This window comes from Podarcis liolepis (genome assembly GCF_965112155.1).
Source record: "Podarcis liolepis genome assembly, chromosome: 2".
In the NCBI taxonomy this organism is placed as follows: Eukaryota; Metazoa; Chordata; class Lepidosauria; order Squamata; family Lacertidae; genus Podarcis; species Podarcis liolepis.
In genome coordinates this window covers 95,218,512-95,286,492 of record NC_139555.1, presented here as the reverse complement: position 1 = coordinate 95,286,492, position 67,981 = coordinate 95,218,512, and the positions used below count along the sequence as shown (strand labels likewise).

Here is a 67,981-nt window from a genome sequence, read left to right as displayed (position 1 = left end):
CACTAATGAGAACAGCAGGCACTGTTTCCTTGCCACATGTAGGTAAGATTGTATATAAAGGACCAAATGGGAAGTCTGATTAGCTAGTTGTTAAGGTGGCATGGGACTCTTTGGTCACGACGCAACACAGAGTTAAGTGTTCCTACATTCATTAATCTCGATGGGCTTCAGCACACTTATGTCTGTGACAGATTGTGCCTCACCTTCTTGGCAACAGGTGAATACAGCTGTACTTAGGAAGCAGAAGGCTTGCAGTGCAATAACAGCCCCATTCTTGAGTGAAAACACAGAATGCTGTCTTTGACAGAAATAGGATTGTACTGTTCCACCTGTAGAATTTGAAGAACTGACAGAATGTCTGCTGTAATTCTCCCCTCAGCCACCCCCATGCATACTCTGTGCCACCCCCAAACCTTCTCCTGAAGGTTGAAGAACCCTTCAGAACAGATTTGGGTAGACGATGTTCCGTCATGCAATTAAAAATCCTTCCAGTGATGGAACATTCACCATAGTGCTACATTGAATACAACCTCAGGTTACTAAGCAGGTGTCTTTTAGAGATGTCCGATGTAGCGTATGGTTTCAGAACAAATTCTGAATATGTGCAGTTTCTTTGTGAAAGGGGTTCCTGTTACCCTACGTATCTTTTAAGATTTCTGTGTGACACTTGAGAGCATGTCCATGTCTCAAGCTCTGAAAAGACCTTCAGTGTGTTCTGAAAATTCTGAAGCCTGCCATGTTTCAGGTAAAATGGTCTACAACATAGAGGGAGAAGTGTAGTACAAGTAACTGCTACATACACAAACCTAGCATTTGATTCAGGCCAGTCTGACAAATGTGTGTGGTAATCTGATCTCAGACTCTGGAGAGGAGGACAGGTATGAAACGTCTGCTGAAATTCGGTAACAATGCTGGTCATAGGCCTTCTGCTTTCAGAGTCAAACGTTTAAGTCCTTTTCGTGTATTCAAATATCGAGTTCCAATTTCATGATTATGGTAAAGTAAAAGGGGTAATGAAGGAAGCAAAGGGCTTGAGTTGGGTGTGGAACAGGGATGGGTGTGACCCTCCAGAAACCGTTGGACTACAACTCCCATTATCCCTGACCATTGATAATGCTGGCTGGGGCTGATAGAAGTTGGAGCCACCAATATCTGGCTGGCAACAAGTCCCCTGCCCCTGTTGCAGAAGAAAGCATTCTCACTCCTGGTGCATAATAGATTTTCAGAAACTGCAATGTTGTTTTGTATTTTGTTTTTGTTTTTTGTTTTTTACAAGGAAGCATATTTTCTCCAATGTCTGCCTTTGGTATATGAAGGATTTGGTTTAACATTAAAAACCATGCTGCACAATATTAATGAAATTATGCAAAAGAAATTGTTTTCCATATGCATTTTATTTGGGTTGGGAGGGTGTAGCCGCTAAAGTTCTTAAGGAGTTTTTTATATATATATTAAAAAAACAATTATATAAATGTTTACTTTTTCGCATAGTAATTTATACTTTGCTGCAATTTATGGCACTATATCACATTTCTGTTTTTAACAATAGCTTGTTTTTGAAAAAGACTTTTATTAACATTATGCCATACTCATTGCTGATTTCTTTGAAAAGTGCTTCACTTATTATAAAATACTGGACATATACAGTTGTACCTTGGTTCTTGAACAGAATCCATTCCGGAAGTCCGTTCAACTTCCGAAAACATTTGAAAACTAAGGCACAGCGTCCGATTGGCTGTAGGAGCTTCCTGCACTCAATCGGAAACTGCGTCGGACGTTCAGCTTCCAAAAAAGTTTGCAAACCGGAATACTTACTTCTGGGTTTGCGATGTTCAGGAGCCAAAATGTTCGGGTCACAAGGCGTTAGAGAACCACGGTACAACTGTATAAACCTCTTCCTCATCTCCATGTAGTATTACTATATTCTGAACTAGAATAATATTGCCAGAAGAGTGCTTTCCACCTATTGTGATTTAGAAGGAGGAAGCATCATCAGAATGCTTACTAACCAATCCAGAAAAGGTCTCAGTTTAAAAATAATTCCAGCAAATGCATCCATCTATTCCAGCCTTGTTGCGGATGGGCTTGTGATGAAGGCACAGTCTGATTGATTCACCACCTACCCACCCATGAGCCATTCATGATATGATGAGCTCACTGTGCATTAAATGCAGTCAGTGAGTGAGCAGCAAAATGCTAAGTGCTCAGTGGTGAGCACATATTTTATGTGCAGAATATCTCACAATCATCTCCCCGCATGTTAAATTAAAAGGATCCCAGGTGACGCCTTTAAGAACTGTCAGTCAGAATAGGTGGCACAAGGCCAGATCAATAGCCTTACTTTACGCATTCACACTGCACACCTCCAGGTGCAAAAAAATGACAAACCAGCATGTTAGCATGTGGCGCGAACAATATAGCATAGCCTTGCACTCTTTAAATCTTACCTATGGAAATAATTAAACGTACAACCCTAAGCATCCTTATGTATGCAGATTTAATTCAGTTGGAGCCACTGTCCAGTCTTGGGCAGAGTTAGGCGTGGTTCTTGCTTTCAAGCTTAGATGTCCCTAATTGTGCTGTCAAGCTGCAAATATGCTTATGATTTCAGCAACTGCCCAAACCTTATCTCAAAGGGTTTGGCCATTCAAGCTCAAGAGATCATGTTGAGGGCAAAAGAAGTTATTTAGCATTAAGCTAGTGCATAACTAGCTACCTTGATCTGGGTGGCATTCCTCCAGTTGCTTTAATATACTCAGCTAGACTCTCTATGACCTCGCTGGATTCCAAATCCCCAAGTACGAGTTGATGGAGGTTTGCCGAGCAAAAACTCCTGCTTTCCCATTTTCCCTGGTGTAAAACACAACACCTTAATAACTGTGCCGCCTCAACACTTTACATAAAAATAACCCCTACAGTCCATAGGACTTTTGAGTAATATGCTTAGGAATTGGGAAGTCCAGTCATGAAGTCTAGCATAAACTTTGTAAGCACAAATTATTTGAAATAATTTACTCAAGAACAGTAGTTGAGCAGAACTGAAATATTCAAGGTGTTTTAAAAAAAACATTCTGCCAAGGTTGATCAATCAATTAGAACCCTGGTCTTATGTAGCGATATGATTGCATGTGGAAAAACGATACAGATTTCAATGGAAAGCAAAAAATGCTAATTGCTTTGTGTATGTATAGTTGCATAAGGTATGTCTATAAGGAATTGCAATCAGTGTCATTCTACTTAAGTGTCTTGTATATTTGTATTTGACAAGTGCACCAAATTTTTATAGCTCCTAAGGAGATGATTACAGTGCATTTCTAAGTCATATGCAATTTTAGGCTTACCGTGTAATTAAATGAACTTTTGAGCAAACCTCATATTTGAATAGCCTCTTTTTTTCCCTAGGAAAGAAAATTAAGTCTTCCAATAATCAGGCTGCCTATGTATATGCAAACATAAAATTGTCCTATCCAGATACTCCCTTTTAAAATGGGACCTAATTCTTGATTTTAGTCGTTACCTGAAATATAAGACATGAAAGTGTTTTATTGTTTTGTTTTTGAATATGCTTTTTATTAAGTTTTCATTTTAGATACACCAACACCAACAAACAAATATATCAAATCTTTTTACATCTATCTTACTTTACGCTCCATAGAGCCATTGACTTTCCTCCTTCCCTTCCGCCGGTTTTCTTATTCCAATCTTTAATTCAGTGTTTCATTAGTAAAAGACTAAACCATGACATAGGATTTATTTCAGTCCTGCTAATAAGACATGAAAGTGTTAATAGTGTAAGCAATCTGTGCAGTAGAACATACAGTGAAAGGTTCTTTACGTGTAGGCTACTAGAGAGTGTAAACAAACAAGTCATAAGAAAGGGCAGAAGAACAGAACGTACAAGCAGAATGCATGATGTGTTCGCAATATGAAGCCTTGCATGTATTTCAGGCTGTAGCACAGATTCCCCTCATTATATGGAGGCAAAGTGTGAAGCGTGATCTCTACACTTAATCCCTTCTTGGGGACCCATCAATGCTACAGACAGATTAGATTTTACAGGGGGGGAAATTAATGCCTGATTGCTGTGATGCCACCAGCCAGTATGCTGGACAGAGCTGTTCTCCTATTCGAAACTGCAGGTGGGACTTCTGTGGCCAGAGCGAATGCTTGACACTTGGCCAAAAGCAATATTCCTCCCTTTGTTTTTATTCCTGCAGCTATTTGGATCGGCATTCGCCCATTACCTTCTGGCTGTCCCTTTCGCTGTCCACTGTTTTTCAAAGATACAGGGCTGAACAGAGCACGCCATAGGGTTGCCTCTAGACAGGTCCAGACTTGTGAGACTAGTGCAGAGTGTACTTGGCTATCTCCCATTCAACTGTGGGACATTCTTGCATTGAGATTGCCTGCAAATGTTAATCAATACTTATTTACCTATTTAAAACACCAAGTACCAGAGCCTGCGCTATCAAAATCCATAACTTGTTAAGGACAGCATGTCCCTTGGGCAAATGAGCATTCAAACCATATTCAATGTTTTTGTTGTCGGAACTGCAAGATGCACGCTCTAAATTTGGATGAGTTGGGCAAGCAGCTTGCACAGTTGTGCTGAGAAAGGAAAGATATTGAGCAGAGGAATGTGTATCTTGGAACATGGGGAAGAGCAGAATACCCGGTTTTGTAGGGTGGCTAGATGGAGGAGAGCACCTATGCTCACATTTGCTATTGTGACTTCAGAGTAGTCGGAGATGGGGAACTTAACTTATAGCCCTCCAGAAGTTCATGGATCATGGAAGGGATCCAGCAACTCCCTGCACAGCAGGTATAGGTAGCTGGGATCAAACTTGCAACCTTGGCGTTGCCAGCACCATGCTCTAACCAGCTGAGCTATCCAGCTGTTGTTCCAGAAAACATGACCAACGGTCAGGGGTTGTGAGTTGTAATCCAAGAATATCTAGAGAGCCACAGATTCCCCCCCCCCCAAAAAAAGCAACTAACCACACACACATCACAGAAAGATGCCGCTAGAGAGAGATTCTAGGCAAGCAAAGCCGTGTGTGTGTGTGTAATATTGGCCCAGTGACCCTGTGCCCCAGAGCACCAACCAAGTAGATGGCACAGGTTGGTAGTGATGGGTTGTTGCTATGCCCTTGTTCTCAGTAAGGTGATCCACTTTTAATGTATGAGCCCAGAAGTGATGCTTTATTGGATGATCCTCTATACAAAAAAATAGTAACCCTGCACAGAGAAGACCAGCATGTCAGAGAAAAAGGCTAGCTTGGAATGCATTTTCACCAACAGCTAGATTTCTACATGCAGGGATTTTTATTGTATATTTTTTTTTATAGAGGAGTCTTTATCTGAAGTGAGATACCCAGATACAGTTTTTCCACCCCGGTGTCTCCTTGCCCAAAAGAGTACATGAGGATGGACTGGAGAATTAGAAAGGCTCTAATTTAACTCCTCTCACATTATTTACACCTCCTTGGGGAAGCTCATCTCATAGTTTGAAAACCGCTGACCCAGATCGAACCATCCATTTCCCCCATGTATCTATTAACTATATTTCATTTCCAAGGCAGCCTGCGTCTTAATTCTGCTAATAGTATATCTTATTTTTCTCCTAGTCAGTGCTAATACATGATACACATGTATCACTTTGTTTCTGTTGCAACCTATGGTCAATACAAAATGAATTGCTACAACTGCATTCATCAGGATGAGATTTAAAGCTGCTAAATTGTATGGGGTGCACACAGCACTCCATTTACCCTGGACGGAATTGCTACAACAAGCTGCCTGTATTGGACAAGTTATGGTCACTGGAGATGTAAATAAATTGCTTAGATGAGCCTTTTTTCTCATTACACCATTGCATCTTCTATCATTATATTCCATGTTTCTGTATACAGTTCATAGATGTGGGAGACAGCATTAAAAACAGTGACAAGAGAAGAAAAACTGTTAACAGTTGTGTTCAGTGACTTCTTACCTTGGAGAAGTCCCCCTCCAGGTAAGAGTCAACGTGAACATCCAAGAGTGAGTGTTAGCTGATGCTAATGTCTGCACTCAAAGCTACCAGAGCTGGGGAGAAAAGGACACATTATTCAACTTTTGTGACAAACACAACATTTCTGCTCTTCATGCAAAGACTGGACTAGATCCATGCCCTTTGTCAATTTGCCATTGACTACTAAAGACCTGTACAAATAGCCAAATAACACTAGTCTAGATGACTCTATTTCTGTTCTATTTTTGTCTGAGCATTGGTCCATAACTATTAGTGTTGACAGACCAACTCTGGCATCTGATTAGAAAAGAAGGTTTCTGCTAGTTAGGGTTGCTGTAGGTGAAACATCAAAAGAAATAGAAAATCCATAAATTTGGTTTATACATAACATTTACTAGGATATATTACAACAAAGCAAGCTCATATACATGGAAAGAACAAGAAAATAAACCATTTCATAGACCTGGTGAAACCTTCCAAAGGATTAAACAAGCATATAAATATATTTCCGGTGGAGTACAGGATCAGGTTTAAGGTGCTGGTTTTAACCTTTAAAGCCCTATACGGCCTAGGACCCTCGTACCTACGGGACCGCCTCTCCTGGTATGCCCCACAGAGAAATTTACGGTCTTCAAATAAAAACATCTTGAAGGTCCCAGGCCACAGAGAAGTTAGGCTGGCCTCAACTAGAGCCAGGGCTTTTTCGGCTGTGGCTCCGATCTGGTGGAACACTCTGTCACAAGAGACCAGGGCCCTGCGGGACTTGACATCTTTCCGCAGGGCCTGCAAGACAGAGCTGTTCCACCAGGCCTTTGGCCAGGGCACAGCCTGACTCCCTCCCGCGGCAATCTTCGCGGAGCTCTGGCCCAATGGTTGCCAGTGGCCTGAATTAATTAATTTTATAATGAATGATTTTAGAGTGTTTTTATGCTATACTTTTACACTGTTTTATTGTTGTTAGCCGCCCTGAGCCCGGCTTCGGCTGGGGAGGGCGGGTTATAAATAATAATAATAATAATAATAATAATAATAATAATAATAATAATAATAATAATGCATTTTGTGTTGTCTTTTTTTATAGACCTCATTAAAAAGTCGCAAACATTCTTCAGTTCCCTCCTCACCTCGCCTAGAGCTGCCTCTCCCTCCAGATCCCTCCTCCTCTCCTTACCTGGGCTGCCCACCCAATGGTCTAGCTCAGGGGTAGGCAACCTAAGGCCTGTGGGCCGAATGCGGCCCAATCGCCTTCCTAATCCAGCCCGCGGATGGTCTGGGAATTAGTCTGTTTTTACACAAGTAGAATGTGTCCTTTTATTTAAAATGCATCTCTGGGTTATTTGTGGGGCCTGCCTGGCGTTTTTATATGAGTAGAATGTGTGCTTTTATTTAAAATGCATCTCTGGGTTATTTGTGGGGCATAGGAATTCGTTCATCCCCCCCCCCCAAAAAAAATATATAGTCCAGCCCACCACATTGTCTGAGGGACAGTGGACCAGCCCACAGCTGAAAAAGGTTGCTGACCCCTGGTCTAGCTACTAGCAGCTTCTCACTCTGTAGTTTGCAGCGCCACCTGTCTGTGGCCAAGCAAACTGCAATGTGATGGCATCCTTAGAATTTTATATATCATAGATATCTGTTCTGAACCACAGGCCCAAGGGATACCAAAGAAAGATGTCAAAAACAGCAGAATTGTGTAAGCTTAAATCACAGTGTGCAGAGCCTCATTGCCTTTACAGACGCAGGGCGGACACTGCAACAGTGAGTGTCAAATCACCCCCAGAAATCAAGCCACAGAATGATCTCATCGGTTCTGACCTTTGGAAAGTCCCATTGTCAGCCTGAGAACTTTTCAGATTCTTAATAATAGCTGCTGCAGTAGCTAGCATCCTTGCTGGGCTGACGCATGTGAGTTTGGTAACCTGCAAGGAGATTGATGGGGCCTTAATCCTTACTTTCCAAATGTGGCTCATGGATCATGACTGAAACTGGGCCTCAAAAAAGAAGATGAAAAAAATGATCACAGAGTACGGCTGGTTGCTAGGTACTCGTTGGGTTTTGGTCATGAATGTGAATCACTGGGCTCCAAGCAGTGAAACATGGATGCATTATCGGATGCCAAGTAAAGAAGAGTGCTAACTTATTACAGTGTGTCAATTGCAAATCCCCCAAACTGGAACCTCCTCAAAACAAATGCTAAAGTACTGTGTACTTTTGTGCCAGGAACCCTACTTTTGTGCCCTCGTAAGCATGTATTGACAATATCCAGCTGGTGTTCAAAGTCTTGGAGTAGGGTAGGGAAGAGGCCATGATTAGAGGTGGCAGGTGAGAATAAACATCAGAGGGGAGCCAGCTAGCAGTCGAGATGCTAAGGTGAACCAAAATTGTATTGCTGGCTAAGTTCAAAGAATGATTAAAGGTGTGTTTGCTATCACTTCCATCATCTTTTCTACACAGCATCATAATGGCAGCCTAGTTGTCCAACATCTTCTGAGGATGTAGCTCCATCATGACTTCTGCCCCAAACAGACCCAATTCTCAGCATGCAGTTGTTGGTGAGGGCTTAATATCTCCACACGGCCACCACTTTTTGGGAAAAGAATAAAATATATCGCTGCCATAGGCAGACCTCTTTCAGTCCATTGAAGGAGTTCATGAAACCCAGACAGATCTACGGCATGCATGCCTAACATTGTTCATTGTTTGCTGTTGGGTTTTTATTGAGATTTAATGCCTACCGGTACTTTAATATTTATTTGATTTTAGACGTTTCTAACATTTTATTCTGTGAACCACTTTGGCATCGTTGGATGAGAAGCTGTCTAATATACAGTTATAAATAAATACATACTAAATAATCAGAAAGAAAAACCAGGCAGTCCCTGTTGGCCCTGGAGAGATTTGAAGACACAAAGAGGAATGAATGCTGAGGGAGATTGCGAAGGGCGATGCAGGTAACTGCTGGCCCCTCCAGTGGAGCTTTCTTCACCCATATTTATGGAGCAGAGGACTCTGGTGAGTGGGAAAGTGCCCTTTTTTGCTTTCTTTGCTCCTGAAATATCTCTGTACAGAGCAGAGGTTTCAAGAAACAACCAAAACCCTTCACAGTCAGCATTCCTTTCATTCTTCCCCCAAATAATCCCGGGAACTGTAGTTCACCCTCATAGAGTTACAATTCCCATAATCATAAACAAACTACAGTTCACTGGATTCTTTGGGGAAACCCATGTGCCTTAAATAAAGTGTTTGAATACTCCTTTGCCTTTACAGAGCTTGAGCAGTTCCGTTCTCTGTTTTCCCATACCCTCCATTATATTTTATTTTATCCCTTCTTCCCACCCCCATCCCCAACAAATATCTTATAATTCTGTGTCTCTGCCCTCAGTCATAGATACTAGGTTAAAATCCTAACTTCACTGACCTCGAACTAAGCACCACTGAATTCAATAGTGCTTCCTTTCAAAGTAGACATGGTTAGACGTCTGCTGTTAAATGACAGATAAACAGTAAAGGTAGCCATGGTAGTTCATAAGGGGGTTAGTTTAAATCCACAGTTGGGCAATACATTTTTTGGGGGAAAATTCACAAAAGAGGGACAAGCTTTCACGTTTTCCATAACTTTTCATAAGGCAAGATATCACAGAAGGTACAAAAATTAGGCTGAGGTAATAGTTGTGAGGTTCAGCTTGTAGACTCCATTTCAGGTTGGAGATTGGAAGCTGAACAAATCCCTCCCAGGTGCTAGAGATATCAGGTAACACCTGGGGTTCTGAGATTAAGAAGCAAAGGCTGCTCCCCATTTCTGAGAATTAAAAGTCTGGGTTGTGGTTGTCCACATAGTTTGCCCACATTCTGGTTCCAAACCTTCCTCAAGGCAGAGATGAGAAATCCAGGATTTTTGCATAGGTGTAACTAGGGCAAGCATGTAGTCCTCAGGCAAAAGACAGAAGCAAAGTCCTTGTCTTTGATGGTTAATGGGAGTTCCCAGAGAAGGTGAGTTATCTTAATATTATTTTGTCTTTATAGGCTCAATTGCTGTCAGCATTCCCTTCCTGGGCTATTTCTTTTTTATTATTTAAATCTTTTTGTTTTAATTTGTGCAGGGATGCTTTCAAATATGCCGAAACTATTATTTGTGGGTGTGCCCATTTTACTTCCAGATCTTTATTCAAGTGAGCTATAGTGGGAATGCTGCTAAAAAGGTGCTGGTTAATATGACAGTTACAAAACCTGGTTTTGTTTTTTTTTTAATTAGGTGGGGGAAAGCCTGTAATTTCATAATGTTCTCATATACAAAAGTATTCCCACTCCATGGTCTGAACTAAGCAAATCTTTAATTCACTAACATTTTTATAATACATTTTTTGTACCCTGGACAGCAATTGTTCCTCTCCTTATTGGACATTACTGAAGCATAATATGCGCTGTCACCCGGAAGAATGCGAAAGATGGATGAGCCTTGTCAGTTACTTCATGGAATGACAAATTGGCTCTGCCCTCCTGAAAACTGGGGAGATGGGGTGGGGAGGTTTTCTCCATCAGCCTGGAAGATGTTTGAGAAACTACTGCCACTTGAATTGTATGATAATAACCATTAAGGTGGTTCAACAAAGACAGGCTATCATCTCAAGGTGTTATCTCTAATTCTATTCAGAGACACGGTGATATATATTAACACTTCAAGGACAGTTCGTGGGTGTTTTTTCCCTGTTTACATCAGTGGTACTACACTTGTGTAAGGGAAGATGTGGAGCCCCCGCCCCATCCGCAACAAAAGTGGAGGGGCAAGGGAAAAGATAAGCCACAAGCTGGTGTTTTAAAAATTAGTTTATTGTGTGAAAAAACCACCCAGTACATATGGGTTATTCTAGTCACCTGATAAAGCAACTCAGAGTACATATACAGAGTTAACTGGTGTACCAGAGTAAGAAACGTGATGGTCCTTTTTCCTTGGAAAAAGACCTTCAGTAAAAACATATTGGGCAACCCAACTTAGGCTGCAGTCATGGTCCCATTTACCAGAGACTCTTGCTGGCATCCAGCTGTCTCGAGAAACAAAGGAGTGCACCTACAGGGGTGAAGTCAAACTGCTGTGTCAGGCCAGGGTGCAAGCCTGGCAAGTGTGTATGGAGATCCTGGGTTGCTCAAACAACAAGAACCACCTGCCTCAGCTTCGCTGATGTGGTCCAAAAGAAAGTGGAGCAATATGTTTGGCAACAGCTTGACTGCAGGAGTTGCCAGAAGGAAGTGTACAAGACGCCATCCAACCATCTTGGGGACTCCACTCTGTATTTGTATAGGGTTTACGCTTTAACCTTTTATTCTGCTGAAGATATCCTGCAAGGCAGCAGAGGTTTAGGACTAGAGTTTTCCTTCTCCTATGTGGGTTACCTTCCCAGGTTGACATGCCCCATTTGCCCCTCACTTCCCTCTACAGCACATGCAGAAACCACTTATTGACCATTGGACCCTCTATTGTCTCATCGGTTCAATCCACCGGAGCCTGTCTTTACATGCAGAGGAAGTTCCTAACTCACTGAGGGTTTGAGACCCATCAGCTATCCTCACTTGGTTTAGCTGGCCAGCCAAAGCCGTTTCCCTGGGTGTGCTCACTATCACATGCTGACACCTAGGAGCTACAGGTGAGAGCTGAGTACAGGGTGGGGACCAAAGGTGAACAACTACCCCAGAAGGAGCATGATGTGCCCCCCTAGGCTCCACTGAATTCAATAGAACTTGCTTCTGAGTAGGCACAGATAGGATTGTACTATAAATTACCAATTTCAAGCACTAGCTTGCGCCCCCCCCCCCTTTTGGCCTTACTAAAATAAAATTACATGTGACCTGCTACTTTGTCTTGGCAGCAGGATATGTGGATTTTACCTCAACAGCAAAGGGTCACAAGCACCATTACACAGATGTAGGGGACTGCACCAGAGCCACCAGAAGAGAATCCATAGAGCTAGATGAACCTAGGAGGAGGTTCCCCTCCCCAGTTATAAGCAAACTCTTTTGATCTTGGAGACTGGCTACTCTCATGCAGGGTCTCAAGAAATTATAGGGCTCAATGGAAATAGTAGGAACCTAATTCAGTCCTTGCATATGTGGAAGGTCCCATGCTGTACTTGGAAGAAAACTGTCCTAGGCCAGTTCAGGTCTAAGATCACTAAAGATCTAATTGAAGCTTCATTACTTAAAGCAAAGCTGTCTGTGCCACCACTCAGCTAACAGACAGGGTCTCAGATGACATCAGTAATACTTGTTGTTGTTGTTTAGTTATGTCCGACTCTTCATGACCCCATGGACCAGAGCACGCCAGGCACTCCTGTCTTCCACTGCCTTCCGCAGTTTGGCCAAACTCATGTTGGTAGCTTCAAGAACACTGTCCAACCATCTCATCCTCTGTCGTCCCCTTCTCCTTGTGCCCTCAATCTTTCCCAACATCAGGGTCTTTTCCAGGGAGTCTTCTCTTCTCATGAGGTGGCCAAAGTATTGGAGCCTCACCTTCCAGTGAGCACTCAGGGCTGATTTTCTTAAGAATGGAGAGGTTTGATCTTCTTGCAGTCCATGGGACTCTCAAGAGTCTCCTCCAGCACCATAATTCAAAAGCATCAATTCTTCAGCAGTCAGCCTTTTTTATGGTCCAGCTCTTACTTCCATACATCTCTACTGGGAAAACCATAGCTTTAACAATGCAGAAGGTGATGGCAAGGTGATGTCTCTGCTTTTTAAGGTGCTGCCTAGGTTTGTCATTGCTTTTCTCCCAAAAAGCAGGCGTCTTTTAATTTCGTGACTGTTTTCACCATCTGCAGTGATCACGGAGCCCAAGAAAGTAAAATCTCTCACTGCCTCCATTTCTTCCCCTTCTATTTGCCAGGAGTTGATGGGACTAGTGGCCATGATCTTTGTTTGTTTTTATGTTGAGCTTCAGATCATATTTTGCACTCTATTTTCACCTTCATTAAAAGGTTCTTGCAGTCTACTATAAATGTGGTCCTACTATAATTGACTGTGACCAGCCCCTAAACTATGTGTATATGTTTCTGTGTGTGTGTGTTATGAACTCAGAGGTATGAGAGGAGACAATTCAGCCCCCGATGCAATCTCCATGGTGCTGATCAAAAATGTGTTGTTTGTGTGGAGTGAAATGGAAGGCACTGTGGTATAAATGGGGCTTAATTTGATACTGGGATGCACTGGAGCTTAATCCAGGGACCTGTTTTCTTTAAAAATGCAAAATAACGGCCTTCCATTTATTATTGATTTTAAACAATCAGTCAGCACATTTAGGATTGACAGTAGGAATTACTTATCAAGGGATAAGAGCAGGATTTACATTCCAAGGGTACTTTACTTTATCTCTATCCATCACAGTCCATAAGCTCCGATGGTTGTTATTTTAGAAATTAAGCACTGGGTATATAAGAAGGTTATTAAAGCCTATCACCACAAATCAGAAGATGGCAGCAAATCTGTGTCTGGCTTATACCACCACAGGCTGACTTGGGACTCTCTTTATGCAATGCTATTTCATACAAAAAAATAACTGCTTATGGAAAATAGACTGGCAGGCTGATAACCAGACTAGAACCGTTCAGATGACATTTTCTGTTTACAGACTGACAGACAGACAGATACTGTATATTCAACCTGAATAGGCAGAGCTGGCCCAAGACAGTTTGGCCCTGGAGGCGAAGGGGTCAGTGAAAATCTACAGCAAGAACAAAGGGGATGGGGTGGAATACTGGGATCTGCTGCCCCTGTGGATCCTGCCACCTGAGGTAGTTACCTCACCTTGCCTCATGGGTGGGCCAGCCCTGTGAATCCACTCAAGATTTACAACCTCATGTGCCTGCCAACTAGGCCTGAGTCTGATATAGTGAGGGAGAAATAGTAATTTACAGAACCCTTGCTTGCCTCCATAACTACGATATGAAATAATCCTCTTTCCAGCCCGTGTTATAGAATTTGCTGGATGCTGTAGCTGCTATTCATCAAACTATGGCCTTTCAAAGCACGTGGGGTGTTGTTGTCTTTTTATATTACTCTCAATACATTATGTATTTTGTGTTTTATGCTGCAAACCTTCCTGTGGTCTATTGATAAATGGTGGTATATAACAAAATCTATCTCTGCCCATCACAGGCCATTACACAACGAAAACAAATTACAAAAAATACTGTGTGTGTGTCTGTGATGAGTCTCACTACTCAGCACCATTCATGAAACAGTGAACGAATTCCAGGTATAGAATGATGCAAGAACTGAAGTTCAGCTGCCCTCAAGTTTTACAACTTTATAGACTGTCTAAATACCGTAATTTTAGCGCCATCCAGCGTGAAATCCCCTCTCCTGTGTAGCCCCGTCCTTAATCTGCAAGGCGATGCGCCATTATATTCTGACGGTTGTTTTATTTCAGCTCACGCAAAAAAACCGGGACGAGCACATGTGGGTGCTTTGGGGGGCACCGAAAGGGGAAAGGCCCTTGTCTGTGAGGTGGGGTGGAGAGGGGTCGTGTCTGATAGAGAGGCCGACGTAACGCCCGACGCCACCCCGCACCCAAAACACTAGCAAGGCGGGAGAGGCGCCGAAAGAGAGAAAAGCCGCACGTTTGCATCTCGGAACGTGACGCAGCCGGGAGAGTGGGCTGGGCCAGCCGAAGGTGAAAAGCGCGCCTTCCGACCAATCCCAAGCCGAGCTGCTTTGCCGGCGATGCGGCTCTCCCTGCTCGGCTGGTTTGCCCCACCCCCCCGGCTGGGCGGTGACGTCATGACCGCGGTCCCTCCCCCGCCTCCTCCTCCCCTCTCGAGCGCGCCCCCGCCCCGGCGGGAAGAGGAGAGGCTCGTTTCGGTGCGCTTGCGAGAGGGCGTCGGGGGCGCGCACGGCGACGGCCTGGGCGCCATGTTGGAAGGTTGCTGAGCCCGGCCGCCGGGGTTTCTGTGTTTCTCTCCGTCTCTCTCTCTCTCTCTCGTCTCTGTCTGTGGTGGAGGCCGTCGCTCCCGCGGCTGCTGGTGCCTGCTTCCCGTGAGGGCCCGGGGGGCGGCAGGAGGAGGAGGAGGTGGTGGTGGTGGAAGAAGAAAAGGAGGCAGCAGCGGATCATGGATATCGAGAGGCTGCAGGAGGCGCTGAAAGGTGAGGGCTGCTTGTTTTTTGATGGGTTGGGGGGGTTGGTTACCCCGGGGTCACCTAGGGAAGGGGTGACCCCGGGGTAACCCACCCACCCACACCCCTCAGAAAACATGTAAGAGGTTGTAAAGGAAACCCTGAGGGAAGAGAAGGGGAACGGGGGGGGGGCAAGATGACCTGTAAAAAAAAAGGGGGGGGAAAGCTGTGTGTGGATGTGGAGGAAGTCTAGTCAGAGTCTGATCAGTCTTGCTTTCCAGGCCCCTAATTTCTGGGGTGAGGGTGGTGGTATGGGGATCCTGAAACGACCCAGAGGTTTCTCTGTCTCATCCCCCCCCCCGCCTTCCTTCTATCTTGATTCCCCCCCCTTAAAAAGGCCCTCGGAGATCCCTCTCCACTCTCAACGTGAACTGTTTCTTCTCCACAGTCCGTGGCCCCCAATGGATTCCCCGTTTCCTTTCCCTTTCCCATTTCCTGTTACTTTCTGCTTCCATAATCCCCCAGCCCCACCTCCAACCCCACCCCCAAGAAATCTCTGGTTTACACTGGCTACAGCTTTCACCTCACCTGAGGCAGGTGGCCTAGTATGAGAAACCGGCTTTGAAAGGGAAGTTGGATATGAACTTTCCAGTCATTGAAGTGTATATGTTGTCCTTTGGAGGCCTATAAGGCCCTGGCCTTTTGTGTGTGGGAGTGAGTGTGTGTTTCTTTTGCTCCTTAATAACCTTTCTCCCGTTTTTCTTTACCTTTTTGCAGATTTTGAAAAGAGGGGGAAGAAGGAAGTGTGTCCTGTACTGGACCAGTTTCTTTGTCATGTTGCCAAGACTGGAGAGACAATGTGAGTGATTTTTTTAAATTGACTAACAGCTTCTTGGTGTGGTTTTGGACATGACAGAAAGTTAGTAACCAAGTGTTTTTCCATTATAGGAATACTTAATCAGTTAAGTTTCTACAGAATTCTACACTAAGAACTCTGCAATCTGAGTTTCTCAAGTTTTTCTGTTCGGGTAACTTACTTCCAGACTTAAAAGTTGCTGCACATTCATTGAAGACTGAGAATTATCTAAGTCCCTGTGCTTCCTTATAGTATTGCTTGTCAGCCTTAATTGATCCTACTGAGTACATTAAGCCTGCTGTTTTTTCCTTTTAAGAAGACAACCATCCACACTTCTGACCTCTGCTTTTATAGTCAGAAACCAGAAAAGCATGTGTTTTGCAATCAGTTTTTGGAATTGCAAGTTAATGAAAAAGTACAGACGTTGGGTCTCAAGCCTCTTCTAAGTTTGGTTCAACTTTTCACACAAGCTGTACACAAATGATGACTTTCTGTTCTTTAATAGCTCTTGATTCACTAGCTAGCATAAGATACTGTTTCCCCCCAGATGGTTGTAATTGTGCATTGGGGCAGTGCTGGCCCTGTTTGGTAAACCTAAATAAATTTTGAGACAGTTCTACTTTAGTTACCAGCACATTGGGAGTTGTTCACACAGTAGCTGTTTTGTGCCAGTGCATCTTGATCCAGAAGTGTACTTAACCACACTTCCCAAGCCTTTGTTGGTCACCTTCAGTCCCAAGGCAAATATCTATGCTTTTCTGTTGGTCTGCCTTTTTCCTCCACACCACTTCCCTCTAATCTCTACGAAATCAGGGAGCAAATCCCTCTCTACTAGATAAGATATCCACGACTGCCTCTGCATAGGTTTTTTTTAAATGATTAAAATGTTTCTGAGCAGAATTAGTTGTTTATTTGTTAAGATGAGAATGCCTACTATTATTTGAATTGCTCTTATTTGCCCAGGAGGATAATTTATTGGCAGCCCTCCTTCTCTAACCAGCCCTTTGAAAGGACATTTCTTCCTTCCAAAATGGCTAGCCATGTGCCTGGGATCTACAGGACTGAGATTCCAGGTAAAACCAAGTGCTTGGTTTTCCCAGATCTCTCAGAACAATACTTATTTCATGCTTGTTCATATCACCCCACACAACCAGGCAGTGGCTTCTGTTCTGGTGGTCTCCCTTGTATCCCTGTTTTATCTCGTACCTTGTACCAACTTCCAGCCCTGCCCACTACATCAGTTTCCAGAAGCAGTGAGGTAGAATTTGGATCCCTTCCATTTTAGAGAGTGTGGGTAGTGGAGATTGGCATAGTCCTGTGCATGGGACAGCATGCAGGTCATTTGTAGTAGTGTAGGGTGCCAGCTGCCCAGAGAGCTGAAGAGTCTTGTCAACAATGCTCCTGGACTCTCCTGCTTCTCTTTAAGCCTGTGTGATGCAAATCCCTGCTTCTTATACTACTTGTATAATATCTGGCTTGAGGCAATATGGTCAGTTGTGTGTTATTTAATATCTAAAATAACATATTTATTGTTGTTACTATAGTGTCATCACTCTGCATGATCCTTTATAAAGTACAAGTCCTTGTCCCAAGGGGGTTACAGACTAATTCAGGACAAAGGGACTGTAGAAGAAGAGGCAGTAATTGACAGTAGGATTAATTAGAGGAGAAATAAATATTCCATGCATAAGGGTAACAAGAAGTAAACTGGGAAATAATTTGATGGTGCACAATGCAGACAGTGAAGAGGTGTGGGGCAAGGCCATGGTAGGATTTGAAGATAAATATGAGAAGCTCATGCTGGATACCAAGAGAGTACAGGAAGTCAGGATAGGAATTTAAGGAGGAGCTTTATGTGGTCAGAGCAACAAGAAAGGTGAGGGGTGGGTGGGAAAGATGAGACAACAGAAGACTAGAGAGGTGTTAGGACCATAGGAAGCTGCCTTACACAGAGTCACACCATTGACCCATCTTGCTCACTACTGCATAGGGTTTCAGGCAGCAGTCTTTCCCAACCTTTCCTGGAAATGCCAGGGATTGAAACTGTCTTTCTACATGCAAAGGCTCTGACACTGAGCTGCAGCCCTTCCCTAAGGCTGCAGTAGAAAAGATGAGGAAGCACAGTTATTTAACACACTTTTTATATATCTTAAGTTTTTCTTTCCTGTATTATTTATTATTATTAAAGTTATAGACTGCTTATATACTTCACTTCTCTAGAGCTTCCCTGACTTCCTTATTGTCTCACTCTTTAGCATGAAGGGGCAAGGTCTCCAGTGTGCACTGTTAGCGAGTACAAATTTTCTTGCTCCCAAGCTATCCTAGTGGGGGAGGGTAATGCAAGATGCAGGCTTCAGCAAGGAATGTTTATTTCAGTGAGTATCCTTTTAGAGTTTATGTCTAGCTTACCAGAGAAGCTTTACTTCCCTTTGTGACTGGTTTCTAGGGAAAGCTGACGTCATCAGTTTTATTTGGCTCTTTGAATTAAAGGGTTCAAGCTCAATAACAAAAGAAAGTTGCTCATGTCTTACTTTAATATATATTCAAACTAAACTACAAATACATTATTTTTCTATACTTAGCTTCACCAGTTTAAACTTCGTTGTTTTGTTTTTTGTCATCCTTCCATGGTTAACTGTTGACAGTGTCGCTTGCAGGATCAGTTTAATGCAATGGATGCCAGACAATTATGTCTCTACTCATGTGATGAGTCCTCCTCTCATCCCCCAGGCATCCTTCCCAAATCATCTCCCATGGTTTGGAGAACCTTCCAGAGCAGAATTGTATGGATGTGGAGAGGAGGACAGGGAAGTCCCATTGCAGAAGCAAGAGTCATAGAAGCATGGAGTTGTAGAGATGGAAAGGTGGTTCAAGGGTCATTTAGTCCAACCCCCTGCAATGCAGGAAACTCGATTTAAGCATTTGTGACAGATGGCCACCCATGCTCTGCTTAAAGCCCTGCAAGGAAGGAGAGTCCATTACCTTCTGAGGGAGTCTGTTTCTGTTCCACTATTGGAACAGCTCTTACCATCAGAAAGTTCTTCCTGATGTTTTGTTGGAATCTCCTTTATGGTAGCTTAAATTCATTGGTTTGAGTCCTACCCTCCAGAGCAGAAGAAAACAAGCTTGCTCCATCTTCCATGTGACAGCCCTTTATACATTTGAATGTGATTATCATATCTCCTCCCAGTCTCTTCTTTTTCATGCTAAACATACCCAATACTGAATTCCCTCAGCTGTTTCTCATAAGGCTTGGTTTCCAGACACTTGATCATCTTTGTCACCCTTCTCTGCACGTTCCAGCTTGTCAAAATTGTGCCCAAAATTGAACACAGTATTCCTGGTGTGGTCTGACCAAGAGTGGTACTATTGCTTCCCTTGATTGGAACATCATACTTCTGTTGATGCAGCATAGAATAGTATTACCTTTTTATGCTGCTGCATCACACTGTGGATTCATGTTAAGCTTGTGGACTACTAAATCTCACACAATTTTGGATATTAGCCAATATCTATTAAAATTTGTGTCAGTATGATAGAATGGAACAATGATTGTAAAAGCTTGCATACAGGCAACCCTTGATTTGTGCAGGGGTTATGTTTTGGGTCATTTTGCGCAACGGTGGAGCATGTATAAGTTCACTCATTATGCCCCTTTTCCCTGCCATTTCTATGTTCGCAGCAGTGCACATGTGCACGGTCGCACGTTATTGGAACGCACACAAAATGATCATTGCCCTGTATTTCTTATTTATATACTTAATAGTAGCCTGAATCCTATGTGGCCTTTCTTAACGAATTTTATTTGTATTTGCTTTAGTATCAGAATTAGTCCTCTTGACAGTTTGGCTTTAGAAAGTTCATATCTAGCATCTTAACATTTTGGTAACCTTAGACTACATTAGCTTTCAGGATAAAATGCCAGGACATATTTTCAGGATTATTGTTGTACCTTTTTAATGAATATTAGCCTGTTGGTTGAAAGTCCACTGAAGTAAGAAGCACCAGTATTGAAAATGTGGCTGTTTTTTTGTTTTAAGAAACACATTTTCCCGATAGAAAAATGTTCTGTTGATGGTTGGCACATATACAAATGATTGTATACATGTCGACCATGAAGAAGTGTTGTATAATAAAAGAGGTGGCAAACTTGTGCCTTATAGACCATATATGCCCCTCAAGACAGTTTCAGTGGACTGCAAAGACCACACTTTTCTTTTTGATTTAATAATATGGGGGATGTGAGTGGTTTGTGGCATTATTTGTGGGTCTTACAGTCTTAGCTAAGTGCCCCAGTGCTATTTTGTGCTTTCCTCTGTTTTCATTCAAGCTTTCCCCAAGAGTCTGCTCTGATTTTTAAGTGGTAAACTTCTGTATTCACAGGATTTCTTGAGCCCTCTTGAACACTGCACACGGTCGGCCGTAGCCTTGTCTTTGGCTGTTTCCAGTAGCTGCGATGTGGGGAGGGGGCAGCTTGGAGCCCCATCATGGCAGGATTCCATTCATTCCCTTTTCCCTCCTCACCATCTGATTCAGTGAGCAGAGACATCCCCTTTAACTGCACAGGGGGCTGCATTTTCTCCTCCCTCCCCCGATTTCTTTAGTGTAGCCACCAATATTGTCACCACTGTTGTACCAAAGGAAAGGTCACTTTTTTTCTTTACCAGTGCTCACCAGGGCAGAAGGATTGCAGAGACCTCGGATCTTATAAATCCAATGCTACCATGCTTAGTGGCCATACTGGGACCTCCTTGAGACTTGGTTCTTGAACCTTGAAGATATTGGCAGGAATACAGCCAGTAAAAGTGAGGGCAGGGAAGCATAGAGAGAGTAAGGAGGCAGAAAGTGGGGAGGAAGTGGGTCCTGCTGAGGGATCTGTTTCTGCTTGCTTGTTTCCTTCCCCCACCCCCTGTGTGTCATGTCTATGTGCTATGTGGGTTGGGGCATGTACACATGAGATATGCATGTTGGAATGAAGCCTTTGAAGGTGAGGCCTGTACTTTGAAGTGAAACAGGCTAGGCAAAGGCTTGTAACCTCACTGAGAATTGCGTATCTGTGCTGCAAGCGTTCGTAGGATGAAGATGTGCAGTTCCCTTTCAACAGTTTGAATAGGAATGTGTTGTATATTATTAGGTAGTACATTGAATAGAAGTATGGCCTGCTTTAACAACAGATAATGCACTTACTGGTTTCCATGGGTTAATCAATTAGGAAAAATGATTGTTCTGGAAACTTGGTGGGGGCATAGCAAAGCTTGAGGCAAGACCTGTTCATAAAGCCAGTTATTGTCTGACACAGAGACTTCACAAAATTAATGCTTTGTTGATGCTATTGGTTAGACCTGTACAATGCATTCTGTTGTGCATTCTGCAGACATTTTGAAGGAAGATAAACAGATAGTAAACGTGTATGTTTAACTGTGGTGTTAAGCCATAACAACAATTCAAAAAAAGTACAAAATTTCAGTCACTCAGTTTAGTTTATTTGGTCTTCAGACGATAAACAGCAGATACAATACAGTGTTAAGACAACCATAGGGAAGAAATACAGCATGAATGCACACATACTGTGCCTTTAAAATAAGAGTATAACAAAATCCATGAGCAATCAAAAGTAGTTTAAAAATGCAGACATCTTTAACTCTGAAAACATCTAGCTGTGGTCTAGTTTTAATGGCTACAGCCAGGGACTTTGCTGTATTTTCATTAATTTTGGGGTTAGTGCCTGTCATTAAAATTGAAACATAAAATTCATCTGAGTTCCCCAAGTGTAAGGAAAGTACTGGGGAGATAGAGTAGGAGTTTATATTCTTATAAACATTACAGTATAGAAGAGCATTGGCCATGTTTCAGTTGAGCCAGTTTCACAAAGACAAACTATCAAATGCCAGGGCAGCATGATAAATCAACTTTTCGTAACTGCTTATGGTGAAACAATGGATTTTTCATTTCTTATATATTGTATTGAATTACAACTTGAATTCCAAAGAATTCAAATTATAGTGCAGTAAAATACATCATAAAATATTAAAAAGCTAAAAATACAATTTAAATGTATATGAATTTAAATGTGATGGATATGCCATGTCCTGTCTTCAACCACAAATTCATATACGGTACGTGTCATTGACCACTGAATGAAACTGGTTGGTCACTGCTGGTCTTCAAATCAGTTTGCAAACCTCTGTGTAGATCAAGGTACAGTAGTGTGCAAACCCTTTTTGCCAGAGCTAATGAATTTTGCAAGTTAATAGCTAGAAATTTAATGTACAGTGGTGCCTTGCAAGACGAAATTAATTCGTTCCGCGAGTTTATTCGTCTAGCGAATTTTTCGTCTTGCGAAGCACGGTGTCGGAAAAGTTTTGGAAAAGCTTCAAAAATCACCAAAAACCTCAAAAAAGGCTACCACACCGCGTTCTATGAGTTGCTCCTCGAAGTCAAGTCACAACTGTATTAACGGTGTTAAGAAAAAGGAAACAAACTTGCAAAAAACGCAAGACGTTTTCGTCTTGCGAAGCAAGCCCATAGGGAAATTTGTCTTGCGAAGCAGCTCAAAAACCGCAAAACCCTTTCGTCTAGCGAGTTTTTCGTCTTGTGAGGCATTCGTTTTGTGGGGCACCACTGTAGTTGTTTCTTTTTCTAACCCAGGTGTCAGAAAATGGGATAGTGAGTAGCCAATGGTATGAAGTTTGTTATTAACAAATTTTAGCCAAGAGAAAGCAAAATTAGTAAGCAAAGCCAGGGATAGGTAACTCAAATGGGTTGAGGATAAATATAGGTGAGGCCAGTAACATATTACAAGGAATAACACTAATATTTCCAAAGAAAAAATGCCTGCCTCAAGTTGTGCTTCCAATGTAGTTTTACATCTAGCTGCACAGAAGAAGCGTCTTTTTCAAAAAGTGGTTTGCCTGTCTTTAAGGATCAATTAAGCCCTAGTATCCAAAGTTGATAATCTTGGTAACTGCTTTGATTTAATACAACTTCAAAACTGAAGGTATATGCTGTTGTCCTTAAACCTTAAGAGCAGTACTTCTTTAGGAAACTTACTATGAGTTTTTTTAAAAATGAACTGCTCCCCCCCCCCCCACTGTTTCAAAGCAATACAGTGGTACCTCTGGTTACGGATGGGCTCTGTTCTGGAGGCCCGGCTGTATGCAGAAAAGTCTGTAACTGGAGGTGCCCTTTTGCGCCCGTGCAAGGCACGATTGAGTGCTTCTGTGCACACACATGTGGCACGCAGATCGCCTGTGCGCAACGCGCAGGTCGCTTTTGTACATGCTTCTGCTCAACCTGAAGATTACGTATCCAGAGGGATACGTAACCCGAGGTACCACTGTAAAACATATGCAAGCAATTAGCCTTCATAGGTATCCATTTAACTTTTTTATTTTTTTTTAAGACTAAATGGGTGAATCCTTTTCCATACATAATCAGTTATGTAGACACAGCCCCCAAAATTAACTTATTCCCTTGGAAATTATAGTAGCTCTCTTATCCTCACCTGCATTAGTCATTTGTGGAACATTGTGGTTAGAATGTTGGACTGGGACCTGGGAGATGAGGGTTCATATCTCAGCTATGATGCTCATTGGGTGATCTTGGATTTTCAGCCTAGCCCTACCTCATTGTGGGGATAAAATAGGGAGGAGAGCAATCTTTGCAAGTGTGAGCTCCTTGAAGGAAAGATGAATTATAAACGTAATAAATAATATTTGCCTGGAAGTGTATGGAGGGAGTGGGGGATGGTAACATTTCCAATTTCATAAAGCTTCTTTTGTTGGAAGATTCTCACATCCCATGAATGACTAGGTTGGTGTGACTATTTACAAGACTGCATTTAATTATTGTTAAGTATCTTAGGCAAGCTAAAGTTCATATGTGAAAGTAGATAAACAGGACTTGAGCTGCCAAGTGTTGCAAAATTATGCTCCCTAGGAGTACCTGTTAGACTCACAACTCCTTTCAGCCTTTGCCTATATGACCAGTGATCAGGAATGAAGAGAGAGTTGTAATCTGAAGCATTTGGTGGGCATCATTTTGGGGAAGCATGCAGCACACGGTGTAGTTTAAACTTGCTTGATTTCTTTGGCAGTGTAAACATTATTGCTACCAAAACAATAGATCAAAGCTTCATGCATGAGGACGTCTCTCCTGTGTGCATAATAATGTCTTTGGGTTCTGGCTTTTAACTACAGGATCCTTATTTGACAAGGTTTCTTAGAAGATGATTATCCAACTTGGATGCAAAATCTGAATTGTCTTATATTATTTATTGAGCTTATAAACCACCCTTTCTTCAAAGGAATCCCAGGGTGTTTTACAACAGCAATTTAAAACAATAGGACAACATATGCAACGAAAATCCAGTAGCAGACATGATACTCTAAAACTTTGCAGACTCTAAATTAGTATCACCAGAAATGGGTGAAAAATTGTGTTTCGGTTGATTCTGGAAATCCATGAAATTTGAGGCTAACCATACCTCCTAAGAGGAAGGAATTCTGTAAATGGAGCATTGTCACAGAGAGATGACCCTGTCCTGTGTCACAGCACAGTGACCTATCCCCAATTAAGGGCACAACAAGAAGGGCCACCTCTGCCAATCTCGGAGGATATCTGTAATTTCATTTTAGGAACTGAAAGTTTGGATCACATCGAGATATCATTCTGCTCTTTGGACAATATTGAGAATAGCTCAGTTGGTAGAGCATGTGATTCTTAATCTCAGGATCGTGGGTTCACGTTGGGCAAAATATTCCTGCACTGAAGGGGGTTGGACTAGATGATCCCTGGGGTCTCTTCCAACTCCATGATTCTTAGGTCCCATGGTAGCATGTAAAACTCCACATAATCAATAAATAACAGTAGTGACCATTTACAGATAGGTAGCCGTGTTGGTCTGCCATAGTCAAAATAAAAAAATTCCTTCCAGTAGCACCTTAAAGACTAACTAAGTTAGTTCTTGGTATGAGCTTTCGTGTGCATGCGTATCTGAAGAAGTGTGCATGCACACGAAAGCTCATACCAAGAACTAACTTAGTTGGTCTTTAAGGTGCTACTGGAAGGAATTTTTTTAGTAGTGACCATGTGGTTGATGGGGGCAAACAGGGTAAAGGGTGTGTTTTTTTTTGGTTACTTTCACATCGCTTCAGATACTTTTGTATTTGATGCAGAGTAACTTTTCTCTTATCGTGAACATTTTTTCAGCTGAACTGTTGAACAGCTTCCATTATCAAATTGTTGGTTTCTGATAATGAGCATATGCTTTTTAAATGTACTGTCGTTTTTTAAAACTTAAAATGTTGCCAATTTGCTGCTAGTGAAGCATCAGTGCAGTTCTTCTAAATTGAAGGCTGTGCATGTGGGGAATGTATTTTTAATCTGTCAGTCTGTTTTATCAGCCACATTATTTCAAGGGAATGTGTGAAAGGCATGTCACATTTTGTGCTTTTTTGCACTAGAGGATTTCCTTGCACATAAATGAGCCTCAAGTGATAGATGCTTTGAAAAAGCGAACAGACCCAATGCTTTTGCTGCTGTTTCAGAGCTGGTTGCTGTACCAAACACTATTGAAAATTTGTTTTGTGGAATTTTTCATTTTGGCTCTTAATTCTTATTGAGGAAATAAGAGCATTGTAACAAGTTGTTCTGATTCACACAGCTTTCTTTAAGTATAAAGGCATTTTCACAATCTTTGAATGAAGTTCTTGTTTGTACCGGAAATAAAACTGCATGCCTGGACATGTCAGTGAGTTGAAGCTCTACCCAATTTTATGTTCCTTGTAGTTGCACATATTGTGTCCGGTGTGAATTATAGAGCAGCATGTGACAAAACACGAAGCAATCAGAGCACCTCTCGTATCTGCTAATTTAGTTGCATGCTAATTCATACTCTTTCATTCTCCTGCACTTATTTGACTCTAAGAATGAACATGAACAACTTGTCTATCTTGTATCTGTTTACTTCTGTTGTTTTTTTTAACTACTGTAGTTTAACTATCATGTTGGACTTTCAATGTACTTTTCAATGTTTGCATATCCAGATGGGTCAAAATTAACTGCCAATGTCAATTTTACGTTTACTTATGCTGCCCAGATACTGTTGAGTGCAGTTATGAGTTCAGATACTGTGAGAAGACACTTTAATAGTGTTTTCCCCCTGAATTGACTGGCAAGTTTCCTTCTGCAGGTTCTAGTATGGAGCTGGCGATACATTTCAAGTTGTATTTGACAAAATTATCCTGTTTGAGCAGCAGAACTTCCTCTCTCCATGTGGCCTCCCCCCGATCTTATTTGGAGGTGGGGGTGACCAGGATATATTGGGTGGATGAAAGGGAGGGGTTCTGTTGTGCAAGTGGAAATTGTTGTGGCAAAAGTACAATTTCATTGGATACAGCCCTTAGTGGTTTTCCTTATTTATTTAACACGTCCTTTTCCCAGTAAAAACTCAAAAATAAAATGCAGCACATAATAATAATTTTCAGTGCATTTTACAAGAAAAGTTTCTAAGCAACTTATAAAGCATTAAAATTTCAAAGACGCCCTAAATGTTTTAAAAATACAAAATATTAAGAGTGTTTATCAACTGACAAGACAATAACAATGAAAAATATTCTTCCCTATCCTACTTAAAGATTAAAAGAAACCCTACTAAAATCAGTTTGCCTTAATTCCTAGTATTGCTTAAGTTGAGGTACTATTCTTCCTTAAATGCACAGAACCCATGCATGTGCATGCAGTACAACAGGCCACCTTGTGATCTGGGAAGTCTGCGCATGCTTCCTATGTGCACTCAGAGGTTCTCTTACAATCAGGTAGTATATAAATTTAGTTAAAAAGAAATCCCCATTTTGCCTTTTTCTTCTCAGCCTTGTTACATTATAATTATTATGTTTTAGTAGCTGTTGTTATTTATAAACTACCCTTCAAACAAGGATCGCAGGATAGTTTACAGTATAAAAACACAAAATATGTAACATGGTAGCAAACAGAGCAATAACACACATGGATAACACACACACACACACACACACACACACAAACACACGAGAGAGAGAGAGAGAGAGAGAGAGAGAGAGAGAGAGAGAGAGTGAGTGAGTGTTAGAGTTTAAAAGGCCATCAATTGTTTAATTAGCCAAAAACCTGGGAAAAGAGGAATGCTTTTTCTTGGCACCTAACGATAATAGTTTGGAGTACACATTATCATCATTATCATTTACTTGCCCTTCACCTTAACGTTCCAAGGTGGGTTGCAACAATTCAAACACAATATTGAAAGACAGTTCAAACAACTTAAACCTGATCATGCGGAATAAGAGGATTGTATAGGGATGGGGGAAGTATGCACAGATGTTTCATTGTCTGGCCTTACATGCTAGGAGGGGTGTGTGTGGAATAGAGCTCTTTTAAGCTCAGTGGGGATCCTTCCACACATGGGCAGAGATTATCATTAATTATCACTCTAGATACTTACTCTACAGCATTTTGTTTGCTCTTATCCTTCCATTGGGTCTGTTTATGCATTTTATGAAAGCTTTAATCAATTGCAGTAATTCATAATTAGGTGTAAGAGAAATTACCACAGAACATATGCATATTACTGAAAAAATTAGTAGTAGTAATAGTACTATCTAAAGCTCATGGATTTGGTTCCATTTGAAATGATCCCACATGCTGCAAACACTGTCTAATCAGTGCCTGTATGTCTGTGTTCCTGATTACTCTTTGTTCCAGAAATCACAGTTGCACTCTGACGTTTTCAGCAGCTAGTGTTAATTTTTAATCTGACCCCCCAAAATATGTGGTTTTCTCAGATAATGTATGGCAGTTGCAGGTGGCACTGTGGTGTAAACCACTGAGCCTTGGGGTTGCCGATCAAAAGGTCGGCGGTTTGAATCCCCATGACAGGGTGAGCTCCCGCTGCTCAGTCCCAGCTCCTGCCAAACTAGCAGTTCAAAAGCACACCAAAAGTAGATTACCGTAATAGGTACCGCTCCTGCGGGAAGGTAAACTGCGTTTCCATGCGCTGCTCTGGTTTCAGTGTTACGTTGCGCCAGAAGCTGCTTAGTCATGCTGGCCACATGACCCGGAAAAACTGTCTGCGGACAAACACCGGCTCCCTCAGCCTGTAAAGCAAGATGAGCACTGCAACACCAGAGTTGTTCACAACTGGACTTAACTGTCAGGGGTCCCTTTACCTTTACCTAGCTGGTGTTGAAGGGATTGTAGATGCTCATTCATATCTGTAAACTGCTTATCCAAAATAATTGGTATTAATAAAAATTGTCTTAGCCCAGTCTATTAAAAATGATAATTTAGATAGTCCTTGGTAATTTGCTTCAGTTTCTTCAGTCTTTGAACAAGGAGGCTTGTATTAATGGAGTGTGTCCCAGAAATGTGAATGCTGTAGTTGGAAAGTTAGTTCTTCCCTGTTGTCATAGATTTCATGCATGTGCACAACATGTGAAACAGTAATTTACCGGTAATTTGGACAACTATATTTGGTGACCAATCTTATTTCCAATCAAATAAAGTAATATCCCTTAAGCCAGTGAACTCTCAGTAACTTCATTAATCTATTCTTCTTTGTCAGGTGATTTGCAGCCTAATTAAGGTGCTACTTAGAAATAGTGGCCACTTCTGTCACAGTGGTTTCCCCACTTGCCCCAACACTTCAGAAACAGAGAACTCTGGGGCTCAGAGATGAAACATCACAGTATTGTTTGAGAAATGAGGAATTTACCATGTTCACTAATAGCACCATCATTTTAAGTACAAACAATGATGAAAGTGACTGTTTTGCAACGTAAGGGGGAGTGACTGAAGAGAATGTTTAATCAGTTTTGTCATCTAGGGGACTAAATACTTCTGGTCAAGAATCTTTCACTGGCAACAAAGAGACAATTCAATTTTAAAAAGAATGAAATTTGAAGAAGCTGGCTCAGATAAGAGAATGCAGAATATCATCTGCCACATATTTTTTTTAAAAAAATAAAATGACCAGCATGTGCAAATTCTATCTGAGTGGCATCTCAACATCTACAAGAACATATAGGGAGGGTTTGTTTGCTTTAAAATGCTTGTAAAATGACTTGTTAAGGTGGTTTAGAAGTCTGTCAATTGGTGGGAATGTGTTGGAACGAGGAGATGTAAAAATCTTAAAACTTATCTAATGATATAATAAGCTCCTGTAAGACTTGATGAAGGCACATGGGGTGGATTCTCCCCCCCCTCCACCCATCAGTGTCTAAAAGACAGTTGAGGGTTGTTATGAAACTGAAGAGACATTGAGGATTCAATCTGAATAAAAAGGCTTGATTGCTAGAGTATTGGGGATCTTGTGATAAACTATCCAAAGCTGTCAATATAAGGGAGTAGTTAATGGAGCCTTTGTTGTGGCTGTACTTCTGTCTCTTGCTATTCTACAGATTTCCATTGGCATATTTATTTTACTTGCACACAGCAATCCGTAATGCTGAAATGAATAGGAAGCCTTCCTTCGCACAGGAACTTCTGCACATCATAGCACCAACGTAATTTTTAAAATCAGGATGAATGAGAATCTAATCTTCAGAATAGATGGAAATGAAAGCAGTTACTTGATAAATGAGACTCAGTTCCCTTTTTCTAGGATGAATGAATTACTACTAATTATGGTGCCAGCCCAATATTGTTATAAGTGGGAAATATGTCGAGCTTTTTTAAAATATGTATTTATTATACATCCTCTAAATGGGGCTCCAGGGGCTCTTATGTAAAGAGGCAGATTGCTACAGCTAAAGATTCTTCCAGACCGCTCACTGGATCACTGCTTTCTTTTAATGCTGTGTGTAAAACTGTTTACACAATATGTTGTGTAAAGAATATAATACCACAAATTATACTAGCTAAGATACTTTGAAATCCTGAATTCACAAAAGGTGGTCAGTAGTCACTGCCATATAATCCAACTTAACTGTTGCCTGCCACTCTCATAGACACCCACCAAAAGGTGAGAGACCCCTGACTCCCAATTCTGCATGAAGCCTGTGGGGAAAGGGGGGGTCTCTCACTTCTAAGTAAACTTTAAGGAAAGGCAGAGCAAGCAGGCTTGCGGGTTTCCAATCTTTGCTGATTGCTGGTACAAGTCACTCTCACTTTGAGTGATGACAGAACAGGACAGCTACCATGAAAAACCAAATTTTGGGAATCCCTGCTTACAATACAAAGTAAACATCCAACAGATCAAAGTTTTAAAGATATAAAAACTCTATACCTGCCTTGTAGAAGAAGCTGTGATGCAACTCTCCTACCACTACTGAACAGGGAAAATATTTTATCTGCTAGTGAAGACAAAATTACCTCCCTGCCCACCCAAAAAAAACCTTTAATGTGGGACGCCCACCTTATTCCTGTATGAGATTATGATGATTTCATCACCCCCACAAAATAGCCACAGATCTTACTGTGGTGATGAACAGATCCCTGGCAAATACATCCACAAAAATACGATCTTGGTGGTAAATAGCTCTTTAGACAAATTGTACATATTTTTTATCTGAATAAATTAAAGAGGAAAAACTAAAAAGTTAGAAATGGATCTAGTGGCACAGTTGCAAAGTATCAGCATTCAGAAAGTTCAAGTAAGATAAGGAATAAATGGTGGTACCTCGGCTTAAGAACTTAATTTGTTCTGAAGGTCCGTTCTTAACCTGAAACTGTTCTTAACCTGAGGTACCACTTTAGCTAATGGGCCCCCCACTGCTGCTGCCATGCTGCTGCTGCACAATTTCTGTTCTCATCCTGAAGCAAAGTTCTTAACCCGAGGTACTATTTCTGGGTTAGCGGAGTCTGTAACCTGAAGCGTCTGTAACCTGAGGTACCACTGTACTATTAAATGTTGGAATTATATGTGCTGAAATATGCTTGGCTTCTCTGCTACATTATTTTCATTTTTCTTCCATGGAACTTGAGGATTACCAGGCAATCTTCCATTCATGCATTGACAAAACCAGATATGCTTAGCTGCTTCATCACTTGCCTTCTGACTATGCCCAGAAACACTAAAATTAGTTCTCTGTTGGTGTTCATTTAGATCTGGATGGGTGGTTCACAGCAGTTCTTGCTTCATGCTTCCAGGGTTCTGTGGTGTTGATTATAGTTTGGTAGTACTTAATGACTTTTGATGTATATTTCAGCTTTTAGGGAAAAATGAGAAATAATAAAAAGTTGGCAGATATTTTAAATTGCTTGCACATCATGGGTAGCTAATATTGAAAATACGGGAAATTAATACAGATCATGTGACTTGCCCAAAGACTGCCACAGTTACTCTGTAGCAGAATCATTAGTCTTTTACCCGTCTTTCACATCCCACATCTAAGCTTGACTATTCATTATCTATATATGCTCCTCTTCACCATAGTATGAACTGTATTCTGTATAGGCTTTACCCTGAATCTTCTCACTTATCACATTAACTTTGACCATGAAAACCATTGCATTCTTCCATGTAAAATATATATAATAGAAGATAACTAAAGAAGATATTAATGTAAAGCATTTTAGGTTATTTTCGGGATTATATAGAGCAGATCTGCTGTACTGACATGAGGCTGAAAAATATTAGTTATCTGGAAAATTAGCATTGCCAATGACAAATCGCAAGATCTAACCAAGTGAAAGAAGCTTCACAACTTTTCATCTTAGTAACTTGTAAGGATAGCAGTAGGGTTTTCCCCATAAGATAAAAGGCAAATAAGAAGGAACTTTTCAGTCTGTAAAATTCAAATGAAAAACTTAGAAGCCTCAACAGCTTAGAAGCCGGGGGTATGCCCACACCCTCTCCTACTGCCACCTCGTTACCCCAGTTGCCTAAAGAATAGGAGAATAGCAGGATGACAAGGCTCATTGTATGTGCAGTGAAACTTAGAATTTTCTATATGCATAGGATAGCATCATGCATTATGCATGATCTGGCCAAACTTGGGGATAACTCTGAAAAGCAAGTGTGGTACACAAAGAATTTGTGCTAATTGTTTTTGCATTAAAATATAGCCCTTGGTTGCTGAATAAGCTACTGTACTGTTTTCCATGCATTCCTCTGAGAGGCTGGTTGCAGCATTGTTGTGATGAAGCCATGGTAACAAGAAGAATGAAAATGTCAGTAGGCAGAATCAAGTTAAGGGTGAAAGTGGCCAGCAAGGAAAACAGTCTCTCAATCAAACTGATAAAACCGCTAAGCTGGTTTAAGCTCATGCTGGCGCTGACAATAGCTAAAAGTTTACTATCTTCTAATCGGTTTTTGTAGATGTTAGTGTTTTGAGACAAGCTGGATTACTTTTGATGCCTTCTAAAAATGCATGTTCTAAAAATATTGCTGCTTTCTTGTAGTTGAGTCTTGTGTTGCATAAAATTCACAAGTTTGTAGGATCACGTGCCCTTGCACAAGTGCACCACAGGTGTTGGTGCTGCCCCAGTAGAACACACCACCAAGGCTTTTGCATGGGTGCAGCAACCTGGTTCGGTTCACATGTGGACAAAAAGTGGGTAGACTGCCTCTTTCCTTGTGGGACTGCAAGTATGCTGCTAAACACAAGTGCCAGCTGCTCAAACCAGGCATTTATTTTAGCTTTGAAGAGGCTGGTATATCCTGCTTCCTACTAGTTGCAGAGACTTAGGAGCCTTTTGATACGCAAACTGCAAGGGAAAAATCAGTAGGCATGTACTTGCCCCAACACTACCCTTTCCCTTACAGCCTGAAGGAGATAGAGCAAGGATGGGGGAATCTCTGGTCCACAAGATTGGCAGGTGAGTATGGTTCTGGGGAACAATCAGCTGTCATCAGGGAACTGTGATGGGTGCTGTTTCGCCAACACAAATAACTTGGAACATATTTAGGGGGTTGCAGGTAGAGGGAGTCTTCCCGGACTCCAAAGCTTGAACCTTATAAGTATAGCACAGGATAACCACATGGGGAAACGACAAGTCATACCACCTGTTGGATAGATTGCCTGGATTAAGTAATTCATCAGAATTCACCCAGAGTGGGTCTAAACTCTGGCATGAATGGCATTGGGTAGGTATGCTTCACTATGCCACGGATCTCCAGAACAGATACAGCCAGAAAAAGTAATACTGGGTTGGTTCACAACATCTGATAGAAGTTAAAAATAACCGTCTTGATTGCTCATCTGCTTAGCTCTGAAAAAGGTTCAGTTCTGACTCACGCTTTAGAAATTAAATTTCTCATTTTGTGTGTGAATAAATTACATGCAAGGTAAATATGCAGGTTTGTACATGTTGAATTACAAGTATATATGAAATTGCTTTTCAGCATTAAAAACCTAAGGCAGGTAAGTAATGGGGTCACAAAGAGTCAGACACGACTAAACGACTAAACAACAACAGCAACAACAAAGTGTCAATGGGAAAGATATGAACATAAAACCTTTTAAAAAATACTTCTGTTCCTAAGTGTTTCCTGCAACTGGATAGCACTTTTTTTTTTTTGCATGATGAAAGACCAAATCAAGTTAAACTGCCTAGTTTGTCTTCAAAATAGGAAACCCTCCTAATTGCTTCCTACTAGATAGACATGCTAACAATAGTCTTGCTTGAGTACCCACTGCAGAGTGGCCACTATTGAATTTTCAGCTTTTATTGCCTTTTAGCTTATTTAACAGAAGGTTTTTGGTTAATATATTGTACTATGAAGGTGGCAATATCTTTAATAGGTTCCTTTTTCTGTACTTTTACGAGAAATAGCTTTGCTAAACATGAGACTTGAGCTAAATTTTGAAAGTTGTGATTTCCATGGCAAAATCTACATATTTCTTCAGAGTGTTAAGCAAATCACATGAAAATTAAAAACAAAACAAAACATTTTCTCATCTTCATCTAGGTCTTGGACTCACAGCTCAGATGAGCTGCGCAAAAGTCTCAGAAGTGTGGTTTCTAGGGTTCTTGGAAGCTATACATTCCCTGACGTAGCTATTGGGGCGCAGCTCAAGGAAAAAACATCTGAGATACTTAACAGAGCCCTTAGAATTAACATGGTTTAGTAGTTTAGTTTACTAATACAGGACATGAAATCTGATTGCAATAGAATTAAGGAACCAGAAATAATTTCCAATTCAAAATTTTCCAGAAAGCTCACATCACAGCTTGCATTCCTTCTAGTCCATGTGACCACCTATTGCTCAGAACTTGGATGAGAAAGACAAAAATTTGAGGGCAGAGTCGAAAGTGCATAGAAAAGTTTAGGGGCTTTTTGACAAAAGCAAAACTTAAAGCTGTTCCATCTTTGAAGAACCTCCAATTTCTATTTTAAAAATGACGTTCTTTTTAAACTTGGGTGATGGCAGAAAGGTAACAGGCAGGTAGTATTTATCATTGGATATATGATGTATGAATATGTATGTGTACAATGCAAAACTGCTTCCGTATTGGTCTGTGCATTAAAAGTTCTGTAATAGGTATGACTAACCTGTGGCCCTGAAGATGTTGGATTTCAGTTCCCACCACCTGTAGCATTGGCCATACTTGCTAGGGCTTGTGGGAGTTGGAGGATCACAGGTTTTCAAACCATGTTCTAAAACATTTGCATCTTACTCTTGAATGAGTCAACTAACTTTTTCTCGGAGAAGACCCATTGATATTACTAGATCTAGGTTAGCCATGGTCATTAATTTAAACGGTCCTATTCTGAGTAAAGGTTAGCTGAACACAACCTCTTGTTTTTATCTGGCCTTCATTGTCTTTTATCTCTTCTTAGCCATAGAGTGAACAGGTATCAGGTGCCTGCCCTTATTATGCATCTCAGATGCTCACTTCTGTGTATGAGGCAGACACACCAAGTGGCAGTGAGCAGCAGAGGTGGAAAGAGAACCTCAAAGAGCTCTTTGCCTGTGGGTTGGCCTGCTCAAGTGAAAGTGGATGAACTACCTAATAGGAGGATATACTTAAGTTGGGTGTTGGTGGGGATATGCTAGATGGAAAGACCCTGGAAGTGAATTGAGACATGGGTTCCGATTTAGCCATCCATAGTTTAAAAGCTAGCCCTACCTACACAAGAATAAATGACTAATATCTAGTCAGGTGATTTCCCCCCCCCCTTTGTAAGTACTGTGTGCTTTAGTTGGTTTAGTTAGCTTGAACGTGATAAAATAGAGACAATAAACCTTCCATGTTTTCTCATATGTTAGAGAATATGTTTTGTGCTGGACTAGCAGGCACAATTATTTGAGGATACTTGCGTGCATTATGGTTGAAAGTCAACAGAAATCTAATTTGGGCTGTTCCAGGCACAGGGAAGTAGATTTTCTGTGACATAATTCTACAACTGGTGTCTAGATTAGCTGCCAGTTGCAAGTGTGATACTGGAGATTTATATCCCTTATGAGAATTCAAAGTGGTTTTCAGTGAGAGAATACATTAATCCCTCGTTCAGCTCTTCTTTCCACTGAGAGTAAGGACAGTCATGCCCCTCTGCATACCAACTGGTCTTCAGCTGGATAAAATTCATGCCTCACTGGAACAACAAAGGAGCTGCTTCTCTGAACCTGCTCCTAAACTACTCTGGTAATGCCTGAATGGAGGAACCACATGAAAGGTCAAACAACTTTGTGTATTGCCATTTGAATATCTGGAGTAAACCAAGCTTGACTGGGGGGAAGTGAGTGGTGGACAAGAGTTTTATTAGAAAGCAGAAAGTGCCCTTTGACTTGTATCCCCCTCTCTGTGTGCTAGATGATGAATGCATTTGCTGTTCAGGATTGAGGCATCCCTGCTTTCAAGTCTTATTTGAGCCTTGTTTTCATCTGATGTTTGACCTTATTTCTCTTAGCAAAATTTAATACCACTACCCTTTACTATCACTTGCATCTTCATGTAATAGTTCTGGTTTTGGGGGCATAATGACGAAACCTGCCCTGTTTGTCAGTGATTTAAATTTGGTATTATGGCTCAGGTATAACAGAAAATACTTTTTATTTAATCACTGCTTGGAAGGCAGCTCTACTCACCACTCTACCCAGGTTCAGATCTAACAAGCCATAGTTTAGAACTTAGCCCTACCTACACAGGATTGAATAAATGGCTCAGATACCTGATCATGTGATTTTCTCTCTCTTTCTCTCTCTCTGTTTGTCTTGTTTTGCCTGCAGGTATTTTTAAAGCTAACTGTGCTGTGCATGCTTTATTGCTTTAATATAAATATGGTTAGCATGTGGTTTTTTGTGTGTTGTTAAGCAAACTGTGTGTGTTTCTTTTTTTAGGATCCAGTGGTCGCAGTTCAAAGGCTATTTTATTTTCAAATTGGAGAAAGTGATGGATGACTTCAGAACTTCTGCTCCTGAGCCAAGAGGCCCTCCTAACCCCAACGTGGAGTATATTCCCTTTGAGGAGATGAAAGAACGTATTCTGAAAATAGTCACTGGCTTTAATGGGTATGCAATCTTAGATCAAACCTCACTTGTTGTTCAGACCGCATGATTTATTATCAAACTTAGACATTCTGTTTCTGTCTTTCATATTGTAGTAATTTTCTGCCATATGTTCAGCAAAATGAATAATTTCTATAAATAAATGTTTCTTGGCAAAGTTCAAACCATTGTGGTAAGCTTTCTGAATTGTCCTCATGCAAAAATCACTTGCTTACATTCTTTCAGTTCATATCAGGCTCTTCAAAGGTTGCGCCTTCTAATTTGCATGATAGCTTTTAAATAACTTACTAGATGACTAAGTTCCATGTGAACCTGCAGTGAGGACAGAATAGGAATCTAAGCTACTAATTCTTCTAGTTAGTATTGCAGGTCAGAAAGCTCTGTGTTCTTTTCCACTACAGCTCAGACTATGAACCTAGCTTCTGAAATTCACTTGGTTTTAGTTCATAGGAACAAATGCAGGAAGCTACATTATACTGAGTCAGTCAAGCTCAATGTGGCCTGTGCTGACTGGGGAACTTCACAGTCATAGAATCATAGAATTGTAGAGCTGGAAAGGACCCTGAGCATCATCTAGTCCAACCCCCTGCAATGCAGGAATATGAAGCTGCCCCCTATGGGGATCAACTTTCAACTTTGGTATTATCAGAGTCATACTGCAGATTGAACCTGAGACCTTGCTAGGCAAAGTGGGTGCTCTACCAGTGAGCTGCTGCTCTTTTAATGATTTTGTGCCTGTTTTTTAAGGCTTTCATGTTCAGGTACAGTGGGCTGGTGCGGACAGAATGCTGACTTCATGTTAAGTGTGGTTAAGAAATAAGGAGACAGCCCCTGGACTGCGAGTCTCCTGCCCTTAGCTGTGGTTAAGCAGTTTTTGATACTACTAGGCACAATTAAGGTTAAGCAGGATGTCCTCTAACCTCCTCCAACCTCAAACAATGGGGTGATAGTGGTTAGTCAACCCCAGAGTAGACCTATTGAAGTCTGTGGACTTGAGATCTATTGAAATAAATGGGCTTCTCTGGTTAAATGAAACCCAGACTAATGTTGGTATCAGTGAGCAGCATAAATATGGTTAAGGGGTGGGGGTGGAGAATGTTTTGTGAGGAAAGAACAGGTTTCCAGTATTGGCTCCCAGTTGTTAGTGCAGTTACAGTGGTACCTTGGTTGTTGAACTTAATCTGTTCTGGGAGTCCGTTGGCTTCCAAAACGTTTGGAAACCAAAGCACAGCTTCTGGTTGGAAGCCTGGGAAGCTGTGCCGGATGTTTGGCTTCCGAAAATTGGAACACTCACTTCCGGGTTTCGATTGTTCGGGAGCCGATTTGTTTGGAAGCCAAGGCATTTGAGATCCGAGGTACGACTGTATCTTGGAGCCAGAGTTGTTGTCTCTGTACCAATCATTTGTAGCAATATATTAAGCATCTCCTTGAATAATATTTGTTTGCTTGAGGTGGTCAGATGTTTGTGGCAGTTGAAGCCAAGTTAAAACTGAGCTTCTCAACCTATTCTCTGATTTAGAAATCCTACATCAGTATTAAATTTATTCCACCATACTAGCATTGAATTCTGTCCACCAAGAACACCATCATATCCAATTAACATTGCAGCTTCCTGGCTCATCAAATCCAAATACCAAAATATTTTATTGCAAATTCTAATTGGGATCCCACTGGCTTAGCTCAGTACTGGAATTATTATCTGCCCTTATTTAATAGAAGAATGGATCTTAAGGCATCCTATAATGCGCAAACTCATAAATGCATGAGCCTTTTTATTGTTCAAAATTGGACTGTCTTGCCATAAGACATGAAACAGTGGTTAAGAAAAACTCGTGTTATTTTCTAAAGTATTCTTTGATCTTGAAATTCAGAAATTTTAACCAGCAGAGGGAATAAGATTCTATAAAACATAGCCTAGAAGAATTATAAAATTCAGAGCATTTGGAACTGTGCAGCTAACAGTGTAGAGTTTAAAATAAATATTATAGGGCTAAGTTTTTCTAGGTTATTCATGAAAGGCGCTGACATCCTTTTTGCAACCCTTCCAGAAATGTAAAGTCATAAAAAATAATATTTACATTAGGATTTTGGGAGTTGTACTGTGCCACATACCTTAATAATTGGACACAAGTTATTCAGTTCCTCTACATTTGAGATTAATATGGAGAGAGAGAGAAACATGCTTTGAGCGATTTGGTGTGGTAGGCATTAGACAAATGTAACAATTTTTTCTTGCTTTTATTCAGGCTGCAAATAGCTGATTGCCAAGTAATTCTTTCTCCTCAGTTTTAAGCAATATGGCTTACACTTTCAAAGAACTATGACATTCAGATTGCAGTCTGCTGACATCTTATGACACTTAGGAGTCCAAAAGAAATTAGCAGTTTTGATAGACCCAAATTCCATTTTCCCTATTAAACTTTGGAGGAATTTTGTGCTGTCTTTAGAACTAAAGTGGTACCTTGGTTCGCAAACGGCTTAGTTGTTGAACAAATCAGCTGCCGAGCGCTGCAAACCCAGAAGTGAATGTTCCAGTTTGCAAACGTTTTTCGGATGTCGAATGTCCAATGCAGCTTGCACAGCTTCCAATTGAGTGCAGGAAGCTCCTGCAGCCAATCGGAAGCCGCACCTTGGTTTTCGAACAGTTTCGGGAGTCGAACAGACTCCTGGAATTGATTAAGTTTGAGAACCAAGGTACCACTGTATAAACACCACTTGCAATATAAGAAAATTGCAAATATTTTTGGATCCAGTGACTCTGCCCTGTGTAGTACCATTCTCTTCAGGGTCTAATAATTTGAGAATTGTGTTGGCACTAGTATATAAACCTTTGTCATGTTCTTTTTTTAACCTGGCTTCATCCAGCTCTCATTACATATTATTGCTGACCTTCTTTTAAAAATGTTAATCTCAAAGTAGAAAATGTGTGTGGGGGGGATTAAATTTCCATTAGCCTCATAGAGCAAGGTTTTTTTTTCGTATTTTATGTGGTGGGGTTATTAGGCTCAGATATCTTTGCACATGTTTTTCAAAAACAAACCAACAAACCAAATACCTGTGTGGTGGAAGAGCTTGTTTGAAACCAGTAGTCTGTCCTTTATATTGTTCTTTATGGTACCATTTGTGCCTTGAAGTTTACACTGTTAGCTTATTATTATTTGTGGTTGTTTTTTTTTTTAAAAAAACCTAATGAAAACCCTGGGCTGCTTTTCACTTTTTATTTAGTGTGAGGTGTATATGAGATTTTTAGGCCTTACCTTTTTCCCACTAAAATTTTGAACAATCTTTCAGAAGAAACAGGTGATGAGGACGGTATCTAATTTATGATGGAGGCACCAAAATAATGCTCACTGGTACATAACTCCTGATCATGTGAACCTTTTCTGATTACCTTGAGCATCCTGAGGAATTCTGAAGTGAATTAATTGGCCAGCAAATGAGTTTGTGGTGCTACAGTGCCATCTATTGTCCATAAAGCCTAGCACACTCCTAGAGGTACTAAATGGGAAAGTGTTGAATTCATGTGTAGTTAACCACTCAGAATAGTGCAAAGTGATATACAGTGGACAAAATTATCAGGGTTGTTCCTTCTCCATTAATTAAAAATAAAATTTAACTAGTTTGTATTTTGTTCTAGTATCCCCTTTACTATTCAGCGACTCTGTGAACTTCTGACAGATCCAAGGAGGAATTACACAGGAACAGACAAATTTCTCAGAGGAGTAGAAAAGGTAATGTCGTCTTTATGGCCAAAATTGCAGTTGTACCATTTAACAAATATCCTCAGGATGGCTGTGTTATGGTCAACAATAATTTTACCCCAAATGAGTGGTTGCCTTTAGCCATTGTTTAGAGTTCGGCATTATTTGCCTTCTACTTTGTGGTTCATTCATGAGAGCCAGTGTGGTGTAGTGGTTAAGAGCGGTAGTCACGTAATCTGGGGAACCGGGTTCGCGTCTCCGCTCCTCCACATGCAGCTGCTGGGTGACCTTGGGCCAGTCACACTTCTGTGAAGTCTCTCAGCCCCACTCACCTCACAGAGTGTTTGTTGTGGGGGAGGAAGGGAAAGGAGAATGTTAGCCGCTTTGAGACTCCTGAAGGGGAGTGAAAGGCGGGATATCAAATCCAAACTCTTCTTCTTCTTCTTCAATATTCTCATGTACAAAGTGGTATGGAGGAGGTAGCATGTGACTCCCAGGAGCAAGCCAGCAAAAAATTAGAACACTTCCTTAGCAAAAGCAAGATCTGCCCTGGAGTGTCAGGTCTAGTGAGCACAGCAACTCATCTCCAGCAGGTCTTGCCCCCATGAAGCAGTTACTCATACTGAAGGTCCCCACCTCCCCACAGTTGCCTGTTCCCTCCTCTTCAGGGTTTCTCTCAAGCAATATGAGACTGTGCCCGCATGCAGCTGCTATCTTCTCTGCCCTCTTCATGCCTCTCCTGGTTCTGGGAGACCAGCGGGGAGGGGAGCTTGTCGCAGCAGGAGACACCCTCGCCTCTGCCTCTTGACCTCCTTCCTCTCCTGTTTCAGCTTCTGATTCTGATCCTGGACTACTCCCTACCACAGACTGTTCCCGCTCACTAAGCCCTGTTACTTCCTCAGTTTCTGACACCTCCTCCCAGTCTTCCCCCACCAATCTCCTGTCTCTGAGCCTTCTTCACTTGGGGTTTCCCCAGCTGCTTCCTCTTCCCTGGGTGGGCCAGAACCACCAACCTTCTGGTTAGTAACCAGGCGCACTGACCCATTCTGCCAGTAGTGTAGGGTGGAAGATGAACGTTGCTTACATGTTTGAAGAAACTAGCCAGATTTTTGCCTGCAAGTTTCTAATTTGAACTGTCTTCATGGTTTGTAAATTCTGTTTTGACTTTCCAATATTACTGAAGACTTTTTCCTCGATAGACTTTATTTAAAAGATGTTGTTCAGGACCTCACATGGGGCTCTGGTGTTCATTTCTGGAAGAAGTGTATGTTGCAAAAGGCACGATCACTCCATAGCAAGGATGAAAGCCAGAAATACTTTCCTTTGTCTAAAAATCCTGGCCTCTTGTCTTTTTTTGTCTTACAGAATGTCATGGTTGTCAGTTGTGTATATCCATCTTCAGAGTAAGTGTGACCTTGTTTTCCGTAGTTTGACTAGGCACTGCATAAAGAAATGCTTTCTTTTATCTTCCCTGAATCTTCCAGCAGTCAGCTTCATGGGATGTCCATGAGTTCCAGTGTTATGAGATGGGGAGAAAAGCTTTTCTCGACTTTCTCCATGTGTGCCATGGACAATTTTATAAACTCTCATGTTGCCTCTTACTCACCTTTTCTAAAAAAAAGACCAAAAAGTCCCAAACGCTGCAATCTTTCTTCATAGGGGAGTCGCTCTACCCCTTTGTAATTTTGGTTGCCCCTTTTCTGAACTTTTTCCAACTCCACAATGCTCTTCTTTGGGGGGGGGGGGAGTTGAGGCAACCAGAACTTTACACAGTAGTCTGAATATCGTCTCACCATAGATTGGTATAATGGTATTATGATACTGGCAGTTTTGTTTTTATTGCAAATGGGACGACTTGCCACATGGAGCTGCTTGCATATTTGCATGCGTTTCATCTTTTGTCTCGTGGAGGGGAGCATTTTGAGGCCCAAAAGCACATAACTTGGAGAGGACAGACATTCAAAATGTAAAAATACTGGTTGGCAAATAATTACACTGTTTTGATATGTGTGTGTTAACATAAGGAATGAAGAGAGTTCTGAAACTCTGGAGGTTTTTTTGTTTTTTGTTTTTAAAATCATCTTGGTTAGAAGCATTCCACAAGCAGTTCGCAAGACTTAACAACACTTTCATTTATTGTAGGAAAAACAATTCCAATAGTTTAAACAGGATGAATGGTGTGATGTTTCCTGGAAACTCGCCAAGCTATTCTGAGAGGTAAGAGAAAGTGCTTAAGGAAAACAAGTACTCTGAAAAATAAAATCTTCTGATCTTTTTTGATCAGTCCTTTATCCTGTCATTCCAAGGTAACCTCTGTGAAGGACCAGGTTTATTCATTGCAAGGGCTATTGGTGTCCTATTCCTTTTATAGCTTATTTAGAGTCTCTTAGATTGAAAGAAATGTAAGACTCCAAAAAATGGTTTGACATGTTGAAAAAAATGATGAAAATTTAAATGCAATTAGACAAGATGAGTCAGGGAGAAAATTTTTAGATTTCAGAATAATACTATAAAAGTTAAAAGAATGGGAAGTGGCTTCATCTAATAATACAGCAATACCTCTGCGAACATCTGCCGCGTCTCAAGCGTCCATTTCGGCGAACCTAGAAGTACCGGAACGGGTTACTTTTGGGTTTGCTACTCGTGCATGCGCAGAAGCACAAATCGCTCTGCGTGTGTGCGCAGTGCGGCACTTTGTCGAGCGTCCCTTTCGCCAAGTGTCCGGGGCTCCAGAATGGATCCTGGACTCAAAACAAGGTACCACTGTAGTATGTTTGGCACTCCAGACATTTTCTAAAACATTTCCATTGTTTCCTGAAATTAAGAGATCCATGCTGCAATCTATACTCGCTCATTAGGTGGAAGTCCCATGCAGTGCAATGGAACTTACTTCTGAATAGCTGTACTTAAGATTATACTTTTAGATTCTCCATGCTTCATTATGTGATCATATTCAAAACAGTCCAAATACAAGCATGTAGCTATCGTTCTGTCAAAAATAGTATGAAGCAAAAGAACCTCCTTGTCTTGAACCACAGATCCAACATGTCTTGGGATTCAGTAGCAATTTGTTTACTAAGATGTAAAATTTCCCTGCTTTTGCAGATCCAATATAAATGGTCCTGGAACACCCCGACCCATCAATCGACCAAATGTTTCTTTGTCACCTCCAATGACAACGAACGGTTTACCAGACAGCCCAGAAAATAAAGAGTCAGGTCTCCCACAAGCAGAAGAGAAAATTAGCAGGTTTGTAAGAGGAGTATTTGGTTGGTTTTTGTGTTTCCCATAGACAGGTTTATAACTTTCAATCCACCTTCCATCAGTCAAGCTGTATGTTTACTTTCTTTTGAACTCTTGACATGCTTGTGCTCTGAACTGGATGTACTCTGTATACACGCAAAGATTTCTTCTGGACATGGGCTATCCCTAAAGTTGAACCTGTTCTGTAAATCACTAGATACCACGAACATCGGTACGGTTACTAGATTACGTCTGAGGATAGTGAGGAAATTTATAAAGTGTTAACTGAAGAACTAATAACCTTAACTATTGAGATCCCTAGCAGAGTTTTATTGGTAGATAGTCCTGTCATAGAACTCAAACTATGCAGATGGGACACCACAATGTTGCTTTCATCCTTTATAAATTGTAATAAACACACATTTGAGCAGAGTAGCAGATATTGAAACGACCCAAGGAGACTAGTTCTGTAAAAGCCACATGCCTCTGCCTGCCTGTTGATATGAGATATGAAGATTTTTGTCCACATCAATTCTTTGTCTTTCAGTGAAACGTCAGCATCTGAACCTGAAAGGGTCCAAAGCAGTTCTGTGAAAAATAAACACCCTGAAGAAGATCCGGCCGAAGTTGAGGGGCGCGAGGTAAAAAGACTGAAATTTGACAAAGAGGAGGAAGCTGAAGGGACCTCCAACCAAAGTGGCTCCAGCGAAGTTTGTTCAGCGATGGTAGAAGAGACCGAGACGCCCTCTGCATCTCAAGAGAAAGAGAAAGAAACCGTTTGTGAGAGGCAGCATTGTAAAGAAGAAGAGGAAGAGGAGGAAGGTATATCGCTAATTGAATATCACTATTTTGTATAGGGAAGTTTCTTTGTATTTAGGAATATGGCTTGAATTCAGCTTTTAAATTTTGCATCTCTTAGAAACTCCATCACTCTAACATTTGAAGATGCTTAACATTGAATTAAATACTTAACTGGGGAAGAAGTGAAGGAATGAGAGGATCTTAATGTCGGTCTTGTTGCTAGGCTATTGTACATATGTTATGTGTGGTAGTGGAGAAACCAGTATTCATAGAGACTGCCCCTTAAACTCTGTGCAGAATCTGTTGCATTCAGTAACTTATCCAAAATTACAGGTAGCTCAGCTCATGCCAGCACACAAATTTGAAGGTATGTTTGTAGATTAGGTTTGGGAATATGCGCCTCCAGTAGTATTCCCACAAACCCTGAGTTCACCCAGGTATGGTTTGCTACTTGGTCACCCTGATGGAGATTTTCCCCATCTTGGCCTTACGTCACAGTGCAGCTGCAACAGATTAATTCTTCCCTCTCCTTTCCCCTGTTGGGTAGGTTCAGAACTGACTTTACCATTGGGCCAGGTGAAGTGAACCACCTCAGTTGACAAGCTGCTATTAAATCACAGCAAATTGTCAAGGACTCCCTTTATTATAGTTCTATCACTGAGGGGCAGTGTAGAATTTGCTTGCTCAGGCTACAAGATACCACGACCTATCTCTGGTTGAGCGACTCAGTGTGTGTATGTGTGCTGCAGGAAACTCACAATTTACGCGGGGGTTACGTTCCGAGGCACCACATGTTTAAGTGAAATCGCATATACCATATTTTTCGCTCTGTAAGACGCACCAGACCACAAGACGCACCTAGTTTTTGGAGGAGGAAAACAAAAAAAATTTCTGAATCTCAGAAGCCAGAACAGCAAGAGGGATTGCTGCGCAGTGAAAGCAGCAATCCCTCTTGCTGTTCTGGCTTCTGGGGTAGCTGTGCAGCCTGCATTTGCTCCATAAGATGCATACACATTTCCCCTTACTTTTTAGGAGGGAAAAAGTGAGTCTCTAAGAGCAAAAAATATGGTATTTGAAAAAGCTTGCAAACACCCTGTTCTGCCCCCGCCCTGTTCTGCCCCTTTTTGTGATGTTTCTGGGTCACTTCTGGGTTCGGCCCAATGCTCGCAGTTGCAGTCTCACACAGATATACCTAAAACGGTCGCTGTGCTAATTGGTTCCTTTACGGCAGAGATGATGACAATGGATGCATATGCATGGATAGGGAGGAGAGAGCTTTATTGTGTGTGTACTGCACACAGTCGCTACTTTGGTGAAGGAAAATAAAGAAATATTCCTGGGTATAACAACTATATAGTGGTGCCTCGCAAGACGAAATTAATTCGTTCCACGAGTTTTTTCGTCTAGCGAATTTTTCGTCTTGCGAAGCACGGTGTTGGAAAAGTTTTGGAAAAGCTTCAAAAATCACCAAAAACCTCAAAAAAGGATACCACACCACGTTCTATGAGTTGCTCCTCGAAGTCAAGTTGCATCTGTATTAACGGTGTTAAGAAAAAGTAAACAAACTTGCAAAAAACGCAAGACGTTTTCGTCTTGCGAAGCAAGCCCATAGGGAAATTTGTCTTGCGAAGCAGCTCAAAAACTGCAAAACCCTTTTGTCTAGCGAGTTTTTTGTCTTGCAAGGCATTCGTCTTGCGGGGCACCACTGTATATCGCTTGGGTTGAACTTGGAACTCTCGATACTTAACGCTGAATTCTAACCCTATTCCAGAATCCCTCATGACGCCCAGAGAGATTATTCCGGAAAGAAAAGATCAAGATAAAGACAATAACACATCCTTAACTGTGAAAGAAGACGTTTCTGAGGAGAATAATCAAATGGAGGAATCTGACGAGACTCAAGCAGAGAAGGACTTGCCTTCTGAAGACAGTGAAAGCAGTGGGTCTGTCAGTAGCAGAGCTGGCTGCAGTGAAACGGAAGAATTGGGCTTGTATGCCAGTGAAACTCCTGAAATGGCGGCAGAGACCCCTATGGAAAACAGCGACGAAGCCACAGAAGCTGCAGAAGAACCTATGGAACAGGATTAATATTTAAATACACTTAGAGGCAGTATTTTCCATAAGGCTCTGGTTTTACACTGTATAAATAATTTTATGTAATAAAAGTGGACCTTTAGTTTTACAACAAAAGCAGGCTGTAAATTGAACTTGTCAATGAATTAAATCCTGAAGAGCTGTACTAATTAAGAACTGTGAAATACCAGCTCCTTTCAGGTCCTGCTTTACCGCTGAAATTTCAGTATGGTCAAATCAGTGGTCTGTGTATAGTTTTTTTATTTAGAATTAAAAGTTTTTAAACTGGAAGGTAATTATAATTTTGACAACTTTTTGGAGATTACCATGCTTAGCTATCTGTACGCAAGGAAGCTTTTGTCCCATCTGTCTCTTCTTCCCCCTTCCCCCCCCTCCAAGTAATAATAATGCTATAGCAATTATTTTTCCTCTTCTTTGGTTAGAGTTTCAACATTCAACATGTGAATTGTAGGCTTCTTTTTGGTTTTCAGGTTTTCATTTGACTGCATTGTGTACTTTTTAAAAAAGATACACACCTGACACACAATACTTGAAAACATGCTAATCTAAAGAGAACCTATTATCGCACTCTTACGATGTATGGTGTTGTTTTTAATGGAAATAATTGAGTTCATTTCACAGAAGGCAACATTTTCACCTCTGAATAAACCAAATAAAATTTGGCCCGCCTGGAATCCTGAAGATCCGAAAGCCGTTGAAAGTACCGGGTTTAAATACATTCCAACAGAAATGCTCTAGCAAAACACTTGTGTACGTTTCTGAGGTGCCTGAATAAAAGTTTTAATTCTGAGAAAATGTGTTGAGGACAGCCTTCAGTTTCAGCTTTCTGTAGGGGGGATGTTTGCAAGCCTGAGGAAGACAGTATCTCTGAACTGGAGCATTTTTTTCTGGCCTTTCTCAGATGGCTTTTTCAAAGTAGGCAGATCAGACTGGTATAAGAGACTGCAACATTTTCAAGACTATTCCCCTAGTTATGTACCTGAGGTGAACGGCTGACTAGCGTTTGTAGGCGTACATAGGAAAACTACCATAATTTGTACATCATTTTGAAAGTGCACTAAATATTTTTAAACATGTTACTTTGACAGCCAGTGTTAACCCTTTCTTTTCCAAAGCCAGCTCAAAGCACAATGACTGCTTTAAATTCTTCATATTGTCTCCCCTCCCCCCTCCGGCCCCGGCACCAAATGTGTAAAAACATTCAAGACGCAACCTCCAGTCTCATTTACTGGCTGCCAAATTTATACCTGTTTCTTCAACTGTACCTTTTTGATATTTAGAATTTTTAAATTTCTGTAAAGTAGATTTTTGTAGATTGTAAAGAGTGCTCACTGCCATTGTGAAACGGTATATAATTGTATAATTTGTGTGTAAACTGAATGCTTGGGCTTTCAATACAGTATTCATATAAAGCAATAAATATTAATGTTATAAAATGTTTGAGTACATTTTAATCGAAATATAAAAGGAATTCCCCCTTTTTGGAGGTGAAGTCACGTACCATGGAGTACAAAAATAACCATCAAAAATGCATGCTGACAATTCTTGTACTTCCACGGTGTGCTTCCTTTTGGAGAAGGGTGGGACTGAATTCTGTTTGTATTCCAGAATAATTTGGCTGAGCTTGCATATTTATATGGTGGTAATAAACTGTGCTGTCTTGTCAGGTTCAGACAAGGGGATGCTTATGAAAAAAGTTCAGTTGCTGTTCTGTATACAAAGGAAAAATCAGTTATTCTCCATTTCCTCTTCTGCAGAGGGTTGGGTGTGTGTAATAAGCATTAAGTAGCACTAAAACCAAACTTAGAAATTAGAATTTCTTTCCAAAAGTCCAAGGCTATAAAACATTTTTCTCCCCTCACCTTCCCCTTTTTACTCTTTTTTTCCTTCAGGGATATTTTGCCAATGAGAACAAATTTTAAGTTTTAGAGATTTCTGATTTTTTCTTTAGATGTTTGTTTGTGAAAATATTGTTAATAAACCTATTCTTTAAGCACCTGTGCTCTTTTGACATTGTTATTTTTAACAGAACTCACTAATGCCAGATTTCAACTGTCTTGTAAATAATGAATTTATAAATGTACTAATGCAATGGCAGCAGGAGCTTGGAAAATAAATTCTTAACAGCGCAGTGTCGTAAATGTCTACTGAGAAGTAAATCCTGTTGACTCAAATGAGACTTCCCCCCCCTTCTAAGATGGCAGCCTGAATTCAGTCCACCAGTATTAGTTAGATGGTGGAGCTAATTTCAATCAGCCTGCCTTGGACAGTACAGTTGAGATTTGGTTTTGAAGGCACAATTTAGTTGCTGACTCCATACAAACTAGTTGGCACCTGGGAGCTTGCATTCATTGTCAGTGCTTCGTCTCTGTCGATTTATGTTCCTATGGCCTATCTTTGGGATGGTGGTTAGAGTCCATGAGTTCTGCTGCCCAGGCAATCCCCATTCTCTTATTTGCAGAAAAAAGAATTTAGAAAGTGCAGCGCAACGTTCCCTGAAGCACTTCCTCCTGCAAGAGAATAGATTGCCCAGGCATCGACACTGGCTATTCACAAAGATGGCACCTTGTTATTGAGCAGTTCCATTCAAACCAGGGGCACTTGCTTCCAAGTAAATGTGTTTAGATCTGGAGCAAGTCAGATCCCTAATTGCAATGCTTATTGCTGGGGTGTGGCTGTGTTCTGTGCAACTTAAATTAATCACAATGAGTTACTATGGAATGTAGCCAAGCCACAAATGCTATTGCCCTATTAAAATGCAATGACTCCTCCTGACAGTAGACAGCTATGTAAACTGCCTTACACACATTTCATATTTGGAAATAAAAAAAAGCCGTGATCTCTGCAATTGGGAACGAATCACAACATATCCAGGCTGAGATATTTCTGTGTGTTCTTGACTACCACCTTATATAGGAATGCTGGGGGACACATCCAAGTTAATTGTTTCTGACTTTTGGTGATCGTCTGCATTGCTTCAAGTGGATCACGTCCAAAGCTTCTGTTGCACAAGCAGTCCAGACTTTGCTTGTGTAACAGAACTTCCTCTCCCTTCTACAGCCTCAAAACCTGCTCCAGAGAGTTGGGGGACCCTCTAGAACAGGTGTTTTTGGGGTTGCAGAGGTAGAAGTAGAAGTTGTTGGCTTACAACCCAATATGGGTTGCAGTCTTCCAGGGAGACGTGGCCTACCTTTGAGGCATGGTGAGGCAACCCCCTCTGCTTTGCCCTCCTCCACTCCTGTTGCAGTGGCAGTGCTGTGGTGAACCCCTTGAAGACCAAATCTGTCACCTCCTCAGCAGCCCCCGCCCCCAATGCTGCCTCTACAGTGGGCTCTTGCCACAATAGGACCTCCTCCCACAATTGTTCCCATTGCAGATCTTTACCCCCCCCCTTGTTCCTTATGTAGATCTTCACTCACCCCCTCTCTTCCCTGGAGGAAGGGGTGCCATTTTATAGTTGCTTTAGGTGCCAAAAGGTATTGTGCTGACCCTGCTTCCAGGGTATTCTCAACCCCTGCCCTAGAATCAACGAACTGACCTGCCACAAATACAAGAAGAAGAAGAGGAGTTTGGACTTGATATCCCGCCTTTCACTCCCCTTAGGGAGTCTCAAAGCGGCTAACATTCTCCTTTCCCTTCCTCCCCCACAACAAACACTCTGTGAGGTGAATGGGGCTGAGAGACTTCAAAGAAGTGTGACTGGCCCAAGGTCACCCAGCAGCTGCATGTGGAGGAGCGGAGACACGGACCCTATTCACCAGATTACAAGTCTGCCACTCTTAACCCTTACACCACACTGGCTCTCAATGGTCAGGAGATGTTCATAAAATGCCAAGCTTTGAGTTAATCTTCTGTATTTTCCTGTAAAACTGTATTTTCCTAAAACCAAGAAAGATGCAAAGTCTAGGTGGTAAAAATGAATCCAACAGCATCCGCTGGATTTTTTTTTAAATTTAATAGTCTATTGCGGAAGAGTGAAAGAAAGCAAGACTTGTGTGTATCACTGACCCATTTTCTCGCATCTCGGTAACAAACCTGTTGCTGTGGCATATGGAAGAAGCATAGCCGATTCAAACAGGACCATTCTGCCCTCTGCTGGGAAATGGGGCTCTCTTCAGCCAGAGAGGTGCCTCACTTGTTTTGGTGACTGCATATGTTTTCAGTCAGCAAGCAGTTTTGAAATCCTGACAGTTCAGTCAAAACAATATAATTCAAGGGACTTAAAAGCAACCACAACAGAGGAGCCACAGGGAGCATTCAAGCGGTGTGTGTGTGTGTGTGTGTTTTTAGTGCAAATGCTTGTTTTATTAGAGGAGCCAAAATATTTTTGAAAGAAAAGGGAAAAAAGAATGCTGGAAAGAAAAGAAAAGGGTTGTATCAGCAAGGGAGAAGCAAAATGGGATAAGATGAAGCCCTTCGGATGTGAAATAAAAATTTCTGGACCAAAATAAAAATGCAAACCTTCCAGGAAGGGTAAAAGGGTGGGAAAGGGGGGTCTCAACAAGTAGTTTCAGTTGTGCGGGGAGACACAGACACAATCCTCCCCTCATCACTGATCCAGAAAAGCAGTAAACGAAAAGACCAGCTGAAATGGCTGCCAAAAAAAGTGACTATTCCCACATCATTGTGTCTCTGCACGTAGGTCACTCGTTATTTCAGCTAATGGAGTATTCTGCCCCATGGCTGCTAATAACCGGAACTGGTGTCTGGGGGTGTGTCTCACCAGGACTCAACTGGCCTCCGGTCTGTTTTTGAAACCTTCCATGGCTCAAGACCTGGATACCTGAAAAAGTGACTATTCCCACAACATTGTGTCTCTGCACGTAGGCCATTCACTGTTGTTATTATTATTTATTGTTATTTATTAAATTACTACCCTGGCAGCAAAGACCAAGAAGTTTTTAAAAATCTCAAAATGTTAAAAACATTTTATTCATTCATTCATTCATTCATTCATTCCAGGTACTGCTTAATATTCAGAATTTCTCCATATGCTTTCTTTAAAGAATAAGAGCAATTGAAATTCACGACAGAGTCAGAAATCACCTTAAAATGCTTGCTGAAATAGGAACGTCTTTGTCCAGCACATTCTCGGTTGAGAGGGCCTTTCACAGGTATGGGCCACAATATATGAATGTATTGGGGGGGGGGGTTGGTAGCTGCAAGCTGTGCATCTGAACCACAGGCGACCACTAACATCTAAAAACAATCACTTACCCTCCCAGGCAAAAAAATTCAAGGCTGCCAGGAATAGTTTCAGCCATCAAATGCCTGGGTAAACAGGAATATTTTTAAGTTCCTGCTGAAAGTGAACAATGAGTGAGACAGATGCATCACACCAGGAGGGCATTCTATAAGTGGGGAGCCACCACCAAGAAGGCCCTGTCGTGGGTTCACACCAACTGAGTAGCACAATCACCAATAGGCTGATTGTAGGGCCAGAAGTGGTTGCTGTTGAGGCTCTCCGCTAGTTGCCTCTACTGCCTTGGGTGAGCTGGATGGTGGCTTGGAAAGAGGCTCTACCTTCCCTGTTCTCTTTTAGGGCTATTAGGTGTATGGGGGCAGGGAGGTGGCAACATTACACACCACAGAATCTGGTTGCTTCCTAGAAGCTGTAGTCTCTGCCTTACAGATTACTAATGTTGCCAATGGAAGTTCTCTCTCTCATCTGAAGCCAGCCAGGGAAGTTTTTCAATGGCTGATGTTTTAATGTATTTTTAGTCTCCTGTTGGAAGCTTCCCAGAGTATCTGGGGAAACCCAGCCGGATGGGTGGGTATAAGTAAATAATAATAATAATAATAATAATAATAATAATAATAATAATATCTGACTTTTTGTGTAGAAATAAATTCTCAGCACACACAAAAATAAGTTTTAAAGCTTTACTTGCAGAAACTTGGCTTAAATGTTACAATAAATGGCACATTGTCTCAGTTATAAATTTCTGTTCTTGCATGCATTGATTCCACTATAAGGCACAAGAGCAAATCTTTGCCAAAAACCAGCATTTTCAGCTAAAAAGCAAAATAACTCCTGCTTTCCCAACTTGCTGCATTTTGGTCAAGGCCCAGGGAGATCTGTGCCTGCTTGCAAAATGACTCATGACTCTTGAGCGCTGTGGGCTACTTCATTAACATAAGTAAACACTTTGAAACTCTATCCATAAACCTGAGACTCAAGTCATATGGATTAGCTCACCCCACCTTTGCAATGGAAAACTACAAGCCTTCATCCTTTGTTCAAACATTCTTCACAGTAACTTGACTACAGTTATAATTATACACCATTTTAAGTAACATTAAATAATTTCAACTTGCCCTACCTGCCCCTGCCCCTATTCTGACTTAGTTGTTGAGGTTACTCAGCGATGAGGTTAAAGAAAAAAATTATTGGAGACAATCTAGAATGCTGAGCTGGGAGGCCAGACTCAATCCCACTTAGCCGTGAAGCTCTCTGCCAGACAGGAATTCAGTGCTATTTTTCTAGAAAAAGAGGTGCCAGAATTTACCATGAACGCCTCCCTCCTTCTCTTGGAATGACTGGTACCTATTAAAGACTGGAACACACTTAGGATATTTGCCTAGGTTAATTAACTCTTCACAGGCTAATTGCTGATGCTCAGAAGTAGGTCCACACATTCCAAGAGACATGGCTCTTGATTATATCCTCAAAGTCTGACACACGGTCTCTACACATAAACACTAATTAAACCCCCGAACCCCTTGCATAGCTGCCTTTCTAATACACACTGAGACCGTCTTATATCCCAGTAATAACACACAAGTTCTAATTAAATCCTAATATTTAGTATACCTAAACATTTAGCACCACAGATCTACTACAATGTTTTCTCTATTTATTTTTTCCATTTCTTTGCTCCCTGCAGCTGCAGTTGAAAATATTCAGTGGTGAACAGGCTATAAAATACTGTAGAGAAACAATAAATAAAAACTGGGGAAAAGAAATATTGACAGACGCTTCCATTACTACCCGAGACCCACAGAAAACGTATGAAATATGAACAGAATAAATGAAGTTACCCTGCTCAAACACACTGCTAGGACTCCACAGGTTTCAAGCCCTGCACTTGAAATTGGTTCCTGCCTTTGAAATGGTCTTGGTATTCATGCCAGCTGGGTAGAAACACAGGTTAGACTGTGACTGTGTACTCATTACCATTTTACTCTGGCTACGGTGTGCTCCCGTCGCTGGCTTTTGAATCCTTGTACACACAGCGTTACCCACAATTCGGTGCTATCCTGTAGTTTCTTGAGAAATACTGCTGTTTGGTGCATTTTCGTTCAAAGCAGCTTCCAAATGTTATAAGAAAAAACTGCTCCTTTCATAGAATCATAGAGTTGGAAAAGACCACAAGGGCCATCGAGTCCAACCCCCTGCCAAGCAGGAAACACCATCAGAGCACTCCTGACATATGGTTGTCAAGCCTCTGCTTAAAGACCTCCAAAGCAGGAGACTCCACCACACTCCTTGGCAGCAAATTCCACTGTCGAACAGCTCTTACTGTCAGGAAGTTCTTCCTAATGTTTAGGTGGAATCTTCTTTCTTGTAGTTTGGATCCATTGCTCCGTGTCCGCTTCTCTGGAGCAGCAGAAAACAACCTTTCTCCCTCCTCTGTGTGACATCCTTTTATATATTTGAACATGGCTATCATATCACCCCTTAACCTCCTCTTCTCCAGGCTAAACATGCCCAGCTTCCCCTTATGGGGTACCCAAGAGCCCGTATAGAGTCCTTATGTAGGTTCTCTATGGGTAGGAGAAAAATTAACAGAGGCCAACCAGAGAATATTGAGAAGCAAAGCAGCTTGTAAGCCTGATCTTTATTGAACAGTTGCAACAGGGTGCTCACCCCCCCCCCCACGCAGGAAATTGCCCACCCTTTTGAAATTGCCCACCCTGTAGCCCAAGGCCACTCAGTCCGGGGGTGGGGCACGCTGCCTTCAGGGGCATGGTGCATGTCCTGGGGCGTGACGTGTGTCCTGCAGGGTGGGGCACCCAGCGCGACTGGAGGGGGAAGTCACGATGGCACCCTGGGGATCACGCTGCCAGGGGCAGTGCGCTGCCCCCACACTCTTCTTCCTCCGCCAGTGAGACCACCCCCATGAAACATCATACATACATCACTGAAGGAGGCAGTCAATAGCAGAGGAGGCGGTCTACAGCAGAAATTGTGTCTGTCAGATACCTGATAATGGTCACTGATTGCATTTTCTGGGCAGTCTGGCCATTCTTTTGTGATGGTAAATACTCCGTTCCTGAATCTCTTATGCATATTGCTAGTGTGCTCAGCTTAACAAATACTTGCCAGCCTGTATTCGAAAAGGGAGCTGTGAGCCCCTACAGTCCAAAGGCAATTAGAAAGCTTTTCCCATTTCCTTCCTCCTTGCAGAGAAATATTTGAGGTCAATTTGGGAGTCAAAATGGCTTCAGGATTGTTCTCCTGTACTATTTCAGGCACATGGTTTATATACTTATGTATGTGTTTGCTTGGTACATTTATTAACATTTATTTTATATCTTAGACCTTATAATTCTCCTAATACAAAAGGAAAACCTGAGCCATTGCACATGCACAGATGAACAGCTTCGTGAATAGGAGTTCAGAGGGCTGCTGGGGGGGGGTGGAGAAACTAAGCAAGAGATGTGTATTGGGTGAAGACACCCCTGTCCCTTCTCTGGTGTGCATGGCAATGTGCAAATATGCCCTGAAACACAGCTAATGTGTGCATAGCCTATATGTCCATTGAGCCCAATATGACATGATCAGTTGTGGCTCTCGAGAGTTTTCCACAAAGGTCTTCCCCATCACTTGGAGGAGGGGATTATTGGGTTGCTCTTGTTTTTGCTTTTATTATGTCTTTTGTGTTTTTACATTGTGATTTTATGCTGTGAACCACCCTGAGACCTGTGGGTATAGGGCGGTACACAAATTTAATAAACAATAAAACACTATAATGGCTCCCTAAGAACATTTTACTGGAGGCTGTGAGGACTGAACTTTGGGGCTTCTGGCACATAAAACACCTTGTTATGGCTCCTCTCATAAAGGAGTAGGGGAAAGGCCACAGCTCAGTGGTACAGCATCTGCACTGCCTGCAGAAGGTCCCAGGTTCAATCCCTGGCGTCTCCATGTAAGACTGGGAGAGAACCCTGTCTAAAATCCTGGAGAGGTGTTGTTTGTCAGTGTAGACAATACTGAACTAGATGATGATGATGATAATAATAATAATAATAATAATAATAATAATAATAATAATAATATATTATTTATACCCCGCCCATCTGGCTGGGTTCCCCCAGCCACTCCTCGCGGCTTCCAACAAAACACTAAAATACAATAACCTATTAAACATTAAAAGCTTCCCTAAACAGGGCTGCCTTTAGATGTCTTCTAAAAGTTTGGTAGTTATTTTTCTCTTTGACATCTGGTGGGAGGGCATTCCACAGGGCAGGAGCCACTACCGAGGAGGCCCTCTGCCTGGTTCCCTGTAACTTCACTTCTCGCAGGGAGGGAACCGCCAGAAGGCCCTTGGCGCTGGACCTCAGTGTCCAGGCAGAATGATGGAGGTGGAGACGCTCCTTCAGGTATACTGGACCGAGGCCGTTAATGGTCTGGCTCAGTATAAGGCAGTTTCCCATGTTCCCGACCAGGGCCGTCTTAAGCATATCTGATGCCGTGGTGCAAAGATCCCTCCGGTACCCCACCCCCCCATTTCCCAGAGTTGTCAACCTTTTCCCAAGCCTCTGCAGGGATCGCTCTCCTCCTGTGGAGGCCGGGAGGCAAGCTGCACGCCCACCAGCCATATGGTTGACGGGGCGCAGCTGGCGGACTTGCAGGAGGGAAAGGGGAGGCCACCGGCTAAGCCGCACAGCTCCCCCACCCGCTGGGGTGCCCCTGAAAGGCTGGCGCCCTGGCGCAACACGCCAGTAAACCCAATGGGAAAGACGGCTCTGTTCCCGACTCTTCAGTGAAGGGCTGAGATGTTGTCACAGCAAAAGAAATGTGGAACAATGCAACTGAGGACCAGGAGCGAAGTGTCTCTTGCTGCCGATGAGTGGCACGAGTACAGTGTGTTGTCTGGCAATGCTTATTCAGCCAAGCCATTGACAGGTTGACATTAAACAGCCTGTAAATCAAGAACATCTCTCTGATTTTTTACAAACAACCTGTCTGGTGCCTGCGCCTTTGTGCATTCCCTTGGGTGACGGCTGGATGGCTTAGTAGCAGCTAATTATTTAACTAGAGGAGAAGTTTGATCTCCGTAATTGTCTGATGGTATCAGAACGGTGTTTTGTGTCTCCCAGCAATTCTCCAGGGAGGTCCGTGTGGCAGCGCAGCAAAAGGCACACTGTAGTTTGCTAATCCAGAGTTTGGTTCCGCAATGCACAGAAATAAGTGCTTGCTACTTGCTGTTTAAATAGGTGAACTGATTAATTCCGGCACTCCGTTTAAGATGGTGAGTAATAGCAATATGTACATTCTCAACAAAATCTGAAGCTAAGGGATTAGCAGGGCTTTGTTAATACTGGCAGCGTTATTTTGGAAATGCCTGAGAGGCAGCCATACAAATTTGTATTGAAAGGCAGCCATTGCTAAGCCTACTGACAGACCACGTGTGTTGTATTCCTTCTCCATCTTTTTTTAAAAAAATGTTTTTTTAAAAAAAATTAAGAATAACATGAAGCAATGCAAACAGCAAATAATGGGTATTGGTTAGCAGAAAGTGATGTGTATAAGGCAGAAAATAATAGCAGCATGTTAGGTTAAATAACCAAGCCAAAAAGATGTTTGAGTTACTGGAGGTCTAGGTTCTCTTCCCCCTCTTTTATGGCACCATTTATTACAAAATACTGATCTAGAGTAGAAAATATTTTTATTTCAGCGGATTTCATTCCTTTGACTTGTAGCACTGTGCGCAATTATGTGCTTGGAAGCTCCACCAAGACCAGCGCAACTTAGCTGTACATGGAACCATAAAGAATGTGCAGGTCTGGATTGATTGCAACAGAGTAAATACAGTGCATTAATACACATGTTTCCGGGGATAAAATTCATATATTTATTTATTTATCTATCTGCTGGATGGACAGCTTCACACACTTTTTTCTGGTTCTGGATATGGGAGCTAAATTTACATAATAATAATAATTTATAATAATAATACATCTGGCTGGGTTTCCTCATTTCAAGTATAGGCTTGCCATACGTCAGGAAAATTCCTGACATGTCCTGGTTTTTGGGTGTAAAAATGGCGTGGGGGCCCAATTTCGCTGAATTGGCAAAGTGTCAGGGAAAACCCAGATGTATGGCAATGCGATGGAAGAAGCAGCGGAATCAGCTCCAATAGCTGAAAATCACTTGTTTTTTGGGGTGAGATGTTTTCCCCAAAAAGCTCCACAACTTTGCGGTTGTCAGAAATTTTACATGGCAACCCTAAAGTTACATCCCCACTCCCAAAAAATTCAAAATACTAAAAGTATAAGCAGGAAGTCTATTTTTACATGCCATTACCAATGTATGAACTGAAAATGACAAGAAGTACCTGCAACAAAATATGACAGCATAGAGTTCATTGTTCCAGTCAGTCAGCAATGCCTTTCTTCAATTTGTTGCAGAATTCCATCTTCCATCTGGTTTTCCCCCACATAACCACCAGTTAGCATTCTATAACCACTGAGTATGCTTATACCTTACTGGACTGTTTTGGGGTTCTGTCTTGGAGTTTTTTCCTATAGCTATTTTTTTTAATCTTCTGCAAACCTTGCACTTCTCCCAAGCCTTCTGACACCTCCCTTTCTGCATGAGTGCTGCTATTCTGGCTATGTAAGAGCAACACTCACCCCTGAGCACTGTGAAATAGATGAAATGATGCGTGTAAAATTATTGATAATAAATTCAACAACTTATTGACTACTGGACGGTTTTGTTATCTGGATAGCTCGCTCCTATACACATAAAAGGGTGCTTTCCTCATTTATTTGAACGGCTTTTGCTGGGCAAGATCACCAATGACCAGTAGAGGGAGCACCATGTTTGGAAATTGGAGGAAGAATGATTTGTTATGCAAAAAAATATCACAAGGAACACCGAGGCAAAGAGACGTTTTCTGCCTCCTATGTCCTAAACCCAAGAAAGTATGTAAAAAGTATTTTTTTGGATTACCTGGCATCATGCAGTTTATGCCTTTTCCCCTGAACCCCCTCATCTACCTATGTCAGGGTCAGCCCAAGACATTTTGACACCTGATGCAGACTCCCAAATGATGCCCCCTCCCCACCAGGGAAGAAAGAGTGAGGAAATACATACATCAGGAGCAAGAGAAGAAGGAAGATTGACATCTGGATCTGCTGCCCCTGTAGATCCTGCCGCCTGAGGCAGCTGTCTCATCTTGCCCCATGGGTGAGCCGGCACTAACCTATGTAACAGGTGACAGCTTTTCAGCGAGCTGGGGGCAGTATCAGGTAGTTGCCTTTGCCTGTTGGCCTCTTGTTAACATGCACGCCTTGCCAGGTTTTCTGGCAATTACTGGCGGTGCCAACTTTTCTAGAACTTCAAGCTCTGCTTGTTCCAGAAGCATGCGACAGAGCTTGCCACAAGTTAAGTGTGTACCTTTCGGTGCAACTGTTGTGGATGCCCTGTGCCCAGTGCACTTTTGGAACTGTTTTTAAACTTATTTAAAAAGTACACAACAGTGTGGGATCCATTTACATGATTGATCACTGCGCCAGTTCAAAAATGGGTGTACACAGAGTTAATCCTCTAAGTAACACCCTGCCATTCCAAAACATTTTAATTCCCTTATTACTTTTCTTAAAGCATCTCTTAGGAGCATGGAAATTAACTAGATCAGAGGCTGATTATAACGTGGTTTAGCAAAACACATTGACTTGCATGAGATATTTAGAAGTTGGTGCCATGAGTCCTTAGAGAAATGGGTCAAACTTCCTTCCCCTCTGCACCTTCCCCTGCCATACTTCCCTCCTTTTGCCGAAGAATTGATGCTTTTGAATTATGATGCTGGAGGAGACTCTTGAGAGTCCCATGGACTGCAAGAAGATCAAACTTATCCATTCTCAAGGAAATCAGCCCTGAGTGCTCACTGGAAGGACAGATCCTGAAGCTGAGGCTCCAATACTTTGGCCACCTCATGAGAAGAGAAGACTCCCTGGAAAAGACCCTGATGTTGGGAAAGATGGAGGGCACAAGGAGAAAGGGACAACAGAGGACGAGATGGTTGGATAGTGTTCTCGAAGCCACAAACATGAGTTTGACCAAACTGTGGGAGGCAGTGGAAGACAGGAGTGCCTGGTGTGCTCTGGTCCATGGGGTCACGAAGAGTCGGACATGACTAAACGACTAAACAACAACACTGTATATACTTTCTGCTGCTTCATACAAGCATTTAAACATATTTAAACCACATGGCTCCCCTCAAAGAATCTTGGGATCTATAGCTTACCCCCTCACAGAGCTACAGTTCCCAGCACCCTTAACATAACACAGTTCCCAGAATTCTTTGGGGGGGGGAGTCATGTGCTTTTAATGCATGGTGCTTATGTTGCTAGTGTGTTGTTTTCAGGCAGAGTGAATCAACAGCGTGGGGAGAGATTCCTACCAGAAATCCTGGAGAACCACTGCCAGTCAGTGCAGACAATACTGAACTAGATAGATCAATGGTCTGAGTAGTATAAGGCGGCTTTCGATGTTCTTGCCCCTTAAGCCCAGTCTTGCTGTCCCCTTAGTATGTTTTAAATGTTTTCATTTTATTGACACCATATCCTGTCCTTTCCTTTTAAAAAAACAAACCCTCTAGGCAGCTAATGAGAAAGGAAAAATACAAGAGAATTTTTAAAGCAACCAGCCATCTGCACTATACGTTTAAAGCATCATCATTCCACTTTAAAGAGTTGTGACTCCCCCCTCCCAAAAAATATATATCATGGAAATCAAAGTTTGTTAAGGGTGCTCAGAGATCTTGGTGACCCTTATTCTCCTCACAGAGTTAAAATTCTCAGAGTGGTTTAACAGTGAATTGATCTTCGCAGGAAACTCTGGGAATTGTTTCTCTGTGAGGGGAATAGGGGTCTCTATCAGCACTCCCAGCAAACCATAGTTTCCAGGATTCTTTGGGAAGTGGGGAAGCCATGATTGTGGCATGTGGTATGATACCACTTTAAATATACAGTGGTACCTCGGTTTTTGAGCAGAATCTGTTCTGGAAGTCCGTTTGAGTTCCAAAACGTTCAAAAACCAAAAACCAAAAGCGGAAGCCTCAGAACGCAAGCCTCAATATGGAAAATTCAAAATGGAAGCCGTGTTTCTTGTCTGAGTTCCGAGGCACTTACCTCTGGGTTTTCGGGGTTCAAGTTCCAAAACGTTTGCCTACAGAGGCGTTCAAAAACTGAGGTACCACTGTATAGTAAAGGCGGGGCCTCTATTATAAACCTGTTTAATTATAAACCTCTTGTATTGTTGCTGATTTTTATTTAATTTCTTGGTTCCTACCAGAGAAAGCCTCAAAATGACCTTCAGCGTGCTAATGCAATTCAGAACAAACACGTTGCTTAAAAAACAGTAACAATGCACTAAAAGTATTCACCCACAACAATCAATTTAGGAATAAATTATCTTTCCCATAAAACCCCATGAAGAACATCAAAATATAAGCCGAAATAGTCACAGAAACAACAAGGCTATATCTGCCCACATGTCTGGGAGAATGAGGATGTTATCTGCAGGGTGAGTCTTTTAAAAGAGGCTCCATGGAACATGTGTACTCTGTATCCACGGAGCCTCTTTTAAAGGTCTCACTCTGTACTTTACCAGACAAAGCTGGCCATTCCTGTGTGAGGAACCGGACTCCATTAGTCAAGGTTCAAGAGGCAAGACGCACGTTCCACCGTGTACATTTAAAGCACATGCCTTAAAGGATCCTGGTGACCATTGCTTTCCCCTCCCAGAGCTACCATTCTCAGTGACCTTCACAAGCTACAGTTCCCAAGATTCTTTGTGGGAAGCAATGTGCTTTAAATGCATGGCGTAGATGTGACCTCAAACTACTCGTGTTGAATTAGAGCTGGGCCGGCCCACCCATGAGGCAGGGTGAAGCAGCTACCCCGGGTGGAGGAAGATGAAGAGGCAGCGCCTCCAAGGGTGCACCAGTGGAGAAATGGCTCTAGCTATGGCACTGGTTTCTGGTGAAACCTTGCCCATGGGGCACTGCCTCTTCAGCTTCCCAGGTATGGCTTCCCAGAGGTGGGGAAACTGCGGCACATTCCCATTTTGCCTCAGGCGGTGAAATGGGATGCAGCCCCTCTGGATCAGAGCCAGCACTGCAATGGCGTTAAGAGGTGGAACAGCTTCTGTTGCTCCACCAGAAAAGCTTGCCTGTCCACAACCTCGGTTTCCTCAGGCTTAGACATCTCTTACTTTTGCAGGGGAAACTCGCCTCACTTGTCATGCCGGTGAAGTATCTTTGAAAAGGCGCAGGAGTGTGTTGAAAAAACCCTCTGAATAATGGAAAAGCAGCATTCAATCACCAACTCTGCCTTATACAGGAGCAGCTAATGAGATAAACCTTAAGGGCTCTTCTCTAACACTTTGGAGAATTTTTAGCATAAACACAACCAATGTGCATACATTAGCTGCTTTGAATAATTAATGGGCAGAGTGTAACTATATGAGTAAGGTAAGATCCTTAATTGTTCGATGTCGAGATGCATACTTATCGCTTAATGAATAAATGAAAGGCCCCTTGCCTCACAGGTCTGGCTGTTGTGCCGCGCAAAGTGTCGTAAACAAATATCAATTAATATCAGCTTAACATGCGGTATCTCAATCTGATGATCACTCTCATGGATTTATAATGGCTGTTCAGGGACCAGGGTGGGGCGAGCTCTTGGCTGAGAGCAAAATGTGTCTGTTGGGTGTGTGGGTTGAGAGCCAGCCTCGCTCGAGGAAGGACATCCAGGAGGAACGAGGAGGACCGGAGCAAGTTTGGGAGACCCACGGCCTCCCTGATGTTGCTGAACTATAATTCCCATCATTGCTGGCCATGCTGTCTTAGGCAGCTGGAATCAAGCAACCTGTGGAGGGACACAGGTTTCCTCAGGAGTGGGAAAAATAGGTTCGAAGATTGTTTAATGGGCTCTACTTTCAGTGGGTGATACAGGTCAGCGGCTACACTGGGTGAGCAGTGAAAGGAATGCAAGTTGTGAATGGATTGTATGGTGGGTATTATGCAGGTGAAGGAATGGCTGGGTAGTGAAGGTATCTTGCGTGTTTATTCAGCACTCTTATCATTATAACGCCTGAAAATCCCTGTCCTCATAAAATCACCATTTCAATATGAAATCTGGCATGACCGCTCAGGTTTCCGTGAAATGACAGATTGTAAAAAGACCTCTTAGTTGAACTCTATTAAAAGGTGCAGACTCTCCAACATTCCTCAGGTGAAAATAGGGACACTCCCCACCAACTGACCCCCCCCCCCCAAATTTTTTGTCCCCTCATAGCATTTCTTATCAGAAGAAAGGCAAGTGGCGCCACCACTGTGCCCATGGGACTCAGAAGTAAGTCCCACTGAGTTTAATGGGATTTACTGTCCCGTATTTTCCCGATCATTCTCACACTTTCCATTATTATTATTATTATTATTATTATTATTATTATTATTATTATTCTATCCTGCCACAATGCAGCTTACAGTTGAAATTTTATTTCATTCCATTTATCTGCAGAATGTGTTGTACACGATCCCTTCCCTCACACCTTTCTTCTTTATGGCAATCCTGTGAGGCAGGTTAGGCTTGAAAGGTTGTAATTGGCTCAAGGTGACAGAGGTATATATGTGTACAAGGCATGTGTGTGCGTGTGTGCATGTATAGCAAGTTGAAACGTGGGAGAAATCTCCTGATGTAGAATAGGATGTCCCTATTTTCATCAGAGAAATGTTGGAGGGCATGGAAGGGTCATGTCTGGTCTTGGGCTGCCCACCAGGCATTGAAATCAGTAGGCCTCAGCCTATAGGCCCTTTCTCACCCAGATCTTGCCTAAAGCTCATAATACTAAAATGGAAGACCACAGTCTGAGCAGCACCTCACAAAAACCTCCTTCCCTTTGTCTTCCATGTTTATGCCTCACGCAAACCCACAGCAATACTCTCTGCATTTTGCATTGCAGGGTATTAGCTTTTCACCTGCCTTCACTTTAGGACCACAAGCAATCGGCCTCTTGCCGACCATTATTTAGATGGCTTAAAGCTTTTATTGCAAAAGGGCAAAGGATCGTTTTTATATTTACATTTTTTTATTTTTTAAAAAAGCATGTTCATATATTTGGGGCAATAAAAACTGGGAGGTGACAGGATGACCAGTAAGGAGAACATAGTTAGCACCCTGCTGGCCTTTATGGAAAGCTTATTTATACGCTCCCTCTCAAAAGGCTTAGTCTAGTAGAGTGGCTCTAAGGTAAGCTATAAAGTAAGGATAAGAAGTGCCCGAGTGGTGAGCTGAGGGCTCCCAAACCTTTGCCGCTTGTGACCTTAGCGGGGCTTAAGTGTAGGCCTCACAAGGTGAAAGGTTAGTTGCCTTCGCTCGGCACTCGGCAGAAGCCAGCCCTCTGCCATTTCATTTCCTGACATGACATTATACCAAGGGTTTTTGCAGAGCGTTTTCCTGAAAGTCACACTCTGCTGTGAAAGGTTATTGTGGAGCTGAAATTATTTTCAGAGGCTCAGCTAGACTGTGTCAATAAGATGCACCATCGGCTTTAGCAGTGGCAGGCAAGCATCCTTCTAAAAGCTTGTAAATTGGGATCACGTTTACGACGTGGCAATAGAAGGGCTCGGGTGGCGTGAACCGTTCCAGCAATTTATCTTGTTTTCAGAAATGAGGTGTGCCATAAGCAGCCGAGAAGTAATTTGATGTATCACCGTTTTACTCTTTAGACAGGACTAAGAGCTATGTATCCTAACAACATGAGTGAGAGTTATACAGTTCCCAATGAGTTTTAACTGGCAGGGCCAGCACCTTGTATCTTTGGACTCTTAACCTCCCCACCCCACCCCACCTTAGTGATCCAATTAGTACTGAGCAGCTGGGTGTAGCTGCCATTTGAATTCCCTCCTCTGATACCCCTAATTCAAGGGCATTGTGGGAAATTTTAATGGTGGCCCCTCCAGCCACTACTCCTACCTGCCACTACTTTCTGGTAAGTGCCTCACAAAAAGAGAACACTGGATGTCGAGAAACGAAAGTCACTTTTCCATTTCCAAGGAATGTTGCTAGTCTAACAATGTTCACCCAAAGTAATTTATCTTCACGTTATAGGATGCCACAGTTTAAGACATGTTGGGCCGAAGGTTACCAATTTTTCTCTCTGTCTGTGTGCCGTTTCGAGCTAGACAATAGGCAGAAATTCAGCAAAGGAGGCTTTCCCCACTGTGATCACTTCATGTTGGGAAAAACCTTGCCTACTATAGTAGTAATAGCCATTGTCATGATGATGATGATATCATTAAGATATACAATAAAAAATACAGGCAACTATGTATAATTCACAGTTTTAGCATGGACTAAATGGACTAAAGGTTTTCCAATGCTACAAAAATACCAAAATGCCCTTGTCTTTGTTTTGCACTTACAGAAAAAAACAGACACCCAGATTGCTTTTAAAATGCTGGTGGTGAGATTCTGCCTGTGGTTAACCTAGACAGACATAGGAGCCAACTCCTAGGGGCCGAGTTCCCTTTGGCCACCCCAATAAAATATCTGAGGGGCCGCCCTCCAAAAGTTGATGAGCATTGCCATTCAAATGGTGCGCATGTGATCTATTATACTATATTTTACTCAAGTTGGCACCCCTGTAGACAGGAGAAGCCAGAAACTGGGGCATAATAAAAGTGTGAGAATCTACATAACATCAGTTGATTGGCTTTTCCTGGATTTAGCAGTTATTGGGGGTGTCTTGATCACAAATACAGTCAGAGGAAATGCTATCCAAGGCAGGTTGCTGCTACAATATTCACTTGACACAAGAGCACAAACTGTGTGCAATGTTACACTTAAAAGGACATGCATGAATTTGCTTTCATTTTGCTTTTTGCTTTCGAACAGCTGTGTGTATTCATGCACTGAAAAAGGTGGAATATATTTCAGAAGCGAACACTCTTTTAATCAAGAATAATTCCTATCATTAAGTGGTGGGAAGATTTGTTTACATTCGGTGACAGGTTTCGTGGGAGTTAGAGAAGAAAGGAAGAGAAGATGAGCAGTGTAACCCCTGTGCATTTCAAAGAGGGAGATTACACATTTTTCACTAGGGTTACACAGTTGCAACCCAGAGAACTGCACTATGCCAGAACACTCGCCGCAGACATCTGCTGTGGCTTCTGCTGCTAGTCTTTTCTTACACCTTCCCTCTCCACCTATTATAAACAGCTCCAAATGAGTAGAAAAGTATGAACGGGGAAGGGAGGAGCTGGATAGCAGCGGCCACTGCTGTCAGGCCCTGATTCGGTTGAGGAAGTGCAGTTCGTAAGCCCCAGCCCAGCAGTCTTCAACCCACTGGCGGAGGAAGAGGGGTGCGGGGGCAGTGCACCGCCCATGGCAGCACGATCCCGGTGGGGTGCCATTGCGGCTGCCCCCCGCCCACACTGGGCACTATGCCCCCGCAGGCCCACATCCTCAGGATGAGCACCATGCCCCCAGGACTCATGCTACGCCCCTGCGGGCAGCGTGCCAAGCCCCTGGGACATGCGCCATGCCCCCACCTGCTCTCCACCCCCCAGTGCCAGAGCATGAAGCTCCACCACTGCTTCAACCTTTTCAGCCTTGGACCCACTTTTAAGCCAGCCATGCATTTGACATCCCTTTTCTTCTTCTTTTTAAATTAAGCATTGATGTGGTGGCAGTGGTCTTGCTGCAACCTACCATAGATCAGGCTGCAACCCGGGAGTGGGTCCCAATCCACCGGCTGACGACCAGCGAGTCTGTCTTAGTTCCTCAAGGTTATCTCTGCACCAAGGTTTTACTTTTGCACGATTTATTTGTTTGCGCAAAGAACGTACTTACAAAAATGCATTTGGTGTCGTATCCTGAGTTGTTGCCCCTTGCTTAGAGCAGACATTGGAACATGAAGTCAAATCGTATGGTCGTGTCAATGCTTTTTTAAATGACTTTGAAGGCAATAAGAAGACAAGGTAAAGCGATGAACCTGAATATAGCAATAGGACTAGCAAGGGGTAATTTTGTTGAAATATGTTAATTCTTGTTTATGTCTATCTTCATGGTTCCCCTGGTCAGCTTGCTCCATCAGTATTCTCTTTATTTATTGGTTTTACAACTGGTGACCTTTAGCCGCCTTTGCATGTTCTCTGATGCAATTTGAACACCTTGTGGCTTGTTCCTTCCCTTAGTGGCCTTCTTAAATGGGCCTATCCCTCAATCTCATGGCACCTTTTAAAATATATATATATATTGAAATTAGATGATGTTTCTGTCAAGTCTCTCTCTGTAACTGAAGCTTCCTTGCTTCTGCTCTGCTTCTAACCTGTTGGCTTTCTGTGGGTTTTTTTAAAAAATATATCTGTAAAGGCACCTATTGGTATAAATATTACTAATGCTGGCAGTAATTGAAGGTGAAATTGTCAAATGCATGTACCAAGCAGTTTCACGAAGTAATCATTTATGAACATGGCTCTATTAATTTGTTTAGTCAGATGCAGGGAAGCAATAAAAGTGATTGACTAAAAACAATTAAAACAGTAAAAGTAAATTGTGTCCATTAAAACCTGCTGAGCCTGTCAGAGGGAAATTGTGGGTTTAAATGTGAAAATTAAAGCTATTGATTTTATCCAGTACATTTGTGAATATCTGAGTTCTAATTTGTTTTACTTTTCCCTACCAAAAGCCCCTGAGGTCAGAATGAAGGTGTTCCCCTAAATTAGCTTCCGCAGATGCTGCTTGTAAACCTTCTAAAAGTCACACATGATAAATAACGTCTTTAAGATGGGAATGTTTTTTGACAGGGGAGAGTTATGTTTGTTATCAGTATCTGTGCTTTGCAGGACTGAATGCAAATGTTTACCAATAATGGTAATTTATTGTGTGTGTTTTTCTAGCGCGTGAGGAAGAAGAAATTGACATTCGAGAAATATGACAGCTAGAGTTTAGGGCTCTTTATAAAATAAAAATAAAAAAAGTTTATGTGCCAAATTTTATGGTTGCTTTATTTTTTTTATGCATCGCACTAAATCTTGTATTCACCAAACTATTATTTGTTAGTATTCAATTAAAATGATAGTATAAATGGAGTTTTAGACAGTTATCTAATACTTGAAAAATGTGTGGGGAGGGTGACAATGAGAGTATCAGAGCCTCCCTGGATTAGACCAAGGTCCTTTCTGTTTCTGACTCCTGTGACCAGCCAGGGGATTTTGAAAAGGTCTGAAAACAAGGCCACAGTCACTCCAAATGCCAACTAGTTAAATCAATGCTTTCAAAATATTTTGGGCCACTGCCCCCTTGGTTCCATAAACTCATCCCCAATTCCTCCATCCTATTTAGAATAGTGGTTTGCACAACCCACTAAGGAAGATAACAGCACAATAAAATTCAAAGCAGTAACAATTGACTGCACATTTATTCAAAATCCGATTAAAACTATTTAGTTTAATTAATTCAACAAAATAGATGGACTTGACCCAGTTATACCAGCTTTACAAAGTCT

The 67,981-nt window shown here is 41.9% G+C and overlaps 1 protein-coding gene across 4 annotated transcripts; it reads left to right on the top strand.

Annotated features, from left to right (window-relative positions):
• The first annotated feature begins 14,704 nt into the window (after positions 1-14,704).
• PPP4R2 (protein phosphatase 4 regulatory subunit 2) lies at positions 14,705-48,226 on the top strand. 4 transcript variants are annotated; one of them, XM_083493024.1, is made up of 10 exons: positions 14,881-15,139; positions 15,887-15,968; positions 32,704-32,756; positions 36,224-36,394; positions 40,029-40,122; positions 41,458-41,495; positions 42,235-42,309; positions 43,198-43,341; positions 43,883-44,157; positions 45,908-48,226. In XM_083493024.1, the coding sequence occupies exons 3-10, from the start codon at positions 32,725-32,727 to the stop codon at positions 46,222-46,224; spliced, it is 1,146 nt and encodes a 381-aa protein (XP_083349150.1). In that variant the 5' UTR covers positions 14,881-15,139; positions 15,887-15,968; positions 32,704-32,724; the 3' UTR covers positions 46,225-48,226. The 4 variants fall into 4 exon arrangements, with proteins under 4 accessions (XP_083349152.1, XP_083349150.1, XP_083349151.1 ...); XM_083493026.1 differs by lacking the exon at positions 32,704-32,756 and having other exon boundaries at positions 14,705-14,918; XM_083493025.1 differs by lacking the exon at positions 32,704-32,756 and having other exon boundaries at positions 14,923-15,139; positions 45,908-47,409.
• Positions 48,227-67,981: the final 19,755 nt, after the last annotated feature.

Coding starts and splice junctions, on each gene's coding strand:
- PPP4R2 (XM_083493026.1), top strand. CDS start 14,720: ATGCGGCTCTCCCTGCTCGGCTGGTTTGCCCCACCCCCCCGGCTGGGC. Junction 41,496..42,234: donor TGTGTATATCCATCTTCAGA/GTAAGTGTGACC, acceptor CATTTATTGTAG/GAAAAACAATTCCAATAGTT. Junction 43,342..43,882: donor GCAGAAGAGAAAATTAGCAG/GTTTGTAAGAGG, acceptor TTTGTCTTTCAG/TGAAACGTCAGCATCTGAAC.